The sequence below is a fragment of the Adiantum capillus-veneris genome, chromosome 1, assembly GCF_014529385.1.
Source record: "Adiantum capillus-veneris isolate H3 chromosome 1, ASM1452938v2, whole genome shotgun sequence".
Taxonomy (NCBI): Eukaryota; Viridiplantae; Streptophyta; class Polypodiopsida; order Polypodiales; family Pteridaceae; genus Adiantum; species Adiantum capillus-veneris.
The window spans coordinates 181,284,020-181,356,108 of NC_140931.1; the positions used below are offsets into that span (position 1 = coordinate 181,284,020).

At 44.2% G+C, this 72,089-nt stretch overlaps 1 protein-coding gene and 1 pseudogene across 3 annotated transcripts; both read right to left on the reverse strand.

The window, feature by feature from the left end:
- Positions 1 to 3,551: 3,551 nt before the first annotated feature.
- LOC147466109 (Pyridine nucleotide-disulfide oxidoreductase family protein) lies at positions 3,552 to 41,791 on the reverse strand. Of its 2 annotated transcripts, XM_086523947.1 has the most exons (3): positions 40,118 to 41,791; positions 35,267 to 35,363; positions 3,552 to 3,810 (listed from the first exon to the last, which is right to left on the reverse strand). In XM_086523947.1, the coding sequence occupies exon 1, from the start codon at positions 41,665 to 41,667 to the stop codon at positions 40,195 to 40,197; it is 1,473 nt and encodes a 490-aa protein (XP_086380073.1). In that variant the 5' UTR covers positions 41,668 to 41,791; the 3' UTR covers positions 3,552 to 3,810; positions 35,267 to 35,363; positions 40,118 to 40,194. The 2 variants fall into 2 exon arrangements, with proteins under 2 accessions (XP_086380073.1, XP_086380065.1); XM_086523939.1 differs by lacking the exons at positions 3,552 to 3,810; positions 35,267 to 35,363 and adding an exon at positions 38,877 to 39,467.
- On the reverse strand, positions 24,978 to 28,616 carry LOC147466110 (uncharacterized; annotated as a pseudogene). The gene is made up of 2 exons (XR_015188257.1): positions 27,275 to 28,616; positions 24,978 to 27,168 (listed from the first exon to the last, which is right to left on the reverse strand). The product of XR_015188257.1 is annotated as an uncharacterized LOC147466110 (transcript).
- Positions 41,792 to 72,089: the final 30,298 nt, after the last annotated feature.

Below are 72,089 nucleotides of genomic sequence, written 5' to 3' on the forward strand. Positions count from 1 at the left end.
TCATACTTAGCAAGACATATTGTACACGGTAGCATATGACCAGTAAGTGGAGCTTGTGATATGACAAGGGTAGCACTAATCAATTTGATGCCTACATATAGGAGGCAATTGTGCTAAATCACTGAATAACATGACCTTTTTATCTTTGAATGGGTCTAGCAGTGTGTAGTAGTTGCTAACGTTCACAATTTGTCGCGCTATGAGGTTGAAAGTCTGCTTTGTCACCATTGAAATTTTGTCTATAATGATCACGTCTGTTTCTTAAATGCTAACGAATCTATCATCAATTTCAGAGATTGGTAGCGAATATTGTTGTGTGCATGCTGGTATCTTACATTGGTAGTGGATTGTTATTGCGATGCTACTCAACCTTGTAGCTATTGCACCACTCAGAGCTGTGAGGATCACAACCTTCGTTTGCTTTATGAGTTGGCTTGTGATGTATCTTATGAGAAATCTTTTGGCACTCCCGAGAGCGACTTATAGATTTTCACTTGTTCGATTGTCAGTGTCGCATTTTGGACATTCTCAAGTTCGTTCAAAAGTGTAGGAACATGAGATGATGTGCCCTGTTGCTCGTAGTCTGTTTGCACATTTGGAGATTGAAATGAGGCAGACTTTGTTGAAGATGTCTTTTGCAAGATCCTGTTCTTAAATTGGTGAGTATGATCTACCGTGAGCATATTTGGTTGCGTGTACTCTGTGATGTACATCTCAAGGTCCTCGTCTATCAATATCAGATGCCTAAGTTTGCACTCAACATAGTATGACCTTGACGTGTTCTCAGGTGAAAGTGTGTGCTCTTTAGAAACGCATTGTACAAGAACGCCTCCATGTGGTGGCCAGGGTGATAGTGTATGAATCGAACTAGTCCGGATTGTCGCTGTAGAGTTTGGCCATATGTACTCTCCTCTGAAAGAGCTGTTCTCTTGTCATTTTTCTTTGCCACTATATAATTCTTGTGGAAGTCATAGTATGTAAGCTCCTCCAGAGTATGTGATCGTGCACTGTACACATGAATAGGGTGCAATAGGATGTTGTTGTTGTGAGAGATGATTCATTGTCTTAGAGCTGGGGGTGAGGAGTCAACATAGTGGATGTTATTGCTCTTTGAAATGATTGGGATTTTCAAATTGTTTAATGCCACCTCTGTTGCTGAGATTGGCTTTGACAATAGGGAGGCGAAAATCAGCTTCAACTTCACAATGTCAAGGCCATCTAGGCCTAAGCGCTTTGTATCTTCCGAGCAAATGTTGAGATGGCCTATTGTTTGAGTTTTGAGTGAATACTTCAAGAGGTAGTAAGATAATGACGAGTTAGTGACCCGTTGCACAATCTTTTCCTCATAGCAAGAGTAACGTAGTAGGGTGGTAAGGTACTTGCTCTCTAGATACTTGCTCTCTGTCTTCTTCATGCACCCAGAGTATCACATGAGCATGCAACGATCCTCTATTTTGAACCTCATATCTAACCAAGTGGTGTTGCACATGGCCCATCACACCTCTGAGACTATGTACTTCCACAGAAGCGTTTGGAGAGCGCATTCGATCGCGTACTCTGTCCAAGTAAATGAGGCATTTAACTACTATGCAATTACCTAAATCTTGTCGATTTCACGCCATCTTGTTTCTCCAACCTCATCATCAAGCAAAGTCAAGAAGAAATCATGCATAACCCATTCGTCCACCATTGTTATCAGGTCTTTTAGGTTCTTGCAATGCCACGAGCAAGAGCCTGGCATCGTAGAAGGGGTGTTGTATCGAAGCACATGCCCGATAGTGTCCTCCTCAATTGTTGTATAATTGGCCCTCTTGTAATGTCAATGTCCTTCTGCAACAAGCTTGTGTGTGTATTGTTTGTTAACATGAGCGACTACTTTAACTAGTACAAAATGATAAGTATGGCTTGCATAGAGTGTACACAAAGAATAAAGTCGATGCAAGCATCATTATATATGTATCGAAGTTGATTTTTTCGTCATATTGGCCTTTCCCAAAAGGGAACAGAAATGGGAAGTCATTATCTCTATAGTGACGTCCTTTGCGAAGGTCAATGAGGCGGGTATGTCGATAGGCCTGAGAGTAGCTGTTGTCTCAAGCAACCGTCTACTGCCACGGAGTTGCAAAGAAACAAATTCATAAGTGCCGTTAGCAGTGTATGCTCTTGTCCTGGCTAGTTCGAAAAAGTTCTTGATGATTCCAAACATCAAACTTGTATCAAGTTGCACCATTAGTGCAAACAAGGCATTGCCCTAATGTTGCTTAATAATCTTGTCCACACTGTCTTGATTCAAGATGCAAAGTCCAAGCTTCTTATTCACCGGTTAAGCCATTGACATGTGCTTCTGCAATACGAAGTTGTTCTCATGATTGAATGCATGTATGTCAACCACTTGTGATGCCGCTAGTTCTTACTCTGTGAACTTTGTTCTATGCTCTCCACCTTATGAAAGCAATGGGCTCTCCACTATTGAATGCATGTCTAGCATATCCCGTTTGTGATGGCATTGACGGGTATTTCAATCACCCTCAGTAGCTCTAAGCTGATTTCCATTCATTATTCTTCTCATGTAGTCTAGAAGTAAGGGCACAAAATAACTTTGACGTGTATTCAAGCTCTCATAAGCGGAGCACTACACCCATTGCACGTATATTTGTGCATCCTCTAAGCTAGATAACACCAAAGACTGCTAGCAAACATTGCAATCCATGTCTTAGTTGGAGCTTGAGTACAATCAATTGATATGCTTTTGTGGATGAAAACTATACCACAGACATGGCATATTCTTAAAGGCCTGAATATCTGTGCAACATCTGAACTCCATTGGTAGGCTATGTCTAAGATACCAATCCATCATTGTGCAAACAATAGACATCTATTGAGATGGATCCTACATTTTCTACGTTGGTCTATTGTTTTTAGACTCAATGTGTATGCATTTAGCTTCACTATGATGAGAACCTTGTGGAATTCACGTACTGGTCATGTACAAGCAACTAATAATGGAAGCATGTGAGACAACTATGTACTTGGTGCTTGATCTCGTTCCTATGGGTTTTGTAACCGGGTAGAGATGGAGATGGATGCTTGTTCTGGTGTGCCTTGCAAAAAACATATACGAAAGGTTAGATAAGTAGTACTATAGTTTTGAAGAGGCTGAACGGAATTACTGTTATGTGTTCTTCCATTCTTTTGTTAAAGAAGCAAGTGTCCTTGCACGAGGAGTTTTCACAATCCTCCCCAATTTTTATAACACAAGGGAACGTGCCATTGCCACGGTCGTGTGCAAATTTGAGTGTGTTCATTTCACTACGTTCTCAACGATAGAGTAAAATGTGGTAGTTCTTACTCATTGCACAATCAAATATCTCGTGTTTGTAAATGTACAGGAGTAGTGTCCAAGCTTCTTTATACGTTGACTGCAATGAAACATAATGACATCAAGAAGGTCTGAAATTTAAGTAGGATGCATGAAAACTTTGAACATTTTACAGTTAAAATAAAAATCAAAACAATTTGTAAGTATTTGCACCAATCCAAGTACAATGATATTTCACAACAAAGCTTTGTCGATTTTCATAACGACTGAAATGTCAATGGCAAATTTATGACTTTGTATCAAAGCTAGCTTGCAATAATGGAGTTAGATATATCCTAGAATCAACATACACAATTAGCAATTTTATCGTGAATCTCCCTATCTGGCTTTGAGTCCAGCACTACTCATTTGCAATGGCCATGGAGAAGTTGTGGGATACTGAGTGGCAATTTGGGATGCATGAGGTCCATCTTTTCAACTCTGCAAATGAACTGCTCACCACAGGATCAGTTGAAAAAACCAGCCAATGATCTATCCCGGCATACATGTTGATCAAGACAGTGCCAAGCAAAACGTTTTATTTCAACAGCCCTTGTCTAGTAATATCATCGTTGCCCAAATTGGAGTCCTACGGAGTGCCATGTTCCTTCAAGGTGCAAGTGTAGGTGATTACATCTAGAGAAATGCCCTCGCTTTGCATCCACTGTAAAGAGCCCAGAGCTTCTTACCTTGATCTTGTTGACAAGAGACGACATTCCAGACACGAAACTCGTTAGCACTTTTTTTTTTCCAAGAAAAAGATCGTTTCATTAGTTAACAAACCTGCCCAATGGGCTACAAACTGCCCCTGCAAACGCGGGCTACATCAGCTAATGGGGAGACTCTCCCAATGAAAAAATAGAATATGTACAAAGGTGGCTAAATCAGAGATGGGTGGGGCGAAAAGCCACACTGGTGGTCGGTACTACCATCGGGGGGCGCCATGAACCATGGTGAAGAAAAGTCCATGCCGCCATAATCTCTAGAAAAGCCTCCCAACGCTCCCACATGCGGTCAGAGATACTTTGAAGGCGCTCGAATTGGCCCCTGAGTGTGTGGACCAGTTCTAGCCAGATGTCACAAACCGTCTCCGCCGGTGGAACAGGGCGGGCCTCGAAAATGCGAAAGCAGCGGGCTCTCCAGATGAACGAAAGTGTCAGACCATAGATGAGCTCCCAACACCTCTCTCTATCATTGCTCCACTCCTGAGGGATGAGCGATGTGGTAGGCTGGAGTGAAGGCCTACCATCCTCTATCACAATCATGTGGCTGACTGAAGCCATCTCGAACCTAAGTGCCGGGCACATAAGTGGGTGGTCACAAGCCACGCGTGCTGCTGAGAGGCCACTATGTACCAGCCAACTCCCAACTGCTAACTGCTGTAGCTCTATGTGCAACTGATCACTGAAACATGGTAGCTCTCGTCGGTTGTCAGCTGTCCCACAAACCGCTCCCAAAATTGTGCCAGAAACTCCGTCATAAGACCCTCCTCCTGCCAATGAGTCGCTATAGCAAGACCAGCCTCTCTCCGAGCTGTCAAGATGTGCCGACCTGGCCGAGTTGTGTACTGAAAGAAGGGAGTCCCTAGGTGGCAAGCCAAGGTGAAGGGGTCTTGCCAGAACCACTCCCTTGGGTCCCACTAGACACGAGCCAAAAGCCGGCTCTCCCATGCCCAAAGATGCCAGTGGCCAGTCTCAAGAGTAGCTGGGTCAGGATCGATGACACAGGTCCTTCTACAGATGCCCACAACTTGGATCCTCTGAAAGCAATACTCGGCCACCTTTGAGGCCTTGGAAGTTGGAAGAGATGTTGTGTAATCGGCTCACTCCCTGTACCTCGAAGAAACTACAAGACCTTGTGGCTGTACAGGCTTTGACGGAGATGAGACCCTCGAGTCTCGTGAAGGCTCCCATCGAGCATGGTGCTGCCGGCTCTAGAGAGGTGTGCCGCTCTGTAGGGATAGCCGCTGTAATGTCCTGACACATGCTCTGTGCTCCCCTCATGCCCCGCAGCTACATGCCCGGTCAGAACTGAGAACTATAGCCAGTCACCAAAAGTGCGGGTTGGACCTTCTGCCATGGACCCCCAAGAGACGTGAGGCCTGCTACCAACCAGGTGACCCCGCTGTGTACTAACCAAGGGGTTCAACACAAGTGACTGTCGCAACCGCTCCTCAATGCAAGTGGGCTGGTCTGCTCACCCCTCGCAACTGCTCCCAAGACCGAAGCAAGCTCAACACAAAACGATCCTCCAACCTCTTGCTCAAGACTACTCTGTGCATCTCTCTGAAAATCCAGCGGGTGGAAGGCCTCCATGGGCCGCCTGTCTGTGGAACTCGGGCCTAAATCTTGTGTAGCAACAACTCCTTCCAAGGCTCTGTCCCCTGGATGAAGACCTCTCACCACCAGCTTCCCAAGGAGGGCTCTACTCTACTGTGCTTGGTCTATGATCCCCAATCCTCCCTCTGAGCATGGTAAAGTGATGACCTGCCAAGAGACCTTGGCTCGAGCTGTCTGTTTTGTCCACAAGAAGTTCTTGATCAGCCGCTGCAGCTGGCCGATGCAAGAACTCGAAAAAATCCAGCAAGATGTGAAGTACCACATCGTAGCCAACAACACCCGATTGAACACTACAACCATGCCTGCAAGAGAAAGCCGTGCTGAGCTCCAATGTAGAAGCTTCCTCCTGATGGAGAGGAGAAGGGAGCTATCTGCTGCTCTCGTGAGAGATCCAACCCAACTTGACAACCCAAATAGCGTACAGGTGTACTTGGAGGGATCCACCTAAAGCCCTCGCCAGGCGACCACTCAGGTATAGGAGCACTACCAACCCAAAAAGCCATTGTCCTCCTCCAGTTGATCAATGCTCCCGAAGCACAACAAAACACCTCAAGAGCCTACTCACACTTGTGCAAGTTGGCCTCTTGGCCCTCCAAAAACAAACCTGAGTCATCAGCAAACTCAGCATCCAGGAGCTCCTCGCCCCTAATAGGCAGTTGTAGTCCACGCAAACCAACCTCTTGTGATGCTAAAAACTTGCTCATCGCCTCAGCATAGAAGAGAAACAGGAAGAGGGTAAGAGGGCAGCCCTGGCCACCGAGCGTGAAGCCAAGAGTACCTGATTGTGCGCCTCTTTGTAGAGAGCTGACACTGCCTTGATCCAAGCATCTGAGAACCCCATCCGCCGCAAAGTACCCTCAAGGAAGTCCCAATACACTCTGTAGTACGCCTTCTCAAAGTCGAGGAGTACACAAGATCCTCTCCTTGGAGGCGAGATAATGCTGACGTCTCCCAGAAGGTGAAAATGTTGTCCAGGATGCTGCGCTCCCTGACAAAACTAGTATGTGTCTCATGGATAAGGCTCTCCAGAAGCAGCTGAATTCTCAAACTCAGAGCCTTGGCTAGGATTTTGTAGGCTGAGTTGAGAATGGTGATGGGTCACCATCGGATCTCATCCACGGAGCCACCCTCCTTGGGGATAAGATAAATCAATCCCTCACTCATACTGTCAGGCATCTCGCCACTATGAAAAATGTGTTGGTATGCACTACAAAGATCTCAGCCCACCACATCCCAATACTCTAGAAAGAAGTTGGGAGTAAAACCACCTCTCCTGGGCAGCTATCCTTGGGAAGTGCCCTAAGGGCCTCCTGCAGCTCCTCTGGCTGTAGTGGCTGCTCGAGCCGCTGGCGCATCTCCTCTGTGACTAGACAAGGCATCTGTGCCCACACCTGCTTGCTACATGCCTCTTGATGCTCTGTTTGTGGCTCAATTGAGAGCAACTCTCGATAGAAGTCCGTAACAACTACACGCATATCCTCGGGCTCAGTCACAATTGTCCCATTGGGCCTCCTCAATTGCCTAACACTGGTGTGTGCGAGTCGAGGACCCAAAATCTCAAAAGACTCTCCAGTGACTCTGTCCCCAACCTGTGTCCACTGGGATGCCTACTGATGAAAGGCAAAATCATGACGCTGCTCCTCTAAGGCGACCAGCTCCTGCCGAGCCTGCTGTAACTGTCCCTCCATCCACGGGCTATCTGGGTGACGCCCCTGCATCCACTGTAAGGACACAATGCCCCGTTGGAGTCGCTTCTCCTCCTCCCTGGTCGTAGCTAATTGGGCGGTAGACTCTTGGAGGAAGAAGCGACTAAGCTCCCTAAGGCCGTTGGCTGCTCTGGTGGCAGGGTCCCCCTAAATGGTTAGACTCTCAGTCGAAAGTGTCTCAACCTGCTCCCTGAGCTCTGTATCCAACAAAATCCTCTTTGAGATGCGAAGCATAACACTGCCACTCTGCTGTCTGTCTGCCACAGTAAGGATCACTGGTGCATGATCTGAAAAGGTGGTTCAGTCAAGATGCCAACTGAGCCACCCCTGCTACAAATATGGTCACTAGCATAGAAGCGATCTATCCTGGATAGATTCACGCTTCCAACTCTACGGTCCGGACCGAGAGAAAGGAAGGCTATCTACGGGCCGTACAAAGCCTGCATGCTGCCATACATCTGCAATCCTCATTGTCATACATAGGCGCTCCCAGGCAGCCAACTCTGTCCCATGAATAGTAGCATGACTACCTCCAATCCTGTCCGAGGGATCCTCTAACATTTTGAAGTCCCCCCCAATGCACCACTGCTCTGCATGAGGCAAGGCGTCCACAAGATGAGACCAAAACTCAGCCCGTGCACTCGCTTGGTTGGGCACATAGATGTTCAAGAAGCCTATAAGGCTGCCTTGAACCTGCATGGTGACCCACTGGGCCCTACCTGGCACCGCAATGCCTCTGTCCACAATGGCCTGCTGCCATGTATCCGCAATGGTCATACATACACCTCCCTAAATGCCAAAGGCAGGTGACCAAAAAGTCTCATATCGGCCATGCAAAATCTGTCCACATCGCCGGATACGGCTCTCACAAAGGTGGTGCTCTTGTAGCATGAGAATGTCAATGAGACCACCCAAACGGCCCCGATGGCACACAACCTGCGGTCCTCCAAGACCCTGTACATTCCATGAGACTACCCTCATGGAATCAATGGGAGAAGACTGATGCTGCTACAGCAGCCAGGCGTACTACCTTCGAGGCCGGTTTGGATGGGGAGTAGTCCGCATCCGAACGATGCAACAAACTTGGACACCCCAAGTCTAGATTATGTCGCGACACAACAGAGATTCACTTCAAAACAATTCACAATTCTAGAGTCGACACGGCCCGACGTAATTCTGTGCCAAGAGAGATTGGTCCCAAAGACTGGCGCCCCTTTCGATATTTCTTTTATATTAATCTTTGAGCAAAGTACAACTCCCACTGGTGCCCACTCTCAGACTCTGTGTCCAGATGCTCTGAGAAGTGAGCCCCCTTGAGTCACTTATAAACATTACAAGGGGTGCTAAAAGCAGAGCCCCAAAAGCAAGTAATCTCAAAAGCAGTTGGGCAAAAATTTGCCATAAAAATTAGCAGCGCAAAAAACAGAATTTCCGTACAGTTCTGCCATGTCAGCCTGTCAGTGCGATTTGCGGCGTCCATACAATCAGCCTGCCAGCGCATTTTTCGGGCGTCCGTACAGTTAGCCACGTCGTCACTTTTGTCCGGTTACAGGTGGTCATGCCACGTCATCATTTTGTGACAAACGACCTCGAGATAGTCGAGTCTGCAAGTCGTGTCTAACCCATGGCCAAGAGGCACGTGTACTCCTCTGAGCCATATCCTCTACCCAATAATCCTCATGAGTATAAACATAACAAGGCGAAAATTGTGCATCCACTAAGAAATGAACCAATATGTGTTTGCAGCCTGTGGCATCTGGTAGGGTCACCGTGAACTTGGCCAAAGGCCACAAAGTCTGAACCAACTCTATGGTCCCGAGCTCCCCTATGTGGTGGGAGAACTCCATGGCCTGAGTCCGAAGCCAGCCAAGTGCTGAATCCACGGTCCAATCCTGCTGGTCCCAATCGCACAGTGAAAGGAGTATCCCACTGCAAAGTCCAAAACGTCTGTGCCATGTGCTGCCAGGAACAGAACATGGACTCGAAAACAAGGTGCCTTAAGATCAGCATGGGGGTCGCCCAGGTAGCGGGTATCGTAGCTGAAGAGGTCCCAGCCTCTGTTGATGTCGAAGCTGGAGAGGATCCCTAGAACGGCCCCAAAGGCCAATGTCTCAACCAGAAGGGCAAGTCGAAGGAAGGGCTGGCTCTCCCGAGGTAGCCTACTCGAAGCGAAGGTACTGCCCAAGGAATGGCGGGCAACAGGAGAAAGCACAAACGGAGAAATAGGAGGCAAAGTGTGAGGAGGCGATGGGTGAGAGGGAGCGGGTGGCAAGAAGACTACGGGGGGGGGGGGTGGTGTGTGGCAAGAGTGAGGTGGCTCTTCCTACGCAGGCGAGGAGGAGGGAAAGTGGGTGTCGGTCTCCTGCTGCAGAGGCCCGAAGCGGTTCCCTATAGGAACCCGCTCCTGACGAGGAACAGGAGGGCGGCCACCAAGGCGAGGAGCCTGGCCCTGTCGACGGCAGCCACAAACCTTGTGCCAACCCTCTTCAGGCTAACAAGCTACATCTGGATCTCGGACGATCTCCGAAGCCCTTGGAGGGGAGACCCCTGAGCTCGAGGACGGGCCTATCCTAGCGAATGGCAGCAGTGGAGCAGAGGGGGCTCTCCTGCGTGGGCAAACCTGTGCAAGATGGCCTATCTGCCTTACATATGAAGCACTGGTTCGGGAGACCCGAGTACTCCACTCTTTGACAGATCCACCCTCTATCCACCCGAGGCAAAAGAACCTCCTTCGGGAGGGGGTGTGTGTCCTGAACAAGAACCTGTATAGTGGGTAATCCAACGGCCTTCGCCGCGACTAAGGTGTGCGGGGTTTCCAAGACTGCCCTGAACATGGAGCCAATCCTGGAAAGCAAGGGAAGATATTCCCACCGCAGTTTAGGGAAACAGAACTCATTAGCACTTTTCTGAGCTTTTTGAAGAAAACCACATTTGGCGAATATGTCAACCAAGGCATTTCCAAGCATGACTTCTTTTTTCAACAGCCCTTGACTAAAAATACCATCGTCAATTCTTTTGCCCATATCAGCGTCTTGCGTAATGCCACATGATTTCAAGATGCGAGTGCACGTGATTGCATTTGGAGAGATGCCATCTCTTTGTATCTCCTATAAGGAGCCAGAGCTTTCTGGACCTGTCCCTGTTGGGCGTATCCCGCAATCAATGCACTCCACACAATGCCAAGCAAAACTTATTTTTTCAACAGCCCTTGACTAACAATATCATTGTAAATTTTGTTGCCCATATCGGCGTCTTGCGTAGTGTCTCATGCCTTCAAGACGAAAGCATAGTTGATTGCATCTGGAGAAATGCCGTTGCTTCGCATCTGCTGAAGGTTTCTTGGCCCTACCACATTTGTCATACATGTTGACTGAGGTAGTGCCAACCATAACGTTTTTTTTTCAACAGCCCCTAACTAACGATATCATTGTGAGTTCTTGTGTCCATCCCAGTGTCTTCCAAATTGCCACATGCCTTCAAGATGCAAGCATAGGTGATTGCACATCTAGAGAGATGCGCTCACTTCGCATCAGCTAAAACAGACCAGAGCTTCCTGGCCCCGCCCTTGTTCGGTATATCCCGCATTCAGTGCAATCCAAGACATAACATTTTGGACAGGCAGCTCCTCAAGAACTTTTTGTGCTTTTTGAGGTACACCACAATTGGCATACATGTCAACCAAGGCAATGCCAAGCACGATGTTTTGTTTCAGCAACCCCTGACTAACAATATCATCGTGAATTATGTTTTCCATATTGGCGTTCTGCACAGTGCCACACGCCTTCAAGTTGCAAGCATGATTGCACATGGAGAAATGCCCTCGTTTTGCATCTAGTGAAAACAGCCCAGAGCTTACTGGCCCTGCCTTTGTTGAGCATATCCCGTAATTAGTCTGTTCCAAGAGAGGACATTCCAGACAGTGTCACCAGCGTGTGACTACTATCTATCCTTTTTGTTGATTTCTTTCTTATTATTTATCATTTCACTTTTTGGAAACACCCCTCTGGAAATCTAACTGCCCTACATTGCATAGCTAGTGTGGAACTGTTCAGAGGGAGTCCAGGCCCGAGGGCAAGAGAGCACTAAGGTTGGACAAAGACTATGGTTAGCCAAAGTGGGGTCATTGACTAGCCAAAGTGGAATCCTTTGCTACAGAGGCTACATTTCAGTTCTTGGTGTGGTTGCAGTGTACAAAGAGGGTCAGATGACCTAGAGAGATACAATGGCAGCATCTCCTAAAATTTAGGGAACTGCTATTTTGGGACCTGAAAATGTGTTCGCGTCATTACCTCCGGTATGACCAGGGGAACATTTTACAACTCTGTCGCGAAGTCAACTGGGCAACCGGTCAGGATATTTTTAAGCGGCGAACACGAAACGGGAAAATGCTTGTAAATGCGCCCAAGTGTCAATTTCTCATGGACTTTCCTCCTATAGAAAAATGGGCACTGATTTTTAAGCTAGGAGAGGGCTTCAGTTGCATTTTGTCACATGTTGAGAGCTATGGAGTGCTTCCTTTCTCTCTTATGTACAGTGCGGTGCTAGGAGTGATGCTCTGCACGCTACGCACTGCTCTCTCTCTCCCCTATGGCAATATGTTATGCCCCTCTAGTGGGCTTTTCAATTGACCAATGTACAGTTGTGTGGGTTCATGCACGATTGCCGAGGCAAGAGCCTCTTGCACGGGTACTGGATTAGCTAGCGGCTAATCCCCCGCAGGTACAGGTGATTCGGAGCGGTTTCACGTGCGAAATCTCGTCCGATTCAAAGGGCAAGTAGCCCTACAGGTGCGGGAGCTCGAGGACTTGCTACGGATGCGACCAGCACGCAAAAAGGAGCCCGAAACAGTGAATTACAGACTGCTGTGTATTTTTGCAGGTTTAGGGTTTTGGCCCTAAACGAACCCTAATACCCCCAAGAGGTTCGGGGACGCGAGGGGACTGTTGTACAGGTGATCTCGAGCATTTTCGGGGCAGAAAACAGAGAATTCAGCGTGCTGCAGATTCTTGCCAGGTTTTGCAAAGTGTTCGTATGCGTCGGGAAAGTCATCCAATGCGTGGGAATACTGACTGTGAAGGGTCCTAGTACAGTTATGCTGCCGAAATCGGGCCAGAACAGTTCAAATTCAGCCAGGGTTGTGCGGGGCAGCTTGTAGGGAACCACAACGTTTATTCCCTCTTTTAAAGAATAAAGAAATACCGAAAGGGACGCCTATTTAGGGGCCAATCTGGTGTCGGTCTTCTCATACAGGTGCAATCTAGCAACCTGTATCCCTTTCCCCTTTGTTGTGTCTTGAAAGTACAGGTAAAGTGGGCGACAAATAAAATGGGTGAAAGCAAATAAGGTTTAAGTCTAAGATCTACCGCCCTTTTTGGATTAAACAAGCCGGTTTCATGGTTCCATCGTCGGGATTAAATCACTTTTTCCCATAGAAGTGAGCCTTGGTCAGTTTGGGCTTGAAGACACAGGGGATCATAGACTAAACACAGGAGATTGCAATTATGGCTGACAGACCAGATGATGTGACTGAAGAGGTTTCCTCTTCGCAGGGTCAACAAACACATGAAGTGGGTGAGTCTTCAAGACCACCACAGACGGATGATGATATATTCAGGACCCAGTTGGCTACTGCTGTGGCTATGTTCACACAAGTAATGCAGAACCCGAGGTTTTTAGCCTTTCTGCAACCTCCTCTTCCGTCTCAGCAAGTTGGGTCACTGGATCACATTCAGAAGCTATGTTTAGCAGGATAGATCTAAAGAGTAGGTACCATCAGATCCGCATTAGATCAGAGGATGTGCACAAGACTGCTTTTAGAACAACGTTTGGCCTTTATGAATTTTTAGTGATGCCCTTTGGTCTCACAAATGCTCCTGCTACGTTCAATAGGATGATGGACAGAATTTTCCGCCCACACCAGCAGTTTGTTGGTACATTCTTTGATGACATGATAGTCTACTCAAAGAATGAAGAGGAGCATAAGCATCACTTGGCCATTGTGTTCAAAGAGCTACGCAGCCATAGGTTGCTCATCAATGCAAAGAAAAGTGAATTTTTTCTGGAAGAGATTCACTTTCTGGGACACATTGTCTCAAAGAATGGTGTCAGAATGGATCCTGCAAGAGTTGAAGCGATCAAGTCATGGCCAGATTTGAAGACAGCGCATGATGTCCGAAGCTTTTTGACACTATGCTCCTATTACAGAAGGTTTATCCGAAATTTCGTTGAGATTGCTTCACCTTTACATGCTCTTCAAAAGAAGGCAGTCACCTTTAGATGGACACAGAAAGTGATTTCAGCTTTTAATCTCTTAAAGGAAAAGATGACTTCAAATCCAGTCATTGTGTTGCCAGATCTTAGGAAGTCATTTGTGGTTCAGTGTGACCCTTGTCGTAGTAGCATTGGTGCAGTGCTAATGCAAGATGGCAAGGTAGTAGCCTATGAGAGTAGAATCTTGCAAGGGCCAGAAAAGACTATGCAAGTCTATGAAAAAGAACTGCAGGCCGTCATTCATGCGCTCTTAAGTTGGAAACATTACCTGCTAGGTGCAGATTTTGTTGTCCAAACGGATCATCAGACCTTGCGATACTTCTTGACACAGGCAATGAGAAGCATATGCGATGGGCAAATATCTTGTCCATGTTTCATTTTCAGATTGTGCATGTGGAAGGCAAGAAGAACGTTGTGGCTAATGCCTTGTCAAGGAAGCCACAAATTTCAGTTGTGTCTATTCCTTATCATCATGAGCTTGATGATATGAGGGAACAGTATGCAAATGATAAAGATTTTGCAAGAGTCTTCGAGCAGCTAATGGATGGACAACGTCATGAACACTATCTCCTCAAAGATGGCTTCATGATGATGCATGGCAGATTGTGTGTCACAAAGCCATTGCGACGCAAAGTTATGGAAGAGAGTCATGTCCCACCGTATGCAGGGCATCGTGGTATCGATGCTACAGTTAAAGCGGTTGAGACATTCTTCTATTGGTCTACATTGAGAAGAGATGTGGATGCCTTTGTGCGAGAATGCCTAATATGCCAAAAGGTCAAGTTTGACAGGCAAAAGGCACCAGGGTTATTGCAACCACTACCTATTCCAGATAAACCATGGGAAAGTATTGCTATGGATTTTATCTTTGATCTTCCGAGAACGCAGACAGGAAACGATGGTATTTGGACCATCATTTGCAGATTCAGCAAGCAGGCTCATTTTATTCCTGTCAGGAAGAAGATAAAGCCAGATAAGATGGCACGCTTATTTATGAGCAATATTTTCAGGTATCATGGCATGCCACAATCGATTGTTAGCGACCGTGATCCACGCATGACAAGTTTGTTCTGGAGAGGCTTGTTTGAGAATATGGGCACAACGCTCAAATTCTCTTCGTCGTTTCATCCACAAACAGATGGGCAGTCAGAAGAGGCAAATTCTGCTGTCCTAGATCTGCTGAAGTGCTACGTATCATACCATAAAGGAAAGTGGGAGCAGTATTTGCCATTGGTGGAGTATGCATACAATAATACAGTGCATTCATCAACTGGCAAGGCACCTTTTGAGATAGTTGAAGGTGGCAAGAAAGTTCCTCCCATACTGCATACAAAGGACAAGATATTTGAAGCAGACAAGTATGTTCAGGACATGCATGAAATGTACAAGAAGGTCAAAGTGACCTTAGAAAAGAGTCAGGCAAAGCAAAAGAAAGCAGTTGATCGTCACCATCGCGAAGTGGTATTTTCACTTGGTGATTGGGTGCTTCTACGCTTTGAAAAGGCAAGGTTAAAGAAGATGAAGGGCAAGGAAAGACTGTTTCCAAAGCTCAGCATGCGTTACTATGGGCCTTTTCAAGTATGCGACATAATTAGTAATGTTGCATATAGGCTGAAATTGCCTGAGACTTGGAAGATTCACAATGCGTTTCATGTGAGCCTTCTCAGACCCTATGTGGGTGATAAAACCGGCCTGTTCAGTCCAAAAAGGGTGGTAGACTTTACTTCAAACCTTGATTTAGCTTTCACCCATTATTAGTCGTCTATTATACCTGCGCTATAGTGACACAAGAGAGGGGAATGGAATACAAATGCTAGAATGCACCTGTATGAGAAGACCGACACCAGATTGGCCCCTAACTTAGGCGCCCCTTTCGGTATTTCTTTATTGTTCAAAAGAGGGAATAAATGCTGTGGATCCCTACAAGCTGCCCAGCACAAACTTGGCTGAATTTCAACTGTTCCCGCCCGATTTCGGTAGCATAACTGTACTAGGACCTGTCACAGTCAGTATTCCCACGCATTGACTGACATTCCCGACGCATACGGGCACTTTGCAAAACCTGGCGAGAATCTGCAGCACGCTGAATTCTCTGTTTTCAGCCCTGAAAATGCGCCAGATCACTTGTACAGCGGTCCCCTTGCGTCCCCGAACCTCCTGGGGGTATTAGGGTCCGTTTAGGACCAAAACCCTAAACCTGCAAAAATACACAGCAGGCTGTAATTTACTGTTTCGGGCTCCGTTTCGCGTGCCGGTCGCATCCGTAGCAAGTCCTCGAGCTCCCGCACCTACAGAGCTACTTGCCCTTTGAATCGGACGAGATTTCTGGCGTGAAACCTCTCCGAATTCACCTGTACCTGCGGGGGGATTAGCTGCTAGCTAATCCAATACCTGTGCAAGAGGCTCTTGCCTCGGCAATCGCGCATGAACCCACACAACTGTACATTGGTCAAATGAAGAGCCCACTAGAGGGGCATAACATACTGCCAAAGGGGGGAGAGAGGGCAGTGCGTAGCGTGCAGGGCATCACTCCTGGCACCGCACTGTGCATAAGAGGGAAAGCAAGCACTCCATAGCTCTTAACCTGTGACAAAAGCTGCAAATGAGCCTCTCCCAGCTTAAAATTCAGCGCCACTTCTTGTTGCATGAGGCAAGTGCACCAGAATGTGCCACTTGGCACATTTACAAGCATTTTCTCGTTTCGGGGTTGCCGCCTAAAAATCTCCCAACCGGTTGCCCAGTTGACTTCACGGCAGAGTAAGAAAATGTTCCCCTTGTCATTCCGGAGGTAATGACGCCAACACATTTTCAGGTCCCAAGATAGCAGTTCCCTAAATTTTAGGAGATGCTGCCATTGTATCTTTCTAGGTCATCCGACCCTCTTTGTACACTGCGGCCACATCCAGAACTGAAATGTAGCCTCTGTAGCAAAGGATTCCACTTTGGCTAGTCAATGACCCCACTTGGCTAACCATAGTCCTTGTCCAACCTTAGTGCTCTCTTGCCCTCAGGCCTGGACTCCCTCTGGACATTTCCACACTAGCTATGCAATGCAGGGCAGTTAGATTTCCCGAGGGGTGTTTCCAAAAAGTGAAAGTAAATAGATAATAAGAAAGAAATCAACAAAAAGGATAGATAGTAGTCACACGCTGGTGACATACCCTCCTCTTGAAATCTCAAACGTCCTCGTTTGCATCTATGTCGTACATGCTCCTAGTCAACACTGATGTATTCAACACCTGTCGACACATATACGTCACATACATGCTCATTGTCAACCCTGGTGTATTCAACACCTCGTCGACTCATGTATTGCCTGCCTGTGAACCCTGTCCCAATGACATAGTGGTGGCTGCGCACTCTGCCATTGCTTTGAGTCACTAACTTTCCAATGACAAAATGGTAGCTGCACATTTTGCCACTGTCTTATAGTACACGTTGGATCCCGTAACACTTTCGAGCATACCCAAACCGACAGTTTAAAAATGCAATTACACATGTACTCTTGAATAGAAGCAATCACTGTATCCTTGACAAACTGACAAGAAATACTCACTTCTATAGCACTAACCAAACTTTTGGACATTCCATAAGAGCAATTGCCAAACTGACAATCTGTACAGCTCTAACATTCATGTAACAGGTATTTGATTTGAGCTCACTTTAAATACCATGAACATCATTTGTTTCAGAAGCCATTGTCACACTGACAATCCATTTAGCTTTGAAACTCAAGGGGTCAAGGTAGGTTGCAAATCGAAGGCTTCCAGCTAAAGTGATAACACAGTTGGTGACTCTGCAAGTTCACCTTCTTCCATCCACTTAGCATCCATCGGTGGATAGTTTCTGAACTTTACCAAGTAACGCCTAGCAACCTTGCCTTTCACTTTCCTTTCTTTGTGTGCCAAGATCTGTTCAAGGACCAAGATCTCGTCAAGTTCCTCGACTTCCGGCTGATCTTCAGCTGGCATATCTTCTGGCACATCACCCACATAGGGTCTGAGAAGACTCACATGAAATGCATTGTGAATCTTCCAAGTCTCAGGCAATTTCAGCCTATATGCAACATCACTGATTATGTCGCATACTTGAAAAGGCCCATAGTAACGCATGCTGAGCTTTGGAAACAGTCTTTCCTTGCCCTTCATCTTCTTTAACCTTGCCTTTTCAAAGCGTAAAAGCACCCAATCACCAAGTGAATATACCACTTCACGACTGTGACGATCAACTGCTTTCTTTTGCTTTGCCTGAGTCTTTTCTAAGGCCACTTTGACCTTCTTGTATATTTCATCCATGTCCTGAACATACTTATCTGCTTCAAATATCTTGTCCTTTGTATGCAGTATGGGAGGAACTTTCTTGCCACCTTCAACTATCTCAAAGGGTGCCTTGCCAGTTGATGAATGCACTGTATTATTGTATGCATACTCCACCAATGGCAAATACTGCTCCCACTTTCCTTTATGCTCTGACACATAACACTTCAGCAGATCTAGGACAGTAGAATTTGCCTCTTCTGACTGCCCATCTGTTTGAGGATGAAATGACGAAGAGAATTTGAGCGTGGTGCCCATATTCTCAAACAAGCCTCTCCAGAACAAACTTGTCATGCGTGGATCACGGTCGCTAACAATCGACTGTGGCATGCCATGATACTTGAAAATATTGCTCATAAACAAGCGTGCCATCTGATCTGGCTTTATCTTCTTCCTGACATGAATAAAATGAGCCTGTTTGCTGAATCTGTAAATAATGGTCCAAATACCATCGTTTCCTGTCTGCGTTCTCGGAAGATCAAAGATAAAATCCATAGCAATACTTTCCCATGGTTTATCTGGAATAGGTAGTGGTTGCAATAACCCTGGTGCCTTTTGCCTGTCAAACTTGACCTTTTGGCATATTAGGCATTCTCGCACAAAGGCATCCACATCCCTTCTCAATGTAGGCCAATAGAAGAATGTCTCAACCGCTTTAACTGTAGCATCGATACCACGATGCCCTGCATACGGTGGGACATGACTCTCTTCCATAACTTTGCGTCGCAGTGGCTTTGTGACACACAATCTGCCATGCATCATCATGAACCCGTCTTTAAGAAGATAGTGTTCATGACGTTGTCCATCCATTAGCTGCTCGAAGAGCCTTGCAAAATCTTCATCATTTGCATACTGTTCTCTCGTATCATCAAGTGCATGATGATAAGGAATTGACACACCTGAAATTTGTGGCTTCCTTGACAAGGCATCAGCCACAACGTTCTTCTTGCCTTCCACATGCACAATCTGAAAATGGAACATGGACAAGATATTTGCCCATCGCATATGCTTCTCAGATAACTTTGTTTGTGTCAAGAATTATCGCAAGGTCTGATGATCCGTTTGGACAACGAAATCTGCACCAACAACACTAGAGAACAGAATGGAGATGAACTGGGCTGAATCAGCCCCTTATCTAACAGCTCCTGTACTTGGCCCATTATCTCTTTCTGCTGAGCCGCACTAACCCTGTACGGAGGCTTATTTGGTGGGCTACTGCCTGGCACCAAATCTATCGCATGGTCCTTGCGTCTCTCTGGCGATAATTGAGACGGTAATGAACCGGAAAAACAGTCACTATACTGTTGTAAAAACTTTGACCTTTCTTTATCTAGCACAGATAAATTTGATTCATCACAATCTGACACTTCACGTGCAAAAACCAAGTACGCAGAAAGATGCTTTTTCATTACAGAAGTAATAGCAGAAGCTGATACAGTAGGAATAGACTCCCCTTTAAGCTTTACATCCAGAATATGAGTCTTTCCCCTGCTCTGTACAGTGATCTTTTTGTTGTAGGCATCCATGATTCCCTGTACACGAAACAACCAAGGAATACCTAACAACACATCACATCCGTTCAGTGGCATGATGTAAAATTCTTCAGCATCTACATAGGACTGGATATGTAGACGCAACTTTCCAATGATAGGTGTCACAGCCTCTGTATGGCCAGGACATGCCAAACCTGCCTCTGCTGTATACCCCATCTCTTCAGGCCTGATTCCCAACTTTGAAGCCAATTCTGGGGAAATGAAGTTGGCTTTGGCACCTGGATCAAAGAAGATAAGCACTGTTTGATCCCTGACCTTTCCCCATGCTCTGCAAAGCTCACTTGCATCTGAATTTGGCTTGTCGCCCACCATATCTGGCACTAGACCAGCCATGGGCTTCTTTCCTTTCCTGTCCTCTTTGTCTTCAGAATCAGGTGACCTTTTCTTTGTAGAACAGTTGTAAGCAATGTGGCCAGGCTGCTCACATATAAAGCATTTGTTTTCTGTCCTCAGGACCTTCTTTTGCTCTTCTGACTTGCGAGGAAAACGTCTTTTCCATTTCTTTGCTGGTCCTTTTTCTGATTCAGCCGTAGCTTTGTCTTTCCCTGCGTTGGCTGACTCCTGAGTCCCTTTAGGAGCCTCATTGGGAACGTGCTTCTTGGCTGAATTTTTCTTGCCTGATCCTGCCTTGACGCCAGTGTTAAATTCACAATCTTCTCCCTTGAGCAAACCATTGCCAGTGTTTGCTACCTCGATGAGCTGCGTCAAGGTAGTGACTTTTGTCTTCGTGCAGTATTTTCTCAATCCTTTGGGTAGGCCACAACAATATTTTTCAATCTGTTCTGTCAATGGCACAAACCTATAGGAAGTTACTGGAAGTAGAGCTTTCCAAAACTTCCGATTGTAATCATCCAGATTTCTGCAAGTGGCAGCATTAAGCTGGTGCCATTCTGTCATGACATCTGCTTCAAAGTCATCAGATAACCATGCTGCTGCAAAAATCTGCTTGAAGTAAATCCATGTGGACGGAGCTTGCCCTTGAAGCAATAAAGTTGTCCACCATTGTCCCGCATTCCCTGTCAAGAAAGTGGCTGCCTTGCGGACCTTTGAAGCCTCTGTGAAGTTTCCCCCTGCATAGGCCTTGTCAAACTACTTCTTGTCATCAAACCCTGTAAAGGTCGTGAATGTCACACCTTTGCCACCTTCTTTGTACGAAGTTGGCCTCTCTAGCGGCGTTAAATTGTAATATGGAAGTGACTGAAACATGGGAACACTATTAGGGTTCATTTGTGTTCCTTGGCCGCTATTAACTTGACCTAGAAATGCCATATTTGGCTGCTGATTTGTAATTCCAGCCATACCAAAATTTGCTTGTGGCATCCCAAATTGGCCCTGAGTGCTCTGAAACCCTGGTAGCATGCCTGTGACACCATACATGGGGTTAGGCATCATCGTTTGAGCACCCCCGAACACTGTTCCTGGCGTGTAAAACTGATTTCCAGGTGCATGACCAGCCATGCTCTGGAATACCGATCCACCTCCAAAATAGCCAGGGTGTACTGAAGGTGGTGGGAAGACCTATTGCATAGCCTGTAGGTTGCTTCCCTGCCCATTAGAACCAGCTATAGGCTGCTGAAAGGTGGCAGGCTGAACTGGTACAGCTTGAAAAACTGGCATCTCAGCCACCTGTTCTTGCACCTTAGGCATAGGTTGTGGAGACTGCATGTTCTCCGTCAAGTGTACAGGTGTTTCCATTGATTGTGCGGTATGAATCACCTGTGCTCGAGCCTTAACAGGCTTTTGAATATGATCCAGTGACCCAACTTGCTGAGACGGAACAGGAGGTTGCAGAAAGGCTAAAAACCTTGGGTTCTGCATTACTTGTGTGAACATAGCCACAGCAGTAGCCAACTGGGTCCTGAATATATCGTCGTCTGTCTGTGGTGGTCTTGAGGACTCAACCACTTCATGTGTCTGTTGACCCTGTGAAGAGGAAACCTCTTCAGTCACATCATCTGGTCTGTCAGCCATAATTGCAATTCCTTGTGTCTGGTCTATGATCCCCTGTGTCTTCAAGCCCAAAACTGACCAAGGCTCACTTCTATGGGAAAAAGTGATTTAATCCCGTCGATGGAACCATGAAACCGGCCTGTTCAATCCAAAAAGGGCGGTAGACTTTACTTCAAACCTTGATTTAGCTTTCACCCATTATTAGTCGTCTATTATACCTGCGCTATAGTGACACAAGAGAGGGGAATGGGATACAGATACTAGAATGCACCTGTATGAGAAGACCAACACCAGATTGGCCCCTAACTCACGCGCCCCTTTCGGTATTTCTTTATTGTTCAAAAGAGGGAATAAATGTTGTGGATCCCTACAAGCTGCCCAGCACAAACTTGGCTGAATTTCAACTGTTCCCGCCCGATTTCGGCAGCATAACTGTACTAGGACCTCTCACAGTCAGTATTCCCACGCATTGATTGACTTTCCCGACGCATACGGGCACTTTGCAAAACCTGGCGAGAATCTGCAGCACGCTGAATTCTCTGTTTTCAGCGCTGAAAATGCGCCAGATTCACCTGTACAGCGGTCCCCTTGCGTCCCCAAACCTCCTGGGGGTATTAGGGTCCGTTTAGAGCCAAAACCCTAAACCTGCAAAAATACACAGCAGGCTGTAATTTACTGTTTCGGGCTCCGTTTCGCGTGCCGGTCGCATCCGTAGCAAGTCCTCGAGCTCCCACACCTGTAGGGCTACTTGCCCTTTGAATCGGACGAGATTTATGGCGTGAACCCTCTCCGAATTCACCTGTACCTGCGGGGGGATTAGCCGCTAGCTAATCCAGTACCTGTGCAAGAGGCTCTTGCCTCGGCAAACGCGCATGAACCCACACAACTGTACATTTGTCAAATGAAGAGCCCACTAGAGGGGCATAACATACTGCCAAAGGGGAGAGAGAGGGCAGTGCGTAGCGTGCAGGGCATCACTCCTGGCACCGCACTGTGCATAAGAGGGAAAGCAAGCACTCCATAGCTCTTAACCTCTGACAAAAGCTGCAAATGAGCCTCTCCCAGCTTAAAATTCAGCGCCACTTCTTGTTGCATGAGGCAAGTGCACCAGAATGTGCCACTTGGCACATTTACAAGCATTTTCCCGTTTCGGGGTTGCCGCCTAAAAATCTCCCAACCGGTTGCCCAGTTGACTTCACGGCAGAGTAAGAAAATGTTCCCCTTGTCATTCCGGAGGTAATGACGCCAACACATTTTCAGGTCCCAAAATAGCAGTTCCCTAAATTTTAGGAGATGCTGTCATTGTATCTTTCTAGGTCATCCGACCCTCTTTGTACACTGCGGCCACATCCAGAACTGAAATGTAGCCTCTGTAGCAAAGGATTCCACTTTGGCTAGTCAATGACCCCACTTGGCTAACCATAGTCCTTGTCCAACCTTAGTGCTCTCTTGCCCTCAGGCCTGGACTCCCTCTGGACATTTCCACACTAGCTATGCAATGCAGGGCAGTTAGATTTCCCGAGGGGTGTTAGCAAAAAGTGAAAGTAAATAGATAATAAGAAAGAAATCAACAAAAAGGATAGATAGTAGTCACACGCTGGTGACAGGTGATGTGCTAGAAGATATGCCAGCTGAAGATCAGCCGGAAGTCGAGGAACTTGACGAGATCTTGGTCCCGGAACAGATTTTGGCACATAAAGAAAGAAAAGTGAAAGGCAAGGTTGCTAGGCGTTACTTGGTGAAGTTCAGAAACTATCCACCAATGGATGCTAAGTGGATGGAAGAAGGTGAACTTGCAAAGTCACCAACTGTGTTATCACTTTACCTTGAAGCCTTCGATTTGCAATCTACCTTGACCCCTTGAGTTTCAAAGCTACATGGATTGTCAATGTAACAATGGCTTCTGAAAGAAATGATGTACATGGTATTTAAGTGAGCTCAAATCAAGTACATCTTACATGAATGTTAGAGCTGTACAGATTGTCAGTTTGGCAATTGCTCTTACGAAATGTCCAAAAGTGTGGTTAGTGCTATAGAAGTGAGTATTTCTTGTCAGTTTGTCAAGGATACAGTAACTGCTTCTATTAAAGGGTACATGTGTAACTGCATTCTTAAATTGTCGGTTTGGGTATGCTCGAAAGGGGTTACTAGATCCAACGTGTACTAAAAGACAGTGGCAAAATGCATAGCTACCATTTTGTCATTGGAAAGTTAATGACTCAAAGCAATGGCAGAGTGCGAAGCTACCACTATGTCATTGGGACAGGGTTCATACGCAGGCAATACATGTGTCGACGAGGTGTTGAATACACCAGGGTTAACAATGAGCATGTATGTGTCGTACATGTGTCGACAGGTGTTGAACACACCAGTGTTGACTGTGAGCATGTACGACATAGATGCAAACGAGGACGTTTGAGATTTCAAGAGGGGGGTATGTCACCAGCGTGTGACTACTATCTATCCTTTTTGTTGATTTCTTTCTTATTATTTATCATTTTCACTTTTTGGAAACACCCCTCTGGAAATCTAACTGCCCTACATTGCATAGCTAGTGTGGAACTGTTCAGAGGGAGTCCAGGCCCGAGGGCAAGAGAGCACTAAGGTTGGACAAAGACTATGGTTAGCCAAAGTGGGGTCATTGACTAGCCAAAGTGGAATCCTTTGCTACAGAGGCTACATTTCAGTTCTTGGTGTGGCTGCAGTGTACAAAGAGGGTCGGATGACCTATAGAAAGATACAATGGCAGCATCTCCTAAAATTTAGGGAACTGCTATTTTGGGACCTGAAAATGTGTTCGCGCCATTACCTCCGGTATGACTAGGGGAACATTTTACAACTCTGCCGCGAAGTCAACTGGGCAACCGGTCAGGATATTGGCGAACCCGAAACGAGAAAATGCTTGTAAATGCGCCAAGTGTCAATTTCTCATGGACTTTCCTTCTACAGAAAAATGGGAGCTGATTTTTAAGCTGGGAGAGGGCTTCAGTTGCATTTTGTCACAGGTTGAGAGCTATGGAGTGCTTCTTTTCCCTCTTATGTACAGTGCGGTGCCAGGAGTGATGCCCTGCACGCTACGCACTGCCCTCTCTCTCTCCCCTATGGTAGTATGTTATGCCCCTCTAGTGGGCTTTTCAATTGACCAATGTACAGTTGTGTGGGTTCATCCACGATTGCCGAGGCAAGAGCCTCTTGCACAGGTACTGGATTATCTAGCGGCTAATCCCCCGTAGATACAAGTGATTCGGAGAGGTTTCACGTGCGAAATCTCGTCCGATTCAAAGGGTAAGTAGCCCTACAGGTGCAAGAGCTCGAGGACTTGCTACGGATGCGATCGGCACGCAAAACGGAGCCCGAAACAGTGAATTACATCCTGCTGTGTATTTTTGGGGAGGCGAGGGGACCGCTGTACAGGTGATCTGGCGCATTTTCGGGGCAAAAAACAGAGAATTTAGCGTGCTGCAGATTCTCGCCAGGTTTTGCAAAGTGCAAGCAGTGCAAGCATAACATTTTGTTTTTGACAGCCCCTGCGTAACAATATCATCGTGAGTTCTTTTGCCATCTCAACGTCTTCCAAATTTCCACGTCTTCAAGATGCAAGCATAGGTGATTGCATCTAGAGAGATGCGCTCGCTTCAGCCCCTCAAGAATTCGTTGTTGTTTCTGAAGTACACCACATCTTCCTAACCCTTCCCCTGTTCTACATATCCTGCAATTAGTGTGTTTCAAGAGTCGACATTCCGTACAAGAAGCTCCTCAAGCACTTTTTGTTCTTTCTCAAGCACACCATATTTGGCATACATGTCGATCCAGGCAATGCCAAGCACAACTTCTTTTTTCGGCAGCCCCTGACTAACAATATCATCGTGAATTTTGTTGTCCATATCAGCATCTTGCGTAGTGCCACATGCCTTCAAGAGGAAGTATAGGTGATTGCATCTGGAGCGATGTCCTCGCTTTGTATTTGCTGAAAACATCCGAGGCTTCCTGACCCTGCCACATTTGGCATACATGTCGACCAAGGCAATGCCAAGCATTAAAAAAATATCGACAGTCCCTGACTAACAATATGATCGCAAGTTCTTTTGCCTATCTTAGCGTCTTTTGAATCACCACATGCTTTCTAGCCTAGTGGCGGTCGTGGTGGGGACAAAGGCGGTTGCACTGGATCAGGGTCAGATGGCTGCACCATATTCCTGAAGACTCCCCTGATCGGCACAGACGGCTGGGAAGGTTGCCGGTTGGAAGCCCTCGTACTTCCTGGTGCCGGACATAGTCACCACCCGAAACGGAAACGGGAGAAACGGAAACGGAAAAACCAGTGTTTCGGAGTTTCGCCCGAGGCAAAAACGGTTGAGAAACGGCACTTTTTTATTTCAATTTGTAAACAATGTATTTCATAAAACAAGTAGCCTAGGAGGGGCCATAGGTCATTCAGAATTGAAAAATGAGAAAACCTAATTCAAAAGTTTCAAAGTTAATGCTCAAACACAAAAAACAGTAAACCTACTAGTTACAAGTTTACAACTTACCATTTCATAGACTATTTTCAAACCAGAACCTAGTATTGTGACGAGTCAAACCAAGATACAATCACACATGATACAATCAAAATGTCAAGATCAATGACTCATAGTATCCATGATCCAAAACATCAATGTCATAAAACACGATCAAAGGTGAGCAAACATAAGATAGGGTCCATAATAATAATAAGGTTCATATCACTGAAATCACTGCAAACATAAGATAAGGTCCATAATCAAAATAGTAGTCCATAATGTGAATGATCATGCTCAAGAATTTGAGTCCTGAGCATCATCCTCTGCCTCATCCTCTTCGCTCTCCCCACTGGAAGAAGAGGAAGAGGACTCTGCTGCACTCGTTGAAGCTACAATTGCACTAGTGCTAGCAACTTGAGCAACTCTCCTTCGTCCCCGCTCTCCCCTTGTATCATGAGCTGGAGCAATAGCCTCCTCATAGAGCAAGGCATACAAATCACGCTCTTTTTGTGGGATATCTGGAATGTCACGTACCTTCTCGATGTCAATTTTATCGACATTGACATGTGTAGGCTCAGGGGAGTCAGAAAGCTTCTCCAACAATTGTAAGTTGCAATTACAAAACACCAATCGCTCAAGTTGCAAGGTTGTCAGCTTATTTCTCTTCTTTGTATGGAAGAGGGCCCAAGTACTCCAATTCCTCTCACAAGGACCAACAGCACAATCTTGTGAGAGGACTCAAATGGCAAGGCGTTTCTATGACAATAAAGGGGGAAAGTTTCATTTAACACTTGGATTTGCAAAGCTTGAATGGCAAAGCCTAGAATGTATTATGGGAGATTAAGAAAGCATATTTACCAAAGTAGGTGCACAATTCCCATTCTTCTACCACCATGAGACAGGCTGGAGTTGTGTGTCCTGAAGCTTTGCAGTGGCTCAACCAAAGTGACTGCTTCGATTCCGAAAGGCTAGCAAATCATCTTCTATTCTTCTTGCCATCGTTACATCACCGCGCGTGTACTTTGCCACATACTCTTGAAATCCCTTGTCTAGCTCATCTGACAAACATTGGTCTTCACTACGCCATAATGGGTGTAACACATGCGCCACAGCATGGATTGGTTTGTGAAACCAATTCCATCGTGATTCCCACACCTCCCTCAACTCATCAACCCTGTGACATTGAATGACATGACACATATGACTTAAGCAAAGGGGAACATAAAATTCAGCCAATTAAAACATGAGATTTAAGTAGCTACAAATGAGATAGGACTTACTTTTCCGATGGCAAGGATGCATTCCTGTTGAGAGCTTCCCCAATTTTATCCATGTACTCGTAGAGTAGGCCTAATGTGCTCCCCTCCATGTCGGTGATGCGTAGAACCGTGTAGATTGGATTCAAGGATTTACCAATGCCTCCGCCTCCACCCACCAAGATTCATTGAAAATATTACGCCGGAACTCAAGGAACCTTGGCTTAGTAATGTCATTCCAAGCAAGCCATTCATCACAGCTAATGGTGCGTATAAGATTTGGCCGCACTCTAATGAGACGCTCAAGCACAATGAACATGTAAGCAAACCTAGTGGAGGAGGGCTTCAAGAGCTCCAATGTACTGTTGGCTCGAAACATGTTGAGTGCTTTAGGCCTCTTAGTCACAAACTTGACCATCTTCCTAGCGGTAGCAAAGAGCTCACTTACCCAAGGTATATTGCCAATATCCTCAATGAGCAAGTCCAAGGAGTGAGAAGCACAAGGTGTCCACACAAGGGTAGGAAACTCATTTTCCAACATGTGTCCTGCTGATACACAATTGCTGCCATTGTCAGTCACTACTTGCACAACATGCTCTTTTCCAATCTCCTCAATGACCCTTTTAATTTGTCCAAAGATGTAAGCACCTGTCACAGTGGCACCTGTCACAGTGACACCTGCACCTGAAGCATCTATGGCCTTCCAAAACACAGTTCCCTTGCATGAAGAAATCAAGACATTGTAGACACTTCCCTTGCGTACATCTGACCACCCATCACATAGAATAGTGCATCCATACTTCTTCCATGTTTCCTTCAGGAAATCAAGCTGAGTCTCTACACATATCTTCTCCTTCTTAAGCTCCCGTGTGCGCAAGGTCTCAGATGAAGGACCTTCCCACTCACATCCTATGCGACTCACTGCCCTCATTGTCCTCTTCCATTGCTTAGTTCTGGCCACATTGAACGGAATAGCACATCTTATGAAGAGGCGTGTCACCTCACGGGTAGCTATCTTCATAGCTTGCTTTTGAATGCCAGCTTTAATGCTTGCAGATTGGAGAGTGATAGACCCCTTTTTACCTACATCAACATTTGGCAAAGGAGTCCTTTTTGCAAGAGAAGTCGATGACACACCTGCACTTCCTGTTGCGGACTCCAATCGCCTTCTTTTTGAGCTCAATTGGCTTGCTTCTCCTGCACTCTGACTTGTTTGAGTCTCCTCTTCAATGTCGACCAAAGCCAAGCATTTTGCTTTCCATTCTGCAAGCCCAGTTTTCACATCAGCTGGGACGTGTTCACAAGGTGCCATATCCTTGCCCTCGGTGATTGTTTTAAGCCATAAAGACTCTTTAACAACTGGCATACCCAATCTTCCTTGCCTTTCTCAACAAACCCTTCTGGCTGCTGCATGTAAATTTCCACATCTAAATCACCATGCAAGAACGCTGTCTTGACATCCATTTGGTGCAACACCAAATCTAATATGGCAACCAATGCAAGAAAGCATCTCAATGTAGTCATCTTGACCACATTGAGAGAAGACTTCATCAAAGTCAATGCCTTGTTCTTGCTTAAAGCCCTTGGCAACAAGCCTTGCTTTGTACTTTGGCTGACTATCATGAGCGGTGATCTTATACCTGTAAACCCATTTACAAGGTAGAGCCTTTTTGCCCTGTGGTAATTTAACTAGCTTCCATGTCTTGTTTTTATGCAGAGCTGTCATCTCTGACTGCATGGCCAATTGCCAATTCCCGGAGACCTTCATTTGCACTGCTTCCTTGTAACATGAAGGCTCATTGCAATCAGTCAACATGACATAGTTCATAGATGGAACAAACCTATCAGGAGGTCGCGTGACACGTCCAGATCTACGCACAATAGGTGGCTCAGGCTCAGCCACAACCTGTGGTTCCACTCTATCCTGTCCTTGCTCCTCTTGAGCCCTGACATTTTGTCTTGCACGTGCAGGTCCATCTTCTTGGAAGACAACTCTTCTAATCTCCTCAACCCTCTCTCGTTTAGAATGATATTTGGATTCATTAAAGTGAACATCATTGCTGCGGACAACCTTTCTAGATTCGGGATCCCAAAGTCTGTACCCCATCTCACCAGAATTACCATAGCCTAGAAAGATGCACTTTCTACTCTTTGGCTCAAGTTTGTTCCTAAATTCCTTTGGAACGTGAGTATATGCCTCACAGCCAAAGACTCTGAGATGCTTGTATGAGGGCATTTTGCCTGACCATACCATCTCTGGCACTGAATCCTTCTACAAAACCTTGCTAGGAGATCTATTTACAAGATGAACAGCTGTTGATACAGCTTCAGCCCAAAACCCATTTGGCAGCTGTGCATTAGACAACATACTTCTGACCTTCTCTTGTATGGTCCTATTCATCCTCTCAGCAACACCATTTTGAGGAGGATTGTAAGGAGCAGTAAGTTCACGTTTTATACCTTTTGACTCACAAAAGTCCTGAAAGGCCTTTGAAACATACTCTCCACCATTGTCAGTACGTAAGCATTTAAGCTTCTTGCCACTCTGATTCTCCACAAGTGTCACAAACGTTTTGAAAACACTAAACGCTTCATCCTTGTGCTTGAGAAAGTAAACCCATACTTTCCTCGAGTAATCATCTATAAATGTCATAAAGTAAGAAGCTCCCCCTAGAGATAGGTTAGGCATAGGTCGACACAAATCACTATGAACAAGTGCCAACTGTGTATCTCTTCTACTGCTTCTATGCTTATGTGGCTGCTGTGTTTGCTTACCATACAGACAATGTTCACAGAATTCAAAATCATTAAATGAAAAGCCAGGCAAATAACCAGAACGAGACAAGATTTCCATTCCCTTCTTGGACATATGTCCTAACCGGCTATGCCACAAAGAAACGTTCGGCTGCTCGTTTACATTGATTACATTTTTAGAGACATTTGATACATAAATCATGTAAAGTCCTCCAGACTTTACTCCATGTGCTACTGTCATAGAACCCTTGGATATCTTCCACATGTTCTGTCCAAAAGCGGTGACGTAGCCAGCATCATCAAGTAAACCTGTGCTGATCAAGCTCTTTGTAATTGCGGGAACATGTCTCACATTCTTCAGCGTGAAAGAAGAGCCATTCTGAAACTTCAATTGAACATCTCCAACACCTAAGATCTCACATGTCTGCCCATTGCCTAGCCGAACATGATCTTTAGTGGTCACATAAGAAGTAAACCACTCCTTGTTTGGAGACACATGAAGTGATACCCCTGAGTCTATAATCCAGTCACTCAGTGCATTTCCATCAGATGCTGTAAGAAGAGCTGAGTCCATTGTATTCTTCAAGAAGTAGATGTCTCCTGACACTAGACTGTCATTCTCTGCAACAGTGTTTGTCACATTTATTTCTTGAATCTTCACTGAGGACTTGTTCTTCTCACCATGGTCTTCAGCTTTCTCTTTGCCTTTTTCTGCTTTCCATTCTCTGCAGTCTCTTTTCATGTGACCCTTCTTGCCACAATGGTAGCATTCTATGTCACTCTTGCCTTTAGCACTGCGGGACTTGCTACGAGACTGATTCCTCTTTCCACCTTTGTACTTTTCTTTGGTCCTTCCCCTGACAACTAAGGCTGTTCCTTTGCCTTTGTCCATTGTCTTTCTATTGGTTTCTTCAGTAAGGAGACTTCCTTCTACACCTGCTATGTTCAAACCATTTGGAGGTGCAGAATTACTCAAAGCTGTGCGAAAAGTGTCCCAACTTTCCGGCAATGTGATCAATAGGAACATAGCTCTAACAGGTTCATCAAACTTGACACCTTGAGCTGACAACTGACTATAGATTGTGTTGAATTCATTCAGATGATTGGACATAGGTGTCCCTTCTTTCATCTTCAAGTCAACAAGCTTCTTAAGCCAGTATACCTGTGAGGCTGCACTCTGCTTCTCATAAAGATCACTCAGCTTTAACCATGCTTGATAAGCCGACATCTCGTCTGCTACATTGAAGTAAATGCTTTCTGCCAAAGTTAGCATAATGGTAGAAAGTGCCAATTCATCCATTTTGCTCCATTCATCTTCGTCCATATCTTCTAGTTTTATCTCCTTGAGCTTTATAGGTTTTATCTGCTTCTTTTGTACCAACACGTGCCAAATCTGCTTCTTCCACAATGGGAAATTGGTTCCATCCAGCTTCTTGATATTGTAAAGAGCAGTGTCCTGTGATCCAGCCATAGCTACGCTTCACAGTGGTTTACTTTCCTGGGAAAAATTCAGCACAGTTTCCCCTGTAAACTGACCTCTGAACCAATATCAACCTGTCAAATGAACCAAAAAAGCTTCAGATTCTGTATAAATTTCGGCAGTCTCCTTTGTAAAATGGCTCTTGTGTACTCAAAAAACAGACCAAAAAACAGCTCAAAAAACACTGTCTCTCTGACACTGTAAGCTGCGAGTAAACCTGTTTTGCACCTGTACTGTCTCTCACTGTCCTGTCACTGTCCTGTAAGCATAGACTGTGACAATGCCTCAACGGCAGTAAAGCAAAGATGCAATCCCAACTGTCTAACTCACAGTCAATACATCCTAGCTGCCTATCTAAGGGTGCTCGAGGGATCGCTCAAAGACCTGTATCACCGAAAGGATCTCAACATTCGAGAATCCCCCAGCTCAATAAAACCTCACTCGACCCTCAACAAAGGCTGCAGTAAATCTGACAGTACATAGACTTCCCACAAAGTCATACATCCACAAATTTCCCACTGTATGCTGTAACCGCTGCGGCAGTTGTTTGCTGCGTGACTCACAGCCAGCAAACCCTCAACAAACATACATCATCTCTGACAATACATCCCATGTGGAAGTACCTGCAATGTCAGGATGAAATCTGGAATATCAAGCAGCAAACACAAGCTACCTGATGAACTAGTGGATGTCGCCTACAGTCTGTGTGTAGATGCGCCCGTGTCGTATGTGACACGCCTCCAAGAACTGTGAGCCGTCCTTCGATGTGTACACAGCCACAAATCAACACTCTGGGAGTGTCGATATCCTCAGCACCTGCAGTCGTAGGCCGAAAACCCCAAATTTGCAGTCAGATCTGCACCCGCCGAGACCACGTAGTCGAAAATGGCCTGCGCAGACCTTTGTCGAAGTCGAACGGTGACCGAGATGACCCCACAAGATTTGGGGCCGTGTCTTTGCCTGTCGAATTTCACTCCAATCTGAGCTGGTGACTCTAGCCTCCTGCAGTGCTGCCCCGAGCCTCGATCTAAGCTCTGATACCAGTTGAAGGAGTACGAGCGGAAGTGCAACGCGAGAGAGAGTGCCAGAAGAAGAGCACAACGATATGGTGAACTCGCTCTACTGTAATGTATAGAGCATAGTGAGTTCTTATTAGGTTTTTACTAAAGAATATGTGTACATACCTGGCGGCCCGCCCACTTACCTAGGCGACCACATTGGGCTTTATACCCGAACAGTCAGGATCCGAAGATACTTCAAATAAGATTCCAATAGTCTCCGGTTTGCTCTGTTTGCTCTTTTGTAGGACCGGTATGCTGTGAGAAAAGCACACGCCTGATGCTGTGATACCACTGTCACAAGACGGGCAGCACGTGCCAATAGAAAAGAACAGATTAAACAAACTTTTAGCACTTCAATAACAACTGAACTGAAAGAGAGAGACAACATGCGACACAAAGTGGTCCACCCCAGAGAATATTAGCCCCAAACCTTGGCGCCCCTTTCGGTATTTCTTTATATTGCATCAACACAGTACAAGCCGGTACTCCACACTCTGCACCTTCTCCCAGAAGAGTGCCAGAGCATTAGCCCTAGCCTCATACCTAAAGGCCCTTGGCCATTAGAAGCAGTTACAGTGAAAAGCTTCAAACTCAAAAGCAACCGGCCTAAAAGCTGGCGTTGAAAATCAGCCAGCACAAATCATAGAAATCCGTATAGATTGTCAACGTGAAACGCAAAAATCAATACAAGTTGCCACGTCAGCAATCAAGACAAAATCCGGGTTGTCCGTACAGCTGCCACATCATCAATTTCTGTGCAAGTCTTTGTGTGTGTGTGTGTGGGTCTTGCTTTATTTTATTCTCGTGTCACTTGGGCCCCATCAAACGGGGTCCCATAAGTTGGTAGGAACTTCTTCTTCTTCCTCTGCTTATTCTTAGGGTTTAGGCCCCTCGGTCGGGATCTGCAAGTCAGCTCCGTTCTTCAATGGCTTGACACGTCAGCAATTTGTGTGTGTGTGTGTGTGTGTGTGTGTGTGAGAGAGAGAGAGAGAGAGAGAGAGAGAGAGAGAGAGAGAGAATGCCAACCTTGCGACAGGTAACAGTCTCTCCTGTGTAACTGCATATGGAGAGATTGCGATGAGCTGTTGTGATTAAAGGAGGGAGAGCTGCCTGCATTAAAAAAGTGAGGCTAACAATGCATAACTTTGCGAAGAACTCTGACTTGCTTGATCATTGTCACCAACTTCTCCATGGGAAAATCGTAAGTCGGAGTTTGAGCTTGGATCTGCGTAAACCTGTAACGATGTTTGAGGAAAGTTCGAGGCCAAAAGTCGCACAGCGAGTAAGGATTTGGTTATGATATATACCACAAGGAAGACTAAGACTGAAGTTCGGAATAGGAAGAGAATTTACATGGGCGGTGAATGGTCATATTTGGTTGAGTCTATGTTGGGATGCTACAGAGCGTGAGAGCCAGAGGAATTGGCAGGGCAAGCCTTAGACTGCTGCAGTAGAGAAACAAGTGCTTCGGACCCGTTTAGTCAAAAATTTTGATGGGCCAAGGTGCCCTTTTCAAGCCCCGAGCTCAAGTTTTGTGACATGTATTGAGGTTGATTGTTGTCGGGAATGCGAGTGGTCGCCAACGCTGGCTCCTCTTGTGGAGGATACACGAAACTGGCCCGTAGGGCGGTAGACTTTAGCTTTCACCCGAATCTTTACTTGACTTTACGACACAGAGGAAAACACCTGTGACTGGAATTAACACTTCACACAAACCACGGCTTGGCAGCTAGAGTTTTAGGGGATGCTTCCGTTGGATTCCCACTGGCCATCTAACCATCTATCCCCACTGGGACCGCATCCAAAAATGCAATGTGGCCCAGCTGTTGGGTACTTGCATTGTACTTTATTGAGTTCAGTTCCTAGTATCCACCAACTTGCTAAGTGCAACGGGGGGACCTACATGATCATGAACTGAGCCTAGACATCCTTTTACTATACGAGTTCCAGTGCAGAACCAACTTCCCGTCTGCGGGGGTGAAACTACCGTTCACATTGGCCATACAATGTCCGACCATTTGCAACTTCAAAAAGAGGGTCTCAAAATTTTAAACAAAAATCATTGAAAAGAAATTATTAGCAATTGCCACGTCCTCGTGACACTAAACACCTTAGTCGTTGTTGGGACAGATGGGACCGTTGGACATACGGTCGAGAGGCAGCTCATGAGCGGTATGCTTATTGCGATAGGCGCTACCGTGGGTCTGTGGTCCATTCTACGCATGTGTATGAGGTTGGTGGTGGTCAGGACGCAACTCTTTTGGAGGTTGAGGCACTTCGGTTCTCAAAACATGCGCACATGTTCAACTAAGAGCAAGCCTACTTCAATCTGCTTTAAGATGCTTGTCTCAAAACATGTGAACATGTTCAATTGAGAGCAAGCCCACTTGCTTCGAGCATGTGTTTTTGACTGCACATGAAAGAGCTATAGAGAATCTCAAACATGGAATATACATGTATAATCTAAGTTACTGCAATTGTCAATGCAAGCATTAATCAAACTAAGCACTTGTGAGATTCAACATGAGGAGTAGCTCCAGAAATCTAGCTTTCAACCATCATAAAGGTTGAAACTAGACGAATAGGTGCAACTAGAAACGTTTCAAAGACACCATGTAACTAGACATGGTCCAAAAGGAAACAACTCACAAACACATCATAAACATTCCTCCTACAATGAGAAAACATTGAGAGAGAGAAAGAGAGAGGGAGGTTGCCAACCTTGCGACGGGTAGTTGTGTCTGATGTGTAGTGACGAGCTGCTGCGATTAGATTGTGACGAGCTGACAAGCTGCTCCGATTAGATTGCGACGACCTGCTGCAATTAAAAAAGCCAGCACTGCTTGCAATCTGCCGACAATTATAAAAACCAAGAGCTGTTAAAAATAACAACGGAGCCGTTACAAAATCCCCGCCACGTGGACGAACATCCTGCCAGATGCTAACGAAGTAACAAGAGGAACTGGCACCAACAATACCTCTGGCCAACTAGCCACTCAAGTTAATCAGCTTGACGAGGTCATCATGCAAGAGATCCCCCATGAGCTTCACACAAACCACCCCCCCCCCCGGGGTCAGTCTATGCTTCGGTCAAGTAGACCAAACCCAGCTATGGAAAGAGCATGCATCCTTACAAGGTCCAATAATCCTATTTGGCGACCTCAACATGGCAAAATCAGTGGAATATACAATGGTTGGAAAGGGGCAAGCTGTTACTTGCATGGAAAAGGATGCCTGGTTCCAGCTAAACAAGTCGACATTGGTGCAGTAGGCCAATCTACTTGGTAGAACGCGACAGAGCCAAAGCCAAACCTTGCTATTCCTAAGTTAAGAAACCGTTGGTTCCATACAGACCCCACTCTTTTCAAATTAGAATGTGTTCAACAAGGGGTTGGAAGATACAATGGTTGGAAAGGGGCAAGCTGTTACTTGTATGGAAAAGGATGCCTGGTTCCAGCTAGACGAGTCGACATTGGTGCAGTAGGCCAACTTACTTGATAGAACGAGACAGAGCCAAAGCCAAACCTTGCTATTCCTAAGGTAAGAAACCGTCAGTTCCATACAGACCCCACTCTTTTCAAGTTAGAATGTGTTCAACAAAGGGTTGCTTCGATATGGTTCGAAGCCTTGGGAGATAATCTTTCAACAGCCAAAGCCTGGTCAGTTGCACTTAGAGACACTCAGAAATTCCTCCTCCAGGTTCGAAGACAAGTTGGAGCTGAGATGAGATGCTGTCTACAATGACCTCGAGAAGCTAGAAGAAGACTCCAGTCCCTCTCCTGAATCACTGAAAAGAATCAAAACACTGAGGACCAAAGCTAAGGCAAGAAGAGGCTCTGGCCATTGACTCAATTCTTTGGGCAATGGTGGGTGGAAAGATAGTCCCATCATCCATGTTCAAACTGCTAAAAAAGAAAAACTCCAGCGTATGCTGACAATTAACGGACCCCTGTTAACTTCCCAGCAGGAGAAGATAGCCTTCATTTAGTCTCAGAAAACATCTTCAGGACCCCTGAGCTTCCCTCTGATAATAAAGCCACAGCAAGGAAGGAGCTTTCTCTTGCAAATCTCTGGTTATCTCCTACACAAGAAAGCATCGGGCTCACCTTCCCCTGTCAACTACATAGATAGAGGTCATGATTGCATCCCTCAAATCTCCTGGCCTAGACTGCATGCCTACAGAATTTTTCAAAGCCTCAAAAGAGTTCCGACATCGAGCAAGCTCGCCCCTGTTCTGTGAGAACAGGGGACATTAAGCTTAACCATAAGAAAGGAGAAAAGCAGGACATCAACAACTAGAGACCCCCTGACAATGCTGAATGACGCAAAATCTTTGCCAAAGTAATTCCCAACAGATTGGTGTCCATTCTGATGAAACAGGTCAATGTGGGACAGAGAGGCTTTATAAGGGGAAGATACATTGTAGATGACATGATTGGACTACAGGAAGGTTTTCTGATCAGGACTTTGTCCTCAACAAGATCAACTTTGATAAAGTGTATGATAGGCTAGAATGGTTGCTTATCCTAGATTCCCCGAGTTTTGGGCCTAATTTGTGCAACTTTATCCAAACCCTGCTTGTGCATGCTAGGGCCACAGTAGCTGCAATGGGGAATTGGCTGAACCCTTTAGACTCTCATGCTCTGTCAGACAAGGACTTCCCGTAGTCCCACTGCTCTTTGCTATTGCAGTGGACAGACTCAATTGTATGGGCAAAGACTGAATTGAGAAAGGGACCTTGCATGCCATAAGATTCTCTAAGGGATCTAATAGGAGTTCTGCCTATATCTCAATCTACTGATGACAGAAAGCCTTGGTTGCCAAGGACACTTGCTCCCTCCACACCTTCTGGAAGTGTCTCACCATTCTTTGCAAAGCTTCAGGCTCAGTAATCAATCACAAGAAGCTTCTGGGAGTGTCTCACCATTTTGCAAAGCTTCAAATCAATCACAAGAAGTTAGGAATTCGTGCGCCCGGCCCTCCAACCCCCCAGTGGATCTTGGAACAAGGGTGCAAGGTCATTCTGAGAACACTATCTTTCTGTTCCTTGGCACCCCCATCGGCTTCAATGTCACTATGAAGTAGAGGTGGAAGTGCGCCTTTGATCGGTTCAAGCTCAAACTAGAGAGATGGAGGGCCTTCCAGTTGTTAACTGTTGATGGCAAGTAAGATATGGGTCATCAATCACATCCTAGTATCCTCAATGCTCTACTTCTTTTCTTGTTGGCAGCCCCCCTGACAAGGACTTGGCTGATTTAGCTAGGGTGTGCGGGAGCTTCCATAGGGTTAGAGAACCCACTGTTCACAGATGCTCCAAAGTCAAATGTGACTTAATGATCCACAGTGGAAAAGAAGGTTGGCAAGTTAGCGTGCTGCGCGAGGAGACGGAGACATTGTTTAAAATGAGTGCAAAACATGTATCATGTTTTATTATCGTAATTGTAAGTATTTGAATAGTCCTGATGGTCAGACCATCTAGTAGGGATTCGTCCCTGAACATTGTAAACTTCAAATCAATCTCTGCCTGTGCTTATGCTAATCAAAATGATGGATACGCGATACATTTGCCTCTCAATTAGAACGTCATCTATGCAAGCAAATATGCAAAAGGTCGTAAATATCAACCATTTAGGTATTACCTTTCAAAAATGCCTCTCAAAGCATGATTTGTAGTTCCTTTTGTACACTTACTTTCAGACAATTCTCAAAAGATTCAGAAATATCTCAAAAACTTATACATACCGGCTAGGAGCTTAGGTTGTGCTATTTCAAGTTCTATTACTAACAAAGGATGTACAAGCTTCAACTTTATCACAGCTCATCTTAATAGTTCACTGGCAATCGGTCACAATACTCATCAAGGATTTCCAAAGAACCAACAATTACATATCCGTTGGCAACACATTTCATGTCATTGACTATACATGGGACCTGTATTTTATCAGTTGGAAAAATTTCATCCTAAAAATCCAAGGTTGCAGCCTCTGGCAGGATATCGATGCCACAAAAAGAGAGCAAAGATTTCATTATCCTGGTCCCCTAACAGATATCTCCTCAAATATAGTTAGACAAAGTAGTCCTTGCTTGCAGGTATCAGGCACATAATGTCTTCAGGACCGGTAGTCATACTGCTGTAAGTGCATATAACTATCCTACTCGCAGCTCAAAATTAAGACAGGTTCTTTAACTTCGTCAATTTTGCACTTGTTTTTTTGATATTGGAACTTTGAGCCAGCACATATATAAGCTCTCAACTGACTCAAAATGGGGCCCTTGACCCAACATAGCAAGCAAACACTTAGCCACCATCAACAAAGGGCAAGGTTGAGCATCTACAATCTCTTAAAGCAGAGAGCAATGTTGCACACAACTGCCTTATCAAGCAAATTATTGATCCAACTAACTCAAAAAAAAGGGAATGTCTCAACAAGAATGCACATGTTTAGCCACTTTCTACAGTGCTCTATTTGCACAACATCTTACATCTCTTTTCTCACGCTTTGAGAAGCATATTTTCAGGGCATCAAGCCACTTGAAAGTAATGTGCTTCATTCTACATTTTGTTGAATTTGGCCTCCAAAAGAACAGAGGCGTGGGGCATGCATAATCACTGTATATCGTACTCAAAAGTCAGTTTTGGTCTGCATATTCCTTGAAAGAGTAAGCATCTCCACATGTCAGGGTAGCCAAAAAAGCTTTTTAATCCCTCCTGATTCAATAGGTTGCCATCATTTTGAATTGTTGGGCACCCAATTGCAACTCTTGATTCAAAACACATGCTTTGCTTGTATACCAGAAGTTGGCCTGAAATCACGTTATACTAAGCCACTAGAGAACTTCACATGCGGTTTTTCAACTTTGGCAATTTTGCACCCGTTTTTTTATATTTGAAACTTCAAGCCAGCACATATAAGCTGGCACCCTGGACCCAACATAGCAAGCAAATACTTAGCCACCATCAACAAAGGGCAGGTCGAGCCTCTACAATCTCTTCAATCAGAGAGCAATCTTGCAAACAACATCCTTATCAAGAAATTTATTAAATCAACTCACTCAAAGAAAGGGAATATCTCAACAAGAATGCACACATCCAAACACTTTCTATGGTGCTCTATTTGCACAACAGGTTCTCTCTTTTTTCACACTTTGAGGATGATCTTTTCAGGGCATCAAGCCACTTGAAAGTAATATGCTTCCCATGAATCTTTGTACATTTTGTTGAATCTTGACGTCCAAAAAAATGGAGGCGTGGGGCATGCATAATCACTGTCTATCGTACTCAAAACTCACTTTTTGCCTGCATGTTCCTTGGAGGTGTAAAGCATCTCCATATGTCAGGGCATTTTTAATTCCTCCTGATTCACTTTTAGCAAGGCCTACTGTGTATAACAGTACACACCCAGACCAAGTTCTTTATATTTCCTGTTGATAAATGATCCTATGCTTCTATTGAGGCTACCATCACAAACACATATAATCTCGCTCTTGGCAAGTCCCACCCAGTCACCAACCAATCACCATTTGACAAGCTGGAAGAAAGAGACCACCGCATTTTAACACTCAAAATCTTACCTGAAAAGACTGGCAGTATTGGGCTTCGGGTTTTCCACATGCTTTGCACGAAGTAATTCAGAAAATGAAGCGTCATGTCAGCTTAATGAAGCAGCTTTCAAAGCCTCTGGCAAGCTAATCAGCTTCTCTCGAGGCTTCCCTTTCTTTGCACCCTCTTCAATTTCCAAGGCATTGATCTCTTGCCAGTTTGCAAATGAGACGAAACGAATTCCTCTCTGCATTAGTAGCTCTTGAAGCCCAACATTTCCAGTATGGGATGGATGACTAGAAAACAGTCCACTCTTGAAATCTTCTGAAATGGAAATGACCACCTCTTCTGCACATACAAGGTTTGTGCCAATTATACCTGTAGGACCTCTCTTGAGCCAACCCGCCACATACAACCCTGGTTCAAACTTGGGATCCGTATCACTTATGGGCGCTTTCAAGACCCGTCCGCCAACATTTGGCACTATCCCTTTCTTGCTGTCAAAGTTTAACCCCTCTAAAGGCAATGACTTGTAACCAACGCTCTTCAAGACCAATCCAGTGGATAAATTCTCAACAACCCCTGTTCCAATTGCCCGCTGCTGGCCACTTCCTGCGTCCATCTGTAAGACTGTCTTCTCGAGTTGTACTCCTGCCACCCCTTGCCCATCCTCTGATGCTAGGAATCTTACTGGCTGGCGAAAAAATATAAAACGTAGTTCTTTCTTTGATCCTATCAAGGGCACAGAGGCTTTGGGTTGGGCAGCCTTACATAGCAAGTCATACACACGCCTGTGTATGCGACTCGCCTTCATCTCTTCCTCGTCTTGACTCGTTATTACAAGATCTGATTGCTGTATTGAGACATCCACACCTTTGAGACCTAACAATTCACGGAGCTCCTTTGCCGTGCATGCAATCTGTGCAGGCCCACGACGCCCCACCAGGTAAACTTTGCTAACTTTACTGCAATGCAAGGCTTCTAGGGCATGATCTGCAATATCCGTTGTGCGCAAGTCTTGCACAGGTCTCAGAAGTATGCGTGCAACATCAATGGCAACATTGCCCTGGCCGAGCACGACGACGCTGTCCAAGTTCTGAAGTTCTACGGGAAGGGTCGCACAATCAGGATGCCCATTATACCACCAAACAAATTCCCTTGCAGAAAAGACACCAGGCAAGGATTCCCCAGGTATACCAAGGGAGTTGTCGCTTTCAGCTCCATAAGCGAGAACGACAACATCATAAAGGCTTCTGAGTTCCTGCAAGGTTATGTCTTTACCCACATGAACATTGCCAAAGAAACCAAGCTGGGAGCTGGAAGCAATTTTGGTGAACTGATTGATGACGATCTTTGTTTCTGCATGGTCAGGAGCAACCCCGGATCTGACGAGTCCAAAGGGGGCCGGAAGGCGCTCCAGCATATCCACCTTGACCTCATCCGAGCTCTTGAGAAGCTTATCTGCTGTGTAGAACCCAGCAGGACCGCTCCCCACTATACAAACGTGAAGACCTCTGCGATATGCTCTGCTAATGCACGACAGAGCCTTGCTTGTTCTCCGAACCGAACTTGCCCACATCATACACGTAGAATCCCCAGTGTCAGACAGAAAGAGCTCCTACACCTGCTCGGCCAGCGCTCGGCTAGAAGCATCTGGAAGTGTTTTACAAGGGTCGAACGCCTCCGGCCGGCAGACGATTGCCTGCACTGGTCGGCTTGAGCACGCAAAAGGACCTTTTCGGCCTGCTGATCAATGGTGGAGGACAAAAATGGGGGGCGCGTCAATCGTGGACCATCGGATCTGACAGCGCAAGGCCTTAGAAGTTCGTATCCATATGGATGATGGCCGTTCAATTCTACTAGTTTGACATGTGTCCCTCACGAGAGCTTTAAAGTCTTGAAGAGATGTCCTTTCAAATGCTATTTCTCAAAATTGCTTTCATTTTTCTAGCATGCTGAAACATAGGAGTTTGATCCATGATGTGAAGTATTGATTAAATTATATATATATATATATATATATATATATATATATATATATATATATATATATATATATTGATTTGTAAAGAGTCCTTTTATTTAAGGACTTCACAAAGATTCATTTCATTAAATTGTTAAATTGTTTTATTATTCTTTATGCTTATTATTGTCCACCTATTGGCTCAGATGCAAGCACATTCACTCAATAGCGAGATTCTCCCTTTCCCCCGAAAAAGAAAATCCACGTTGGCCTCTTGACTCCTCCCAACCTTGCCCGTCCCTTCCCCTTCTGCCCGCGCTCTGCCTCTGCCAACCACCGCGCCCCCCATCCCGTGCCCCAAAACCCACTTCTTGAGAGCAAAAAATCACGCACAGAGAGAGACTGAGTTAGTTGTGTGATTCTTGTGCAGAGAGCCCTTCAACGAGAGAGAGAGAGAGAGAGAGAGAGAGAGAGAGAGAGAGAGAGAGAGAGAGAGAGAGTTGGCAGCCCAGTCTCTCCTGCACAAAGAGCTTGATGGTTCGCACAGAGAGAGAGAGAGAGAGAGAGAGAGAGAGAGAGAGAGAGAGAGAGCTGTGGGTCTGTTTGTCATAGTCTCCAGTGCTTCGAGAAGAGATAGACAAGGTCAAGTCACTTGTGAGATAGAAGACTTCTAGAGAAGCCTGGAGGATACATGTGTGTGCTCTCTAGTTTCCAGCAAAGCAATTGAGAGAGAGAGAGAGAGAGAGAGAGAGAGAGAGAGAGAGAGAGTTTGCAAACGAATACTGCAATTTTCTTTTTTTTGATATGGTTCAAACATAGTAAATTTATCTTTTTCTATGAAGGCCTTAAAATATTCTTTTCTTTTAGAATATGTCTTTTTATTTTATTTCCTTTTCATTTTATTTTGTTTTCAAATGAAAATGTGGAATGTGCAACTCTCACCTTATTATTTAAATGGAGCCTTTTCTTATATATGAACCATTGGTGATTATGAGTTGGTTCATAAGAGTCGACAGAAGGCCTTGACCATGGAGGCTGCCCATTGGCACAAAAGAAAATTGCACTTCTCTAGACCCACAAAAAAATTGGTGATCCCCCCCTCGAAAGAGCAGTTCTACCGCCTACTTTTCAGCACGAAACGTGGATCGACGTGATTGGACTGAACCCAAGGGCTACACACTCAACAACACTACCACTACACTACAACTCATTGCACATCAAAATCTTGTAGAATAAATCTTATAGTGTTGCCTCTATCCCTTGTGAACGAAGGGAGAGGTGGAAGAAAGAGTGCAAGGTTTTTGTCGCCGGCTCTTGTGAACCCAGCCTATATATGTACAATGATTATTATAATGTATATTTTTATTTTATTTTGTTTTCAAATGATAATGTGTGATTTGCACCGTTCATCTTATTATTTAAGCAAAGCCTTTCTTAATATAGAACCATTTGTGATTATGTATGTAAAAGAGCTTGCTCGTCAAACGGCTCTGCACAACACCCCCCTTGCCATAATCACATGTGCATAGTCGTCCCCCGCTTTTTGTTCCCTCCACTTCACTCCTACGCGGGCCTATGATCTCTCCCTCTCTGTCCACCTTCTATTCAGTCGCAAGGCAGCTGCCAGCAGCTCCTATTCTTGCAAAAATAAAAAATAAAAAAATGTCTTTGTCTGCCTTCAATCCTCCCCACTGAAGCCATGCATTGCAAGCATCTACCCGTGCCTTCACAATGCGTAGCAGCTCTCAAAGCCCTTTACCCCTAGCTACGCAATTTCACCTCTTGCAGGGTAAGTCAAACAAGGCAATGACACCCCTACATGCACATTGCCGACATCATGAAGAAGAGAATTTTAACATCATAGGAAGGTATCCCAAGACATCATGCAGAGGAAAAATATCTCTCCATGACCGCCTTCACGTCAACTCTCTCTCTCTCTCTCTCTCTCTCTCTCTCTCTCTCTCTCTCTCTCTCTCTCTCTCTCTCTCTCTCTCTCTCTCTCTCTCTCTCTCTCTCTCTCTCTCTCTCTCTCTCTCTCCCTCCCCACATGCCGTGTCGTTCATTTTTGCCCTGAAGCCATGGGAGGATCTCTTTAGATTCCCGTTAATCAAATAGCGCAAAAAAGATTGGCCCAGCTCACCTTGTTTTCTCTATGAGAAGTCAAATGGATTTGTATTTACAATCTGGAAGTGCCGTTGCACCCCGGCTTCCGCAACTAGACTAGCTACTCATTAAAAATGATGTTTTTAAATCCGTAGCATTTCATAACTCTCAAAAAATAAGGCTTTGTTGAGTTATGTCGTATTGTGGACCCATGGGTCAACACTCCCCCCCTCCGAATTCATGTCGTCCCTGACATGACCCGGTTGTCGATGTCGATGCGGTCTTTGTTGTTGTTTTTCTTTCTTTTGCTCCACTGCTTGTACTTTTGTCAAACCACAACAAGAACTATGATCCATGAAAATCATAATTGATGACGAACTTTATGTCCTTCATATCCAAGCCCCGAGCTGCAACATCTGTTGTTGTCATTACAGGGCTATTGCCAGATCTAAATTCAAAAGAACCCAATCTCATTCAGCTTGACTCTTATCATCATGGATAGATAAAGCTCCATCCATCACACGCTCCAGTAAATCTGTCAATTTTGAGTATTTCTGATTCTCAGAAACAACTTCTACAATCTGTAGAATTAAATGATTGGCTTTCAGATCTTGTGAACCAACAACAACTTTGTAAGGATTCCGTAGAAATTGTATGGCTAAACCGTCAACTTCCTTAGGCCAAGCTGCACTCCAATAGAAAGTCTGTCTATCCGACCAAATCTAGGAAATAATTTTTCTGATTTGAGGTTCAAAACCCATGTCCAACATTCGATCCGCCTCATCAACGACAAGATACGTAACCCTACGAAGGTTGGTTTGTCTACCATTTGTGTCTGCTCTTCTTCGTTGACGACTCTTTTGTTCCTGCATCAAGGTGATCAAAGTCGCATTTGCCACTGTTAGCTTTTGTGTGTTGTGTAAATGATTATACTGCTTCTACTTGATACATGACTTAATTAAAGCCTGACAAACCCCAGTTAATTCCCCAAGTTAGTCACTTGCTTCAAAAGGGCCTTAACCGACATCATTCGCGATAGATGACCATCTATTAGCTATCATTGTCCATTTGTCCCCAGAACTCATATGCATGATGTACAGGGTATGTAGAGGGCTATCAAGGCTTTAGATTAGCCTCTTGAAAAAGTTTGGCTTGATTTGGACTTGTATTTGACAACTTGATGGGTGCTTTGTTTAGTTTCATCACCCACTTTCTTTGTCCTTGTAAGCCACCCGGAGTTTGATGACTATTCTCAGTCGTTTTTGGCCTCATATTGTTGTTGAAGGTTGATCTGCATTCTTTTCTTACCTCTCACATTCTAGCCTTGTGCATATGGCTTTCGAGACATACCTCATGAAGTTTTGTCATTTTCATGTACCTTCTTCTCATTGTTCTGCTCAAGCATCTCTTCAGTCTATTCTTCACTTGGATTATGGATATTTTTCCCCTCTTTTTTTTAATAGAAATTCTCAAAATAACAAAATAAAACCAAAAATCAACTCAACAAAAAATAAAAATCATTCTAATAGAATTCTATACGCTATGTACATTGCACACATGTCCCTAGGGGCTCATATATGGATTTTGTCCTCGTACTTCTCCTATAATGCTATTATGAGGCCATATAATAGAAATTCTCAAAATAACAAAAAATCAACTCAACAAAAAAGAAAAATCATTCTAATAGAATTCTATACGCTATGTACATTGTACACATGTCCCTAGGGGCTCATATATGGATGTTGTCCCCGTACTTCTCCTATAATGTTATTATGAGGCCATATAATAGAATTTCTCAAAATAACAAAATAAAACCAAAAATCAACTGAACAAAAAAGAAAAATCATTCTTATAGAATTCTATACACTATGTACATTGTACACATGTCCCTAGGGGCTCATATATGGATTTTGTCCCCGTACTTCTCCTATAATGCTATTATGAGGCCATATACTCTGAATTTTGTCAAAACATTATCACAATCAAACACAAAAATTCAATGCATCTCGTTAGGTCCGCATTTAGAATGCCTCTCCCCCTCCTATTTAGAGTCCTCCTTGACGACAAGGTATCGTCAAGGGTATGTGATGTGCTTGGGCAATTAAAATTGTGCATATGCAGGCCTTGTAATGTAGCCCTATTATGCATACACAGTTAATGCATGGAAAAAAATTATGCTATGCAAGATGTGGGTATAAGAAATTTGATTATTAGCTTTTGTTGGCAAGGCTTCTGATTCTAAGCAATGTGATGTTCTTTGAAGCTCATGTACCGTTTGCTTGATTGAAGGTTGTAAAGATTTTTTTGTTTGATGCTTCTTTGGAATCCATTTTAGCCTTGTTGTTGGTTGTTGTATTTGGCATTGTTTCTTAGTAGTGGGTTCTGGCTTGAAGTGAGCTCTCTTCTAAGTGTATTATAACCATAGGAGGAATTGAAAGAATTCAAGCGGTAGTGCAGTGACGGTAGTTTTATTGGTTTCCTTTGGGAGCCACCTCTTCGTGAGTATCGGTTGTTGCATTGATGCTACTCATTTGGGAACCCATACTTGTCCCTGCTTCCTTTGTGTTTGAAGATACTTTTTGGTGATCCACCTTGTCTTTGTGCGAGTCAGCAGCGGACTTTGCTTCAACCCTTGCAAGCTTGGTTGAGAACAAGGTTCTTACTATCCTTGGCAAGGTTGAATTCTAGCACTTTCCCTTTGTGGTTTGGCTGGTTATGGAAAGTTATAATCGATTTGGTCTTGGATTGATGTTCCTGGAATGACTTTTATAGCCAATTGATTAGAGCGTTGTTAGCTCGTTGACATAGTTGTGTTCTTCTTGGTTGAGTCTTTTTTCCCTGTATAGGAGCCATGTGCGCTTTGTCGCACATGTCGGAGGCTGGGAGCTTGCCAAAACACCGTGTGCGAGCCACGAATGGCTGCAAGCACACAACTAGACAGTCCTAGCAAGCTCAAAAGGGCAATGGTGTGTCACTCACCGCTCAATGCTTTTGTCGTGAAGGATCTTGTGCCGCGAAGAAGAAGGAGTCGACATCGTCGCTGTGCTCAACCACTGATGCCGCCGCAATGCTTGATCACTCTCTCTCTCTCTCTCTCTCTCTCTCTCTCTCTCTCTCTCTCTCTCTCTCTCTCTCTCTCTCAAGCATACACACATACACACGTGAGCACACGAAGGAGGAGGAGACAGAGGTAGCGCAAGAGCACTTCTTAGCTTGCACCTCAAAGAATGAGGATTTTAGGTCAAAATAGGCCATTTATAAGAGTTTGAAACATTCACACATATGCACCCACACTGGCCAGTCGTTGCAAAAATACTATAGAAATAAGATAAGTGGTGCGCCTCTCGTTGGCGATCACCTACACACCTATTGGACCGACAAGCCCGGTCCATGACTCAAATAAGTAATAAGGCGTCCGTCGAAGTGATAGGGTGTCCGTAAGGGTTAACATGTCCCCCCTTCCTGATGTAGATTCCGTCCTCGGAAGATATTGAGATGAAGCCCGTTCGTCCAGGTGGAAGAGCATCTGAGATTGAATGTTCTTAGCCTTCTTCAAACATTGCAAAATCAACAAAAAATGGCACAGTAATTGCATTCTCATATACAATTAAAAAGCATATGCAGTGAGTAGGCACACAAATTGATTGGTAACAGAATATTAAACAATTTGTTAGTAGTAAAACATTAAACCATAATATAATCAAACGCATAAGCAATTGTAAAGGTCAAAAAAACAAACAAGTCTTAGGTTGCTAATTTAATGGTTGAGAGTTACTAGAGGTCAACTATTAATACCATGGGAAAGTTTCTCAATTCTCTCTGGTCAATTAAGCTGTTTAATCGCGAGAGCAAAGTATTTCATGTTCGAGGACTGACTAGAGGCTATACCTAGAAGACCTTCTAGTTAAGCTACGATAAAAGGAATTGCTTATGAAATCATCGCCTGGATTATTCCCTTTGTTTGACCCCCCAAAGTTTTTTACATTGATTCAATTTTGAGGTGTGTGCTTATTTTGTATGCCTTGGGCTTTTTACTTTTCAAGGAAAAGCGCCCACACTGGGAACCTCTAGGGCTCTAGTACCATAAGAAATACATGTGAGTGAAGTACCAAATTAAGATTTTACATGCACTTTCGTTTGTTTGTTTTTCATTGCCTTTCAATTTTGTAACTTTGGGGGGTCATATTGACATTGTTACCCTCCCCAGGCTCATCACAATAGTAAATTCCCTTTATAATAGTTAAACTAAAGGTCAATAGGGATCAAGCCCACTAAAATGCACCAGTACATTGCACACAATGCTGCCTAAATTGGATTAAGAACCTAAAGTAACCTTTGACAATTAAGAAGGTATTTCCCATGGTATTAATAGAAGATCTCTAACGCCTATCTTGGTCAAATTAGCTTAGTCAGATTGCTTGATTCTTAAACCTAGACAAGAGACTATGACAGAAAATTATATTGAATCTAATGTTTAATACTAAGCAAATGTGCTGAATATTATGCTACCAATCACAATTAAAGCAGACAAAAAACAATAGGAGGCGATGATAATGGACAAGAAACACCTGCTTGGGTTGATGATCGCGCTCGATTCGAAGAGTGGACGAAACAAAGATTCCATTAAGTTCAAAATTGCAACTACTTCAATGCGGTCCTGTACACACTAGAAAACACAAGGAATACCTCTAGGAGGCACATCAATGGGAAGCGGCACCAACATCTATTGAACACAATCAAACAACATAAGGAACCCTAATCTAATTATTTGCACCCCCTGAGAGAGTCAAGGGAACAAGAATAGATGGGCGGGTAGCCCTAGGTCTAAACCCCTATCCTTGTCATCGTAGAGAAAAACAAAGTCATCATGAGACCATATGTGCCATCCGTGTAATCATGTAAATCTTCCTCATTCATTAGAGGCACAAATGTTCACTAAGAATTTCACTAGACGTCTATAGTCATCTTGGTCAAGAGGATAAGCTTGTGCAATCAGAGAAAGGTCCTCTACTAAGTATGGGTCAGTCGTGGTTAAGAGATGTATCAGCCATTCTAATTCCTCAAAATTCTTCTCACACGCTAGCGTATCTACCAAATCCCATTCACAGGCAAGCACCGGGTAGACTATGTGAAACATTTGTAAAAAGTAAAGAGGGTACCTCCACGCAAGTTAGGAGTGGATGACTCTAGCGTACTAGCCATATCTGTACACACAGATAGATGATGGTTAGTGTGCAAATATTATAAGGGTCATGTCAAAAGGTCGTTTCCTTGTGCATAATGTGTTATTATGATTTTTGGGTCTTGTACTAGAATTTGTAGGTTTTCAGCTTTTTGTTTGGTGGCTCTTGCTCTTTTACTTTTTTATTTTTGTTCTCTTGAGTATGGGCTATATATATACATTCCCGAAGATTGGGAGATTGAGAGGTCAAGGGGGAAGGTTAAGAGGGAAGTAAGTGAATGATGGATTGACCAATAGTTTTACAAAACCGCCCCAGGCATTTCATCTAGTTGTAAGGATGGTAAGGTACTCTCCCATGATTTTACTTGCAATGTTGTTATAGCTAGTGAACTTACAACGGGAGGTGAAAATTCTTTATTGTTTGTATGGATATGTACAATGGTAGGTGGAGGCTGAGTTGAAGCTTGTGTTTCTGTAGAAGAACTACATAAAGAGCAAGAAGCTTCATTTGTATTTTCTATGTTTGAGCTAAGCAAAACAAACCTTTCTCGCTTGGATACCCAACTAGCTCCGGATCAGGTGTATAGTGTTCTGTGATCTTTCCCTTCCCATAATCTTCAATTGACTTTATCGTTACAGTGACTCACACGGGACTATAGGTGATAGGTAAGAACACAATCTACGTTTAGGCACCCAGATTTGATCATTCCCTTTATAGTAGCCTTGGTCTTCCAATAGTCTTTTAGGAATCCAACACAATGTTTTCTTGCATTTCTTGGAGCGAGTGGGGCGTCTCTTACAAGGCTTCTGAGTTTTAGCATAAAAAATGGTTGCTACAGAAGCTTTAGGGACCCATTTGTATGTTTTCTTGGTTATATTACGATGGGTCTTGTGTGTCCTAGGCTTTGTTTAAGCTACAGAAGTTGAAGCTCTAGAGGGTATGGCTATAGGTACAGATGGTTCAACTTCTTGGACATGGAATGTTATGGGTTGTATTTTCTTGGAAGGTGATATCTCAGGGACTATAGCTTGAGTGGCAGGACTAAGAGTTCGTTTTTATATTGTGACACTCCTAGTCCCCCAATAAATAGTGCATTTGGTCGCTCTCATCCACGTTCGTCCTAGGTTTATATTTCCTTCCATAGTTCCAGTAGGCATGACCAAAAAGTTTTGAGCTACAACCCCGTTGTCATAATTGACAAAAGTTTGCCAAGTTTCAAAAACCGTAGTTTTTCTCTTGTTGATACCCTTGACTTGGATAGTACTCTCAGCTAGAGATGGCTTTTATAACTGACACCACACTCCATATGATAGCAGATTATATTTAGCACCCATGTTCAATAAGGTGTTATATAGCACTTTTCCATATGTGCTATTTAACTCAATAGAGTATCGTAGAGGTGTGTCAGGATCCAACCAATCATCCTCTGTTTCAACGTGAAATGCATGTGTAACTCCAAGGTTGGCCTCTCGTTGGCATCTAATATGTTGCTATCGCTCCTTAGCCTCAACTTGAGCTTGTATCTTTTTCAATTCTGCTTGTGTCTTGGCTGCCTTTTTTTAATGGATGGCACATAGCTCCTCTTGGCTTAAAGGATCATAGTATCCTTTAAATTTACTCCCATTGAAGAATCCAATGGTTTCAACTCTATCAAGAGTTTCCACACAAATGGTACCTTGTGGGGTGATTTTGCATACTCTATATGGTCCTTTTCGCGCATATTTCAACTTTCTCTTCTCGTTACGCACTCTATACATAAGGACTTTATCCTCAACCTTGATATCTTTGTTCTTTAGATGACGGTCAAACCATTTCTTTCTCCTATCTTTCTCCACAAGTGCATTTTGCAGAGCTAATCGTCTTTCTTCACCTAACCTCTCAAGGATGTATAAACGCTCAACTAAAGGGTTACCATCCCAACCTTCTTATGAAGATATTACCATATACATGTGGTAGTGATGTGGGTGAACACACTAGGACCGCCGAGGCATTTTTTCCCTCTTTAGGAGGTTTTTTCCCTCGAGCATTGTATATACGCCCATCACTCTAGGGCTATCTATCTTTCCATTGCATACTAAGTTACACACTCTCTATTGTGTGCCTTGAGCTTCCTTTGTCTTCTCCAATCTGTGTGCGTTTCTCTGCAACCCTAATTCCAACAATTGGTATCAGAGCAGGTTGCATCCTCCCGGGCTTAGTCGCCAGCTGCTCTAGCATACGCCTCCTTACTTTCTTCGATTTCAGTGAGCTTTGGCGAGCGTTCGTAGGTCAACAAATATTTCGGGAATGCTCGTAGATCTTACTCTGCTCAGATTTCTGATTCGGGCTCATTTCGGCCTCCGTTTCCACTACAGGCAGTGCTGCACAGGCTATTTTGTCATTTTGTACAGAGTTTTTGTCAGTGCCGTTTTTTGCATAACAGGTGCCTTATAGTCTTCTACGGTTTGTGCTATATAGCATGTGTTGTTCCCGCTACCTTTCTCCTATTTTTGGGCAGTTTTCACATCAGGTGCAACATTTACCATGGCTAACAAGAACAACACATATGTATTCAAGATGTTTGCTGTTGAGGACAGGTTGGATGGGGACAATTACCCTATGTGGGCTTATATGATGCAACATGTTCTTGTGTCAAAGGGCATCTAGAATATTCTGCACGGCATTGATGTACGTCCTGGTTCTAAGGATGTAGGCGATGTTGAGGATGTTGCAGGTCTTGCTGCAAGGATTGCTGCTATTAGAGTTGTTTTGCCTACGGCAGAACAAGCTCGTTGGGATGTAAAGGATGCGCAGGCTCATGCATTGATTGCGTTGTTTGTGAAGCGCACCATTGTTCCTCACATCCGTTCAGCAAAATCTGCAAAACAGGCTTGGGATATATTGACTGGTCTTTATGCAAGTCGCAATGAGGCTAAAATTACTTTGCTATGTAAATAGTTGGAGTCGAAGATTATACATGAGGAAGATGATATGGACACTTTCCTTGCTAGTGTCAAGGATATCAATGCGCAACTTATTTCTGCAGGTGAAGTCATTTCAGACAGTTCCCTTGTGCAGGCTGTTCTTGATGCCTTACCAGATTCTTACCAGACTTTTGCTAGTACTTGGAGACTTATGACCCAACGAAATCAAGAAGTTGTCAAGTTTGATGCATTATGCACATTGCTGTTGCAAGAGTCACTTTCCAGAAAAAACAGGACTAGGCAGCGTGCAGTTGAACAGGCTTTTATTGCTTCTCAAAGAAAGGGTGGTAACAGCAATGCAGCCACTTCTTATGGTTCTGCTGCGAGTGGCAAAACTTCTGTTCCTAATGCTTCTGCTGGCAGCACTTCGTCTGGCAATTATGGTGATAAGGGCAAAAAGAAGATGCGTTGCCATTATTGTAAAGCTAATGATCACTTGATCAAGTCGTATCCTAAGTTGAAGGCCAAAGAGGCTAAGAAGAAAGATGGTGGTTCCACTGCAAATGCTGGTTCCACTACAAATGCAGCCATTGTTGAGTATTCTGTGAAAGGAGACTGTGATGCTGATGTTGATGCAGAATGGGCCTTTAGCGCAGAGTGCACATAAAATCCTGCTGTCCATGATGCATGCTTGTCAGTTGTTGCTGCAGATTCACATGTGTGGTATTTTGATAGTGGTGCTACAAAGCACATTACCTCACATCGTGAATTGTTCACCTCTCTCGAGTCTGCCCCTCATGGGAATTCTGTCACTTGTGCCAACAATGCCTCTTATCCGGTTCAGGGAGTTGGAAAGATTGTGCTTACTGCTGCAAATGGCAGTTCCTTCACACTTGTTGATGCACTTTATGTACCTGGGATCAAGAAGAATCTCTTGTCTATATCCGCACTTGCTAGACTTGGACTTGTAGTCAAATTTGTGGATGAAAGATGTACAGTTCATGATCTCAGTTTTGGTGATGAAATTGTTGCATCTTGCCTTTTGTGCCGTGGGCTGTATAAGCTCACTTTGTATGACAAGTTTGGACAAAATTTTGCAAATGTTGTTGCAGATTCAAGGGCTATTTCAGATGCAAAACTTTGGCATGCACGTTTTGGTCATCTGAATTTTGTCAGTTTGCTGCGTTTGCAAAAATCTGATATGGTTGCTTCTTTTCCGCTTCTTGAAGCACCTGTCAAACATGTTTGTGAAGGCTGTATTTTGGGTAAGATGCAGTGTTCTAAGTTTCCAAAGGATGGTTCAGTTCTTGCCACATGCAGGTTGCAGCTTGTGCATAGTGATGTTTGTGGGCCCATGCAAACTCTGTCCTTGGGCAATTACCTGTACTTCGTGACTTTTATTGATGATTACTCCAGGCATGCATGGGTATTTCAGCTTAAAGCGAAGTCCGAAGTTTTTATGTGCTTCAAACAATTTCTGGCTATGGCTGAAAATGTCTCAAAATGTACTATGGGCACCCTCCGTTCCGATCGAGGGGGGGGAGTATATGTCTCATGAATTTAATGCATTTCTGGCTAGTCGTGGGATAAAAATCCAATGTACAGTGCCTTACACCTCAGCAAAATGGTGTTGCTGAGAGGAAAAGCATGTCACTGACGGAAATGGCACGATGTATGGTCAAAAGTCAAGCTTTGCCGCATTATTTTTGGCTCGAGGCCATCATGTGTGCCACTTATGTACTTAATAGGTGTCCTACGAAAGCTTTGCAGTCTATTACTCCATATGAAGCATGGCATGATAGAAAGCCTTCTATTGAGCACATGCATGTTTTTGGCTATTTGGCATATGCTTTGGTGCCACAAACACAGCGCAGAAAATTGGATGATAAGGCTGTCAAATGTATTTTTGTTGGTTATTGTGCTGAAAGCGAAGGTTACAGGTTATATCATCCGCAAACAAAGCATATTTTGGTTTCACGGGATGTAGTGCTTGTGGAAGGTTCTGTTCAGCCCTTGCTGTCATGCACTAGATACATTAATGTAAGCTCACAGGACATTTATGACACTTTGTTGCCTCTTTTCAGTGGTGGAAATACGAATGTAAGTTCCAATGAGGCAAATGTACAGCCTATGGGGGTTTCTGAAAATGTTACATATCGGCCTATTATACTGATGCAGATGTACATGATGTACTTGATGAGGAAAGCGTTGAAACTGAGCAGGCTAGAGGTATGCCAAAATGGCTGGTGCACACTTTGCGTGATAGTAAATTGGATGCACCTTTGTCTAGTCGTACTTGTTCAGACTCTCGCCATGCATCTTATGCATCAGATTGTTATGCTTTGGCTGTGTCTAGCTTACATGATGTTGAGGAGCCTCTGTCTTTTGATGAAGCACAGAATTCAGAGAATTGGATGGCTGCCATGCAATCAGAATATGATGCACTTATAGAAAATGACACATGGACTTTATGTGATTTGCCTCCTGGCAAAAAGGCCATTGGTACGAAGTGGGTTTACAAGTTGAAACGCAAGCCGGATGGTGAGATCGATCGCCCTAAGGGGCTCGACTTGTTGCAAAGGGTTATGCACAACAAAAAGGCATAGATTATGAAGAGACTTTTGCTCCCACTTGTCGTATGACTACTGTGCATTTTCTATGTGCATTGGTAGCTCATTTTGGTTGGGATGTACATCAATCAGACATTGCTACTGCTTTCTTGAATGGTGACATATTTGAGGAAGTTTATGTAACGCAGCCTCGCAGTTTTGTCATAAAAGGACAAGAGGACAAAGTGTGCAGATGTAAGAAGGCTTTGTATGGGTTGAAGCAATCTCCTCGTGCTTGGTATGAGAAAGCTGACACTCATTTGGTTAAACGAGGCTTCCGTAAACAGTCCAACAGAAAGCACATTGTATGTAAAGCGTGAGGGTGATGTACTTCTCATTGTGGTTCTTTATGTCGATGATTTGCTGATCACTGGACCAAATGAGAGACATATTGCTGAATTTAAGGCTGATTTGAATGCTACTTTCAAGATGAAAGATTTGGGGCTGTTGCATCATTACTTGGGTATACAGTTTAAGCAGTGTGATGGTGGTATTGCCTTGTGTCAGAAAAGTTACATAGAGACATTGCTATGTAAGTTTGGACTTGAGGATTGCAAACCTATTGCCACTCCCATGGAAACAGGTTTGAAGTTGAGTCTACATGATGCTGGCAATCCTGCTGATGTCACTCTTTACCAAACTGCAGTTGGCTTCCTAATTTATGTATGCAACACGAGGCCAGATATTCAATTTGCAGTCTCATAGGTCAGCAGATTTATGCATAGCCCAGGGTCTATGCATTGGCAGGCTGTCAAGAGGATTTTCCGCTACCTTAGTGGCACTTTACATCTTGGCTTATTTTATCCCAAGGGGGGATCATTGTCGCCAGACTTACATGCTTTTTCGGACTCAGATTGGGTTGGTTGTTTTGACAGGCGAGTGTCCACAAGTGGTTTCTGTTTCATGCTTGGTAGTTCATGTATATCATGGTTGAGCAAGAAGCAACCTATTGTGGCCACTTCTAGTTGTGAGGCTGAGCACAGGGCAGTCTTCACAGCTACAGTTGAGTGTGTATGGCTCATACGCCGTATGGATGATTTGGGTGTTGGACATGACACTGCCAACACTATCTACACTGACAGTCAGAGCGCATTGGCAGTTGCAAGGAACCTAATTTTTCATGCTCACTCAAAGCACATTGAGGTGCATTACCACTATGTCAGGGAGAGGCTCTCAGCAGGAGAGATCAGCTTGGCTTATGTGCCAACACAGGACAAGCTTGCATATCTTTTCACAAAGGCATTGTCTCGTGAGAAGGTTGAAGCTTTTTGCAAAGCTTTGGGCTTACTCCCCTTTGTGGACTGATCATGTCCTCAGGGCATGGCACTTCCCTTTACTCATGTGCCAGCTCTCGTTCATGCAACACTCCAGGGGGGATTTGTTACCATATACAAGTGGTAGTGATGTGTGTGAACACACTAGGACCGCCGGGGGCATTTTTTCCCTCTTTAGGAGTTTTTTTCCCCCGAGCATTGTATATACGCCCATCACTCTAGGGCTATCTATCTTTCCATTGCATACTAAGTTACACACTCTCTATTGTGTGCCTTGAGCTTCGTTCATCTTCTCCAAGCTGTGTGCGTTTCTCTGCAACCCTAATTCAAACAGAAGTTACCTGTGCAGACTAGGAATTACAAAATCCCATGGCATAACTACTTCTTGGCCATATACCATTTTGAATGGTGTACATAATAGCCACTTTGTAAGCAGTACGATAACCCCATATATCTGATGCCAGCTTCAAATCCCAATTTGTGCGATGAGCTTCCACTGTTTTGGTCAAGATAGAAATTAAGGTCTTGTTAGTGCTCTCAGATTGGCCATTTGCTTGTGGATAATAAGGTGTAGACTTATGGTGGGCTATCATGAAGTTTGTCATGAGTTCCTTTATCACTCCATTTATAAAATGAGTACCATTGTCACTCACAATCTCAAAGAGACAACCAAATCTTGTAATAATGTTCTCAAAGAGAAACTTAGCAGTTGACCTTGCATCAGCCTTGTGTGTTGCCTTGGCTTTTGTCCACTTTGTCACATAGTAAATGGCAACAATAATATATTGAGATTGAGTGTTACGAGCTGGCGGAGTAATTGGGCCTAGAAAGTTTAAACCCACTTTTCAAATGGTTGAGTCACTTTAATAGAATGTAAGGGCATCTTATCCTTTCGTTGTGTGATCTTGTAACGTTGGCATTCATCACACCCTTTTGCAAAAAGTGATGCATCTTTGAATAAGGTAGGCCACCAATAGCCTGATTGCAACACCTTTCTAGCAGTTAGTTTCCCTGAGAAATGTCCTTCGGCTATACCCATGTGGGCTCCTTGCAATATGTATAAGTGCTCATCCTCACAAGCACAACGTCTAAGAATATCATCCTTCCCTAGCTTGTAGAGAGTTCTTGCAATTAGAGAATAAGGTTCACATTCCTTTAATAATTTTCGAGCTATATCTTTACGAAGCTCTTTGGGTGGAAAACCATTAACTAAAAAGTTCACAATCTTCTCACTCCATTTAGGCATGGTCTCGACTAGGAATAGGGAAGTAGCGGGCAATTCATCATTGATTCCAGTAGGGGCTTCACCATTGGGTATGCGAGACAAATGATGTGCTCGACCAGTTACTAGATCAACTCGAATGACAGAGTCTTGTAACTGCAAGTAGACATGGTTTTTAGACCGGTCATGCACCATTTTTGCTTCCCTCATGAAAGGACGTCCTAAGATCATCTCAAATGACATAGTGTGCTTGGAAAAATCCATAACAATGAAGGTATGCCTTATTTTGTGTCCAAAGACCTTGATCTTGAGATCTTCTAGCATCCCGATAGGTTTAACAATAGTCTCATTGGCCATCTTTACCACTATGTTTGTAGTTCCAAGGTGAGGTCTTCCCATAGATTCCCAACAATTCTTAGTTAACAATGCTAATGCCAATGCCACCATCAAGGATTCCCTTCATAGTTAATCCCTTGGTAGTGATTGGTATGGTTACATTGGATTCATCGCCTGCAAAGTATTTGTCCCAACTTGTTAACAGGTATTTCAACAATAGAGTTCTCATTTAGGTTGGGTTTTGGATCTAAGTGTTCCTCCTCTATTGGCACCTCCCTAGCTCCGTCCATCTGTGCAAATTGTGGTAGACTAACTTTTAGCTCTCCATTAAGGAAAGCTCAAAGATCTAGAATAGCTTGGGGTCTCCATATAGTTTAGACATGATGGTGGTTCAAATTTCTGAAGCCATGAAATCCATCAATTTGGCAATATTTAACGGCACTTTTTGGGCTTCAGTCCCTTGATGTGGGGAAGATGGGATATCCATTTCTTCGACAGGATCAGGTAATCCCTTTGTAAACATTCTCTCCAACAAGAAGGGAGTACGCCCACTTTCCCATGACTTAAAGTCACTTTCTTCTTGGACACTTGGTACGGCTAGTGGTCTATGGACTTTGTGATGTTGCTTATGCGTAGGAAACATTGTGTCTGTAATCTGGATCTGCCTAGGTGATGGCTCTAGATCCCTTTGGGTCTCTTATGTCAAACTCATTAATTGCTTGAATCACTTGATCTCCTCTGTAGGATTTGGGTAAGTTCCTATCTTTTTCTTGGGTCCTGGCCATTGTGGCTCATGATGATCTTCCTTGTTTTTTTCTTTTCTAATGGTCGTTTTAGTATCCATGGTTTCACCTGAATCAGAATCCTCTTCAGCGTCGTTCATATATACGGGGTCGTCACCAGTCCTTGCTTTTTGTGATCTCTTCCTTCGTGTTTTCTTCTTCTTCTGAGATTGGGCAATTGATGCTATGTCTCTTTCTTCAAGAATATAATTTTGGTTTTGGAGCATCAATCGTGTGAGTACATTTATTGGTACCACAGGTGTACTTTGTGATGGCTCCTCGATAACCTCAATTAAGTTCAATGGCATGATCTTTGGTGCATTTGGATTATTAGGACATTGGGCAATCAAATGATCTATGCCACATCGATTACACACGAGTATCGACATTGTAGATGTGCTCGCTTGATTGGTTTGCATTAGTGTGGCATTCTTTTGTAATCTAATAGGATAATCGGCTACACGATGTGGACCCCTCACTTATAGCATTGAAGAGGTGGTCTCTTGGCAGTGAAATTAATATCTTGGCCTCTTGCTGCAAGGGCAACTACTTGATAGATAGATTTGACTTGTCCCCAATAGTCCTCCATGCAGTATTCTGGACTTTCTTCAACTGCATCAATTCCATAGGCAATATTAGGGTCTGTATCTTCCTCACAACCTTCCAAACAAGTAATAGATGACTCACAACCCACTTGATTCACATAAGTGTTTCTTGGATATGGGGGTTGCAGTCCTAGCACACATGAGGTGGTAATGGTATTGTTTGAACAACATTTTGGGCCCTAGGGACCATGTGTTGTGATAGTTGTTCAAGAGGTGGACCTGGCATCAATGCAGGCACTCGAGGTGTGTCCGTCCATGCTAAGGTTGGTCTATTGGCCATCGCACGTTTAAATACTATGCAATCCTTAGCTTGATGACCATATCTCCCACATACATTGAAATTCCCATTAAATTTCACTATAAAAGTAGGGCATTCACTGGTACTATGCGGACCATAGTAAACTGGGCACCACTGTTACTCCCTTCTTGGATACATATGATTGTTTTGTGGAACATGATTGTCTTTAAGACTTTCTTGAATGGCCTTGGTGAGATCTGCTTGCGAGCTTTATGGTCATTGGCTTATGCCCCGATGCTTGCGAGCTAGTAGATTTTAGGCTCAATAAACACTCTTTCTCCTTGAATCATTAAGTTATCCTCCATTTGGATTGTATTGGTGGTGATGACTGCTTCCCAAGTGGTGATACCCCTAATGACTAGGCCATTGTAGATATTCTCATGTCGTAGTTCCTTAATGAATCTATTGAGAAATTGGTTATTATTGAAGCGCTCATTTGGATTACAACGGAAATTCAAATGCTTCAAGCGACTAATAAAGTCTCTCACGGACTCCCCTTCCTCTCGTTGGGCTTTTTGGAATTGAGATGCTACACCCCAAATCACTCCCTCTCGTATGTACTCTTTTAAGAACAGTCTTCTAAGAGTAGGGTACATCGTTTTTCTTCCACCCTTAGGGTTCTATACCAATCCCCAGCCTTTCCACTCAAGGTCAGGCTTAAAGAATTACTCTTATGTAGGTCATTGTGTTCTCCTAGGGAATCACATATTTGTTCAAATACTTCGATATGGTTTCTCACGTCCCCGTCTCCACTAAATTGTTGTGTGAGCTTGGCTATTTGTACTGCCTTACTTCTATGCTCTCTATCAGGCGTATTACACATATTTTTAGCAATAGATTGATCGATAGCTTGAGCAAATGTTGCCAAGTCACCTAAGTGAGCAAGTATGGTGGGGACATGTGCTCTCAAGACTGCATGTGGAATGGGGGTTGACATTGGGTTTGGCGTATATGCAACCCTTGGGTTCCAAGTTGGGTATGGTGTTGTGCCATGTGGTGGCCCAAAGTTCATATGTGTGGCCCTAGGCATAGCAGACGTGGGATTGGACATGCTAACGCTAGCTAGTATGGTCCCATTGAAAGAAGAGCTTGGATGTTGTGGTTGTTGAGCATAAGTTGTTGAAACAATGGGAGGGGTAGGAGCTATTGGGATTCAGGCCAACAGACCGGACATCCCACTTACTACTAACCCATCTACTAACTTAACCATGTATACACTTATTCTTTAATACAACAGAATAAGGAGTTGCAACAGGATAATGTTGCTGTGTGCTCCACCCAAAGCATGTCTCTCTCTCTCTCTCTCTCTCTCTCTCTCTCTCTCTCTCTCTCTCTCTCTCTCTCTCTCTCTCTCTCTCTCTCTCTCTCTCTCTCTCGCACTTGCACTCGCACACACTTCCCGCGGCACCTTCAACTGGTATCAGAGCAGGGTTTGTGCTTGCCGTTTTCGTGTCCGCGCGCGTGTGCACTTTCAAAAGTGCAAACAGGTTTCCGATTTCGGCATTGGTAAATTCAACGTTCTGAGAGCGTTTCCAACAGGTGTCCTTTACTTGTACCCCCCTTTTGAAGCTGTTCGTGCAGTCGAAAGCTTCATCCAAGCTACGCTTCAGAAGTTGTATTTTTCAACTCCACTTTTGCTACAGATACAGGTACAGGACACAGGACACAGGACACAGGTGTAGGTTATTCAGAGACTATTTTGGGACGGTATATAGCCGCTTTATGGCTATTATGTGCTATTGAGATAGTGTTTATGGATTGATTAGGAGCACCTTTCGGCATCGACATTGTCTCGGGTTTTTCAGGCATCCATCTCCTCACAGGTTCTTGCATACATACAGGACATTCAGGTTTCTTACAGGTTGCAATGTTTAGCATCAACACAGATTTCAGTGGGAGTATTTGATGCACATATGCATTGTTTTGGCACTTTTGATAGTGTTTGAGCTCTTTTGAGAGTGGTTTTACTCCCCACAGGGATTTGTTTACTACTTGCACATTTTGTTTGGCACATGTTTGAGCGCGTATACTACACCTTGCAGTATTGTTGACAGTGGATGTACGTTGCGTTACGAAAACTGCCATATGTGCCTTTTGTGGAGCCGATTTCACTTGCAGTCCTGACCATTTCTGAGACTCGATTGAGAGGCCCTTTCTGAGACAGGGCTGGTTTCTTGTCTGCATAACCTTTTGTGAGGGTTGATAGCGTGAGGTTTTCTTGAGCTGGGGGATTCTTGAATGTTGAGATCCTTTCGGTGATACAGGTTGCTGGAGTACCCCTTTTTTGTGGCCTCTCCATAGGACATGTATAGAGAGGGCTAGGTGCATTTGACGCCGTGTTGGCAGTCTTGGGTCACCTTTTGAATTTTTATGCACAGTTAGCGATTGATGCGCCTGTCTTATGCTATAGAGCATTACTTTTTATGCGTTACTGATCTCTTGTGACAGTTTTGGATTAAGATTCTGACAATTTTTCTGGGGAAACTCTGTCGAATTGTTTCCAAAATTACCAGTGTTTATCGCCGTATTATGTTTAGCTTGCAGCCATGTCATCTAGTGGTGAAAAGGATATTTACAATATCCGAAAATTTGATGGGACAAAATTGCTATCTGGAAAGAGATGATTCAAGATGTTCTTATACAAAAAGGCCAGCTGGATCGTATCATGGAGCGCCCAAAGGGCGAGTATACAGATGTTGAGTGGGAGAAACTTGATGCTAAGGCCAAATCTACCCTCCGTTTGCATTTGGCCGAGTCTGTGTACTTTACTATAGTCGGAGAAAGAACTGCTAGAGATGTATGGGATAAGTTGTGTTCTAGTTATGAGAACAAAAGTGCCACTAATAAGGTTTTCTTGATGAAGAAGCCGTTTGACCTTTGTATGAAGGAAGAGGGTACTATTTCTACTCACATTAATGAGCTCAATATCATTTTCACTCAGTTGACCACTCAGGGTTTGGTCTTCGATGAGGAAATCAAATGTATCTTCTTGCTATGCAATTTACCCTCATCTTGGGATACGTTTTGTACTACGATTAGCAACTCAGCACCTGATACCGGTCTAGTGGACAATGATGTCCTTGGGAGTCTGTTTACCGAGGAGATCCGCACGAAATCTCTCGAAGGCAAGAAGGATGGTGATGCGTATGTTGCTAGTGATAGGACAGAGGGGTCGCACTCAAAGTCGTGCCAAAAGCAAGGAACGTGGGGGCTCACGCAGTAAGTCTCAGGGTTATATGCGTAATGTCGAGTGCTATCATTGCCATAAAAAAGGGCATGTGAAGAAGGATTGCAGGAAATGGCAGCAAAGCCAAAAGGATAAACAATTCTGTGAAACTTCTAAGTCTGATCATTCAAACAAGGGCAAAGCAAAGTTAGAGGAGATCAATGTGCTAGAGTCCTCAAATGCTCTTATTATAGAGACTCTTCCAACAGTTGTTATGCCACTTACCTCTGACGTATTGGTCTTCGCAGCAGATCTACCTGTCGAGGCTCTTGTTATAGAAGATGCGCAGTATGCACAGAATTGGATAGTAGATTTTGGTGCGAGTTTCCATGTGACACCACATAGAGAGTGGTTCTCTACTTATTCTCACTCTTGTGGCAAAGTGAGACTTGGTGATGCTTACGAACTAGACATTGAGGGTGTCGGAAACGTCAATTGCATCTAAGGAATGGCATGCACTTTACTTTATGCAATGTAGAACATGTGCCCAAGTTGATCAAAAGCTTGATTTCTGTTGGTCAGCTTGATGATTTGGGCTACAACACCACATTTGGCAATGGTCGTGGATGTACTAGTACGCAAAGGTAATCTTGTTGTACTCAGAGGTCAGAAGCATGGTACCTTGTATTCCATGCATGTGTCAGATGTTGGTCATGATTACATATCTATAGCCGAGTTGCCGTCTACTGAGTTGTGGAATTGCCGGCTAGGTCATATTAGCCAAAAAGGAATGAGAACTCTGACTCGTTTTGGCTACTTACCTGTCTTGTCTTATGTCGACTTTCCTGTTTGTGAGCACTGTATCTATGGAAAACAGACTAGGTCTGTGCACTTACCATTGGGTCAAAAGCGAGTTGAACCTCTAGATTTAGTACATAGTGATGTTTGTGGTCCTATGTCAACCAAATCTCGGGGGGGGGGGGGGGGGGGGGGGGGGGCAGCTATTTTGTGACATTCATAGATGACTCTACTCGAAAGGTGTGGGCATATCCTTCGAAACATAAGGATCAAATTCTTCCTATGTTCCAGAAATGTTTAGCACTCGTTGAGAATCAGTCTGGCAAGAAACTCAAGAGGTTGCGGACTGACAATGGTGGAGAGTATGTCTCCAAGGAGTTTGACAATTTCTGTGCTAAAAGGGGGATTAAAAGGCAGTTTACTGCACCATACACACCAACTCAGAATGGAGTTGCTGAGTGCATGAATCGTACGATTCAGGAAAGAGTCACAACCATGCTTTCTAGAGAAAATCTCACACAAGGCTTTTGGGCAAAAGCCGTCTTGACTGCAGTGCACATTATAAATCGTTCGCCTAGTACGCCATTGAATTATGAGATTTCAGAAGAGTTATGGTCTAAACGTAAGCCCCACTATGATCATCTACATGTTTTTGGTTGTGAAGCTTATGCTCATGTGTCTAAACAACTTCAACAGAAGTTAGAGCCAAAGTATTTTCATTGGATATGGTGCAGATGGAGAGATGGGATATCGTCTCTGGCACCCGGAATCTCGTTGAGTCATCCGTAGTTCAGATGTGATCTTCAATGAGTTGAAGATGCATAAACAACCTATCAAGGAAATAGAGATTCGGAGAGTCACTTTTGAGGATGGTGCCTCAGAGATAGTGAAATCAACTCAGCGGGCTAGTGATGTACCTTCCACTAGCAATGCTCCAGAGGTAGCGAATAGCAATGGTCAAGGAGTGAGACAGTCTACTAGAGTCTCTCGTCCATCTGTGCGTTTCCAGCCAGGTCTTGATTACATCATGTTGACCGATTGCGGTGAGCCAAGCTGCTACCAAGAAGCCATGATGGCGGATGATGTGGTGAAGTGGGAGCAGGCTATGGAATCTGAGTATAACTCGATTCAGCTAATGACACTTGGGACTTGGTAGAACTGCCAACCTTGCAAATGGGTTTACAAGAAGAAATTTACCTCAGGTGATCCAAATCCAAAGTACAAGGCTAGACTTGTAGCCAAAGGGTTCAAACAGCAAAAGGGAGTCGATTTTGATGAAATCTTCTCACCTGTGGTCAAGATGACAACGCTTAGAACCATACTTGGTCTTGTAGCAATTGAGGACATGGAATTTTCCAAATGGATGTGAAGACAACATTTCTTCATGAGGATCTCGACGAGGATGTTTACATGCAGCAGCCTGAAGGGTTTGTTCAGGAGAATGCATCTTGTGAGGAGCTAGTATGTAAGCTCAAAAAGGCACTTTATGGCTTAAAGCAGGGTTCAAGGCAGTGGTTTCATAAATTTGATGCATGTATGAGGTCTCAAGGATATAAAAGGAGCGAAGAGGATCACTGCTTGTACACAAGAAAGCTAGATGATGGCTCGATGATCATTCTAGTTTTGTATGTTGATGACATGCTTATAGCTGGGAAATCCATTGCGGAATTGCCAACTTGAAAAAAACACTTAGCAATAATTTTGCAATGAAAGATTTGGGAGATGCTACACACTTTCTTGGCATGCAAATAAAAAAAGATCGCAAACGTCGTATTCTTGAGTTATCTCAGGAAACATACATTGAGAAAGCTTTGCAGCATTTCAATATGCAGGGGGAGAAAGCATTGAGTACCCCAATGCAGGCATTCTTGAAACTCAGCAAGGAAGATGCACCCAAATCTGATGCTGAGCGAGCTGAAATGGCTAAGGTACCATATTCTTTGGCAGTGGACAGTCTCATGTATGCTATGGTGGCCACAAGACCAGACATTGCTTTTGCAGTGGGAGTGGTGAGCCGATATATGGCAAATCCTGGCAGCAAGCATTGGGAAGCAGTGAAGTACATTCTTAGGTGCCTCAAAGGTACGGTCAACAGGTGTTTACACTTCGGGAACATTGATGCATCCATCGTGGGTTATGCGGATGGAGACTATGCGGGTTATGTCGACAATAGGAGATTGACATCTGGCTATGTCTTCATATTTGCTGGAGCAGCAGTATTTTGGAGGTCATGTCTTCAAGATTGTACGTCGTCTTCCACTACGGAAGCAGAGTACGTTGCATTATCGGATGCAAGTAAAGAGGCTGTATGGTTATCTCGCTTGGTCAAAAATCTTGGTATTGATGAGACTCCAGTGATATATTGTGATAGTCAGAGTGCTCTTGCATTGGCAAGGAATCCCGTGTTTCACTCCAAATCAAAACACATTGAAGTCAGGTATCATCTCGTGAGAGATTTCTTGGCCAAAGAGCTCATTGATTTGGTCAAGGTACACACTAACGACAACCCAACAGATGCTTTGACGAAAGGCTTAGCTTTGGAGTGGTTTACACATTGCAGTGAGTTGATGGGTATAGGTTGAAGCCACTAGATTGCTTCACGGTCGTACATACCAGGTCACTTGGGTTGCGTTGGCCTTCAAGTGGGAGTTTGTTGGGATTCAGGCCAACTGGCCGGACATCCCCACTTAATACTAAACCATCTACTAACTTAACCATGTATACACTTATTCTTTAATAGAACAAAATAAGGAGCTGCAAATGACGTTGTTGTGCGCTCCACCCAAAGTAGGTCTCTCTCTCTCTCTCTCTCTCTCTCTCTCTCTCTCTCTCTCTCTCTCTCTCTCTCTGAGAGAGGAAACTGTACTCACACTTACATGCTTGAGCCTATTCCCTTGTCCGCGATACGCACTATCGCAGCAATTCGGCTTAGCTCCCATTTCCTTCGATGCGAGATAGGGCGTTGGGGCAATGGAGAAGAGTCAAATCGATTGTGCACATTATGCTCACTACAAGTTCGAGAGTCTGAGTACCACACACTACTAGAGTGCTCAGCTTTTGATCACATCCGAACTTGCTTCTCTCACATTTTCAGCCATAACTTAGACCTACACACTTTCCTCTCCCAGCCAAAGTGTGGGCTCTCCATTGCGACTCTCATCACTACAATTTTGGAGCATCGAGAGTCACTCATCAGCCATACACATACTACATCACATGTAACTTTGGTCCCATAGGTCATATTTGACCTCCGAGGACGATAATAAAATCTATCTATCTATCTATCTATCTCTCTCTCTCTCTCTCTCTCTCTCTCTCTCTCTCTCTCTCTCTCTCTCTCTCTCTCTCTCTCTGTGTGCTCTCGCACTTGCACTCGCACACGCTTCCCGGGGCACCTTCAGGAGCTACATGAGCATGATGACCCAAAGGTGCATATGATTGATACACACTTGTAGGTACCGTTGTAGGCATTGAGCTACCATGTAGCGGTTCCTTACTTATAAATGAGGTCCGTGGCGTGTTTTTGTTCATGCCCATCACTAGGGTAGGCATGGTAGCTATGGTGTCATCAAGAGAAAGATAAGTTAAACTTGGAAAGGTAAAGCTATCACTTGTGGGCTTAGATTGTAATGAGACCCCTGGAAAACCAAAATATGGAGGATCCATCGGGCTTACCGAGAGAGTCTCCATTTGCAATAAAGTTGGTTGCTTAAGGACATCTAACCAACCCACGTGATAGGTGTGACTTGTGTATATGTCTGTTAAAGTCTCCGTTTGTAGTTCATACTCCCATTTTTCATTTAGAAATGCTCCATCTAGGATTGAAGGTGCTAGGGGTGTCCTTTGAACTAGATGCAATGTGGCTCTCTATGGGTTGACCCTTAGTGGTTGCTGATTCAGCAGCACTTGATTGCTCGTCTAGCATGGATGTTGACATAGGGGCCTGCGCTTTTAGCTCTCTCCGTTGCTCTGCCTTGCGTAGGCTCTCAATTTTCTTTTCACTAGCCGCAATGATATATCGCTCAACCTCTTGCACTTCGGCAAGGCTTCTACCATCATGTAATATAACCTCGGAGGGGAATAGCTCTGAAGAGTCAGGGAGTGCAATGAATGGAGTATTCACATGCACACTCTCCGGGAGCATGGGGTCTATGTTGGTCATGAATGGTGAATTTACTTCCCCATCCCCTTCATTTACATTGCTAGCTCCATGTTCGGAGCGGGTGGCTCTACTAAAAATCTCCTTCAAGCGGCTAAGCACGCACGGCCTAGACCGGGGACCCATGGCATGCATGTCTTGGCTTGAACTATCGAGATTGCTCATCGGGTAACCTTCCGTGACGTCGTAGTCAAAGGAAGAGTCACTAGATGCAATATGTGGGTCCTGAGTGGTACTACTTTGGGTTCTCGTTGAGGGCCTAGAGCCTAATGTCGAGGAATAATGAGTACGCGCGTAAACGAAGACACTCTCTATGTGATCATCCTCTAGCACATGACCAGAGCATAGATGCATGTGACCTCAACACTCTAGAAGTGTTGGTGAGTGCTCGTGAAGACCGCTCACCTAGTTTCTCGGGCGTTTGCAATCCAAATTTACTCTCAATTTTTGTGTTTTTTAGGTCCTTTTTTCTAACCAAGCCAAGGAATATGGCATGTGATAGCTCAAAATGAGCCTCTTGGCTAGAGGAAGTGCCGTGCTTTACAGCCCTCGATACGCTTACATAAAGCCCTCAAAATCCTAAAAACAATCTTTTCCTAGTCGGGAAGAAGGTTAGAATTAGTAAGTCCAAAGGGTGACTGTGAAGGGGATGGTGGAGGACTTGAGGAACTTGTCCCACATGCCCTCCCTTCACTTGAGGTCTTAGTCTTTATATATATAGTAGTGTCTATACTATGTCATAAGATTGAGGATTGAGGCTTGGGCCTGGGCTCGGGGAATGATCCTGATCCTTCCTTTTAAAATAACTTTTCTTAAATTTTAATGGTCTCAAATTTTTGAGCGTTTTTTTAAATTATTATTATAAGTATTTATTTTATTTTACAAAAAAACTTTCTAAAAAAAAGCTTTTCTATGGATAATGTTCAACTGCATGGCACCGAGCTCACGTACAGAGCCTGTCTAAAGTGCCACACTGCTACACCTCTGGCAGCTTTGTCTAAGCTCTCTACAACTAACAACACTAATCAACACTGCACACACACTGTCTAACACAACACACTACACACTCACAGAACAATCAACCTTCTCACTGTCTACTGCTCACTATCACACCTGTACATTGCAACACTTAGCATATCTAACAAAACACTTACACCGCAACACTTAATAGAGCTAACAAATCCCGCTAAAATCTGCACATTACAAACACTTAACATCTTCAACACAACTCAACAAAAAACCAGAATGGCAGAAGTGAATGGCTTCCAGAGGTAGCACTGAGTGCTCCTCAAGCTTAGTGCAAGGCAGTCCCCGAAAACGGCACCAAAAATGTGCGCTTTGTCACACGTGTCGGAGGATGGGAACTTGCCAAAACACCGTGTGCAAGCCACGAATGGTTGCAAGCACACAACTAGACAGTCCTAGCAAGCTCAAAAGAGATAATGGTGTGTCACTCACCGCTCAATGCTTTTGTCGTGAAGGATCCTGTGTCGTGAAGAGGAAGGAGCCGCCGCTGCCACTGCGCTCAATTGCCTCACCTCCGCCGCCGCCGATGCCACCGCAATGCTCAATCACTCTCTTTCTCTCTCTCAAGCACGCGCGCGCGCACGCACACACACACACACACACACACACACACACACACACACACACACACACACACAGGTGTGAGCACACGAAGGAGGAGAAGACATAGGTAGAGCAAGAGCATTTCTTAGCTTGCACCTCAAAGAATGACTCTGACCCATTCACACATGGGCGCCCACAGTGGCCGGTCATTGCAAAAATATTGTACAAATAAGATAAGTGGTGCACCTCTCATCGACGATCACCTACACACCTATTGGACCGACAAGCCCGGTCCATGGTTGAAATAAATAATAAGGCATCCATCAAAGGTGATAGGGTGTCCATAAGGGTTAACAAGCCACATGTGAGGATGCTTGTTGCAATGGCGTCACCACCTAGGATTTTGGAATCCACTTGTGATACACTTTATTCTTGTAGTGTTGACATTGGTTCCTCGGTCTTTGATATGGATAATCATAAAATCGTGCATTAGTTGAAGTGTCGTTCATGGCACATGGTGGGTTGTCCGGATTTCCATTGTTCGAATCTTCTGGAAGCTCCAAGTGTTCTACGGAGTTATAAAACTCGTGTTCTTTTTCGTCTTTTGATTCGTGACAGTCTTTGTTTGCTCTTCATCTCGGGAACTTGTTGATACTGGGTTCTATTCATTTTCTTGGATCACACTCACTGCAAAGTAAGGAATGACATCATAGCCACCTTGATCACAAACTTTTTTGTTGGACCCTCTTGAATAGTGCACACATCCAAAGTAGCCAAGATGTGTTTCCATATGAGTGACTCTAATTCTTCTTTAGGAAATGGTTCTGGGATATAATCCTTATCTTCAATTGCCCTTTCTAAGATACATTCCTCTTGCTTTAAGCTTTCGCATTGCAAAGCTCCACACATCCATAGTTCTTTAGGCTTACCCATCCATGTTGGAAGTTTTGATCATGCTATCGTAGCGGAATTGAACTCCTCAACTGATGTTTTTGTCACATCTCTGTAACTATGGTCTTTCAAGTTGATCCTTGTCGTGGTTTCCATATGTCTCATGTAGATATGGTCATAATCCTAATCCTAGACCATTTTCAATTGCCTCATGAATGGTCTTCCTAGAATGATATCATAGTTGTTCTTCTTGCCAAAGTCAACAATAGCAAAGGTATCCTCATACTCAATGCCACAAGAAGTAATAACTACTTTTTCTAGCAGTCCTATTAGCCTTTCTGTGTGTCCATCTACAAGCTACAATTTCATCCTAGTAGCCCTCACTACTAGTTTTCCCCATTTTTTCCAGATCTCTTTTGTTGCGATGGCAACGCCAGCTCCGCTGTCAAGGATTGCCATGGTTTTTACACCTTGGAATTCCACAGGAAGAGTGGTGTTCCCATCTTCTCCCTCATAGTACTCGCCTACCTTGTTTAATGACATTGACCTAGTGTTTAGTTGAGGCATTTCCAGCTCTTTGATCCCTTCATCGATTTGAGTCATTGGTTTTTTACACTAAATTTCTCTAGGCATTTTCCCACAGTAGTCCACATGTTTGATCTTATTCTGACCAACTTAGCTAATCACGCCTTTTGTGACAATGTATCTCTGATTGAAGAGCTTCTTCGTGCAATTCCTCTTGGCTGTAAACTGACTCTGACCTAGCTAAGCCTCTATTCACAATGAGCCGCAATGTCCTTTCATCCATCTCATACCTTCTTTCTTCATGTCAAAATGCAGGAGGTGGAGGTTGTACTGGCCTCACCACTCCATGTGTTTCTCTCATCTTTTGTCTCTTCGAAGGGTAGTACCCACTTTGGTTGTTATAATACATTGTAGTTGGTACTAGCGCTTGTCTATTAGATGCTTCCATCATCGATGTGTATCTCATGTCTATAGATATTCTAACACCTGTGCCGTGGAGGTTGTTATCCAAAGACACGCTGCGGTCTTGAAACTCCTACTGGTCTTGGCGCATTCCTCATAGCGTATCTAGGTGGAGTAAGTACTACTAGGATAGGTTATACATACCTCTCCCTAGAATATTCCATGCTATAGTAACACTCTTCCCTCGTATGATTTGTCCATTTTCTCTCAATTTCGCACCACTTAAGCTCCCTTGGATCAGACTTTACAAGAGGAGTTAACCTCTTAACCATTTCGTCAACAAATTTTTCTTGATCGATAGGTGCCGCTGGTTTTGCAATGGACTCAGTCATCTGTGAATCACTGTTCTAAGAGGATGTGCCGTCCTCTTGACTCTTAAGATCCTTTTCTTTATATTCCTCACAGTTATCCACCAGATAAAGAGCTTCTTTGATCAATTCATTTAGTGTCAAGCTTCTTATCATATACAAATCCTTCTGAAGACTCGCATGTCTAATTCCTTGCATAAAGATCAACATCAATCGTACCTACGTCGGTAGTTTCTCTCTCGGACATAACTTGACATATGTCTTGAGCCCTAATGCCGCTTTGCGTAGTGATTCACCCTCTTTCTGCTTGAATCTATAAATTTGTGAGACTGTATTGTGAGCTATGCCTTTCTGCAAGAATTCTTCGATGAATTCCTCAAACAGCTCGTCTAGAGTCTCAAAATCGCATCTTTCCATCGAGTCGAACCATGTAGCTGCATCATCTTCTAGAGTGAGTCCGAATCCCGCAAACTGTGTCGCAAAATCCAAAACTTCCTTTGCTCTAATTACTCTTCTGAAAGCCACTAAGTGATCTCTCGGATCTTTCTCTCTGAAGTATTTCCTGTTTACCCATTTCTGGATATGGGATGGTCTAGTTCGCCAATTGTCTATAAGTCTAACCATAGACTCTCCAATCCCTCTCTCACTTCAAGCCTTCTACTATGGCTAGGTTCTTCTTCGAAGGGATTGGTCATTCTCTTGGAGATTGGTCCATTAGGGAGATTCACTTGTAATTCGTCAGCTCTCCTGGGTATAGCTCTAAGCACCTATAAAGGTTGACCTCACTACTGTCAATGTATCTATACAATCCTTCACTCTCATGATCTATCATCCAAACTCTCTCAACA

What these genes read in the sequence shown, in the direction of transcription:
- LOC147466109 (XM_086523947.1), bottom strand. Translation starts at nt 41,667, where the DNA reads ATGATGTGGGCAAGTTCGGTTCGGAGAACAAGCAAGGCTCTGTCGTGC.